Consider the following 72,089-nt stretch of genomic DNA (forward strand, 5'->3'; position numbering starts at 1 on the left):
TCATTAAAGTTTGTGAGTCTTGAATGGCAATTTTTAAAAACTAACTTACATATTTTTACAAAAACCCTGTTAAAATTTAGTGTTAAAATGCATACGTAATTAAGATCAAAAAATTATACTATTATAATATAATACATATTATGATTTATTTTTTATTCTATTGAATTCTATAAGTTGTATGATACCTACTTAGTATTTTAATATTAAATGATTATAGTTTTAGAATACTATTTGTGTGTGTGTGTGTGTGTGTGTTTTTTTTTCATTTATTACAAAAAGTATTTTAATTATTTCTTTAATTTATCATGTAGTATCGTTTATAAATAAGTAGTAACAACTGTTTAAATGTAAATAAAGTTTAATGTTTTAGTTGATGATTTTTAGTTTAGTCTGATAAACTAAGCAATACAGCTGTAGCTCGTTTAATCCAATATTCTGGGGATTCCGTTCCGCTATCAAGGTGCATCATGATTATAAAAGATTCTCTTCCGTCACCACACCGTAGAGGATAATAATATATTGGACATTGGTAGAAATCTAATAATGTGTAAATAAGTTATTTACATTAATGTACATAAAAAAATATGAATTCTTAATGATTAGGTACTTTTTGGAATTCTTGTATTTTCTGTGGGCTTAAAATGTATTACTGGTAAGTTGGAAATAAATTTTAATGGTACTGATTCACACAAACACGATTTTTTAAAATTCCAATCAGCCCCTTCTAAATAAAGATCTCGTACGTAAGCTCCTTCCTAAAATAATTTTAAATATTAACTTTGTGTAAGATACTTGTTTGATATTAAAAATATGTTATAGTATTTATTATTACTTTTGGTGATAGTGATTCCTTTTCTGGCTGTATTGGAATAAATTCCCAACTGAGTAAATCTATTGCTATTTTTGAACTTCGTGAATGAATCTAATTTATTTTTTAATTAACGGAAATAATAATTAATAATAATAAAAAAAATTAAAAAAAAACAAATACCTGTAAAACAGCTGTCAGAAATGTAATTGGGTAAGTATAAGCTCCCAGCCAAAATAATATAGGTGGGTGAGTTTTGTTTGCCCAAGTTTTAAAATGATTGATTCTTTCTATTAAATCCTGAGTCCAGGGTCCCAGAGACATTAACGACGGGTATGCTAAAAGTTATTTTTAATGTATATATAAATAAACAATACATCATATGTAAGTATCGTCATTTTAAATTACTTTTGAGCCATTGACTAGGAACTCTACCTTCATTTATACACTGGAATATCTTTTCGAAATCAGATGACATTACTGTTAGCCCTTTGATGCCTTTCATTAGACCGATTAATGATATTTTAATATTGCTCAATAAACTATTATAACGTTGTACCTACAATGAAAAATTATAGTGTATAATATAGTTACAATTATTACTTAATTAAACTGACAGTATCGTATAAAAAAAAAAAAATCACATTTTTATTTTTAGTAAAAGTTTTACTTATTATTTTAAGAGGACGTAATTTATGTTAGCTCCGTTTCACTTAAGCGTAACGTAGTAAATGTTAGGTTCAAAATAATATTTTTAATATTAGTTTAAATTGATTTCTATCATCAAATTTAAGGTTGATAATGAAAACCATGTTTCAAAGTAAGTGTTAAACATTTGAAATTTATATATTATATATATATTTAAATACGACGTTCTTTTTTAATTTCGGTTTTCATTGTTTTAAAGTAAATAAAGATTTATTATGATTATAACGAATACCTCTTGCAATAGTACAATATCCAAGGGGTTTCTTTTAATGTTTTTTGCAGTAGAAGCATAATCAATCAGATCAGGTAACTTTTTTAAAATTTTAGTTGATAAATCTAAAACTTTGCCTTCCATATTTTCTTCAGTCACCGTTGATGATTGTCCTTGTAAAATCATTAGGGCATCGCAAATTATACGATTCTCTCCCATAAAAGAAGCCATTTCAGCATTACCATGTTGTCCAAATATTTCAGGCCTGTCTACAATTGGCAATGTATCAATGTAACTCCTGTACATTTGTAAATCACCATCTCTTGGAATAAAATAACTTGACAATGAAGATAACCTTTAAACCATAAAAATATTTTTGAATTTCTTTGTTTCGAACAATTAATTACATTTTTAGTTATAGTTTTAAAAGAACGTGTCTTCATAAATGTTTTTCAAGATTTTGCGATGATAGAAGTATCAAATATCTTTAAGAAATATTTTAAAATAATTTCATTGGAATCAAATAAACTAATACATCCAAAGTTTTTAATTATACCTATACTTACTCTGAATATATTATTTTACATATTTGATAAATATTTTTTTTCTACTAAATACCTTTTAATCAGGAGTGAGTATATTTTAGAATTGTTGCCTATTGTAAAATTATGCCTGGTGTTATTTAAATTTAAAATACCCTAATTCATGAAAAACCTTAGGAGTTTATAAAAAATAGTTGTTCGCCCATCAATCAAAAATACAAAAACTAAAAATTCGACATATTTTTAATAATTTAAATTATAAAATGAAATATTTAGTTTAATAAAATTATTGATTTTTTTGTTATAAATAAATAAATTATGTACAAATTAATTCAGTGTTAAAAATTGATATGCATGTATCAATTCAATCATAACACATTGTTTAAAGAATTATAGGTTTGAAATTAATTGAATAAAAGTTTTTTTATACATTTTTAACTAATAAAAAATGTAATACAAACAAATTAAAAATTTAGTAAACATTGTTACAGTTTTAATAATTGATAATGTTTATACATTTATTATTTAATATTTGACATACAATTTTAGAGACTTTTACTATAGTTTACTTGTGAGTTAGTTATATAATAATTCATGCAGAATATATGTAGTTTTAAAATAACATATGCGTTGTCCAAAATAATTATATAATATAAGTATCTAAAGATAAAACTTTATAATAATATACCAAAAATGTTTTTTTTTTAGTAATTAATATTGATTACGTATTTATTGTAAGTAATAACTGATGACAAAAATATAATAATAATGATCTTTAAAACTAATATCAATGCGATTATTTTTTTTTGTATTTGAAATAATAAAATAAACTATAAGTGTACTATACTTATAATGAGGCGTGTTTATTGCATCTTCATTAAAATATTGAGAAATGTAAGTATCTAAAAGTCTTCTGTCCATGTTATCAGTAACATGACCACCATAACAAATTCCAGCTATCAAATATTTCAAAGCTTTCCAAGGAGTTTCTTCATATTCATCTAAATATATGGATAATAAATTTTCTGATACCTATAAGACAGAATGAAAAATAATGTTTGAACTATATTTTATTACATTAATATTATTTTTAAGTCAATATAATATTAAAGATATGCAAGTATTAAAATATAATTTACTTCAAAATCGGAATCATTAAAACTGTATATCACGTTCCATCCAAGATTTTGAAATTTTTTTCTTTCAATTAATATTGAATGAAAAAAGCAAAGGGAAAATATTAATTTCTTGTATTTTTCTTGTGATTTACATTTAGCAAATTGTTCATGAGTTAAATTCTGGTATAAACGTTTCATATTTGCTTTTAATCCCTGATTAAAATTTATATTTACATCAAAATAATTTTAATTATTAGAATTTTTAAATTTTTATTTATTACTTTTGGTGGTTCAGTTGTCATTTTTATTGAGCTTTGTAATAATGCAATAGGAAAATCAGGATTAGGATTTGAACTTAGCCACAACCTGAATTCTGGATGTGATTTACCATCTTGCATAACATCTACTATTTTATCTAACTGTGGCATCCATGACAAAGAAAGATGACAATTGGCGAGAAATATCCACTTACCCGATTGTTGACCTTGTTCAATCAATCTATGAAAATAAAAGAAAATCATTACACATTAAGTTTTAATTTTAAGTGATATTACTGTGTTGCAACTAATGATTGGCCTTGACCCAAAGATAAAGATTCATAATTCATTTTGTTACTCGAAGCCAAAGCAATTAATGTGTTTGTTGGATCCACACCAGGAGATAACAAAAATATCAATGGTGTTTTGCAACTAGAATCTTCTAGTGCACTTTTAACATCCATAACTGGTGGTTCTATGAACTTAGAACCGAGTTTACTAGCAATAAAATTTGTTATTGCAAATGATAATCTATCTAATCGCAGAGATCTTACGAACAACATTTTTTGAAATGAATTAGTGTTATCATTCCAATTACCTATTGGATACATAATTAGTTTAAACTATTACACCTAAGTTTAACTAATATTCACCAATAAGATTTGTTGATTCCGGATTCGAAGACATATACCATTGCTTCCATTCTCGAGAGAACTGTTCAAAAGATTTTTCTACTCCAAGAAATCCCGGCAATTTATTCAATTCGGAAATATTATCCCAATTGGATGATGACAACCAAGCTTTTTTAATAAAATAAAAATATATTAGTTTATTTTTAAATTTGAATAATTATAGACAATAGACATACATGGACAAGGATTTTCTGCCTGTTCTATTTTATTAACTACTATACCGCCCTTTAAAAGAAATTCCATTTCATATGCAGGTATTAAGTCCTCTGCCATTAATAAACTTATAATTATTTGAAATGAAAATAATAATTTGTGAACTTCGAACAATCCTCGACAAGTATTTTTATAAACTGCATATGTATGGTAAGAATTCAAATTATTTAATCTTTCTAAAAGTGATTCACTTTTTTCGCTTCTTCTTATAGAATTTTCAAAGAGATCCATATATGCATCTAATGAAAACTGATACATAGGATCAATTTGATTGAGATCATTTAGAACAAAAAATAAAATGGATGCTCGTTTAGCACATGCTCTATAACCCTACAAAATAAACATATACAGAAATTAATTTTTAGGTTAATAGACTTTTAAAAAATATGAATAATTATTAATTAGTTATTATATAATTTAGTTTATTTATATTTATTTTAATTTTAATCAATTTAAAATGGTTTTTTAATCTAAAAATATTTTATCATACCTCTCGAGCAACATCAATATCAATCTGAGTTGTAAAAGAGGTTTCGAGTTGTTCATTGATAGTTACTGATATAATTTTTGAAGAAGCTAATGTTTGGAAAAGTTCATCGTTTTCTAACAGCGATCCTTCAATCTCATTGAGGAGTCTAAGTAGTTCATCTTCCAGTTCAACCAATGTTTTTTTACCTTTATCAATGTTAATTATCAAATTATCTTTAAGTATTTTCAATTCTGGTTTTTCCATTGTGATCACAACGTCTAAAAGTTGATCTTCAAGTCCTTCTTCTTTAATTGCAAAATTAACCACTGTCGTTCGAGTAAAAATCTCAGGAGGGTAATACGGATTTCTTAATTTTGTTGTTATAAAAAATCTAAAATTATCATTATATGGTAACATCTTATCGCCCATTTTAATATAGAGTTGATTTTCTAAAAAAAAAAATAATTAACGATTTGTGAATTTATTATACTTTTAAAATATACCTAATATAGAACTTTAAACAATTATTTACCTTTTTCTATGATCGATTTTGACAAAACAGGCATCACTGAAGGATCGAGATGTTCAGAGGATAATTGTAACAATGTTGGGTTTCCATTTTGTAATGCCATTTCCAAAATATATATGTAATTTGGTAAACAAAAATCAATGATTTTCAAATCGTTTCCTTCTTCCATGTTTTTTATCCATTTCAAAGCTTGACATTGTGGATCTATAATCAATGGCCATCGTGAACCACGGCTGATAATTATTCCATTTTCTGTACTCAAGTCATCGTTGGGCAAACCATGGATATTCCAGTTTCTTATAATAGCCGGATCCGATAGAAAATCTTTATTGTCATATGCTGGATTATTTGGAATTTTCATATCTTTCAATGAGGTTGTCCATAATTTCAAAAGTATATCTCTATACTTAAATACGAATGGACCCATATACGAAACAAATGCTATACTGAGTAGACAATCACCAGGTAAATAATCAAAATGTATGTCTAACTGTTTTACAGTTTCCGTCCATCGTATTTTTTCGTCAGATAGTCCTTCAATTAATGAAGCTGCCCTATCAAGATTTCTTTTCAAAGCATCTGCCTATAAATTAATATTATTATTTATTAATATATTATACATTTCAATTAAAATTAAATTTACCTTTTTAACCAATTGTTCCTTTTCTTCCATTTTTTTATCAAAATCAGTTTTTAATTGTAATAATAGTTTTTGTATCTCGGATAATTTCTGTTGTGCAGTAAGTAATTCATTTTCTTTTTGCTTAAGATCAGATAATGCTGCATCGGCAGATTCTTTTTTGGGAGCTACAATTCTAATATGCGAAGAAATATTATAGCAAAATCCTTATTTACACATAATGTATACATATAACGTACTTGTAAATTATTGCATATTTTTCTATTGCAATGACCCACTGAGCAAGTGATTTAGCTGCTATTGATTGAGCTCCTACTTTATCAGGTTCAAACTCTGGATTTGATGTAAATGTATTTATTTTTTTTAATACTTTTGGTGATACATGATCCTTATCAAAATCTTTTAACTTAAAGTTTAATTTAGTACCTCTTAAATGTATTAAACTTATTTAATTTAGGAACTTACTTGCGTTAAAAAATTCGGATCTCCTAATTGTCTTTTGGCTTCAGTCCAACTAGGTTCAGATTCTTTTAATATCATTACAGCTTCTAAAACTAATTTTACTCTATGTGGAGGTTTTGAAAAAGATTTTACTTCTGCAAGATCTTTTTTATTAAGTGCATTCAAAGCCTAAATTAAAGGTTTATATTATTATCTATTCTAATAGGTACCAATTATAATAATTTAATGTTAGTTATCATATTATTATTTACTTCCATAGCTTCCTCTAGTGCAGGTAAAGCTTTTTCTAAATCAATCATTGCCAATCTATACAATTCTTGACAAACAATTTCTTCTTCTTTGATTTTAATACTTTTTTCGTCAACTTCAGTTTTTTGTTGGTCAGCTTTTGCTGTTTGTTTTAAAATAAATGATAAAAATTCATCACACTCCATCGTATATGCTAAAACAACTTTTGTGGCTTTTTCTAAATCTACTGTCATTCCAGCTACTTTTTCACTGGTATCGTCTATTTTGAACAAACCATTTCTTAATTTATTTGCTTTATTTGCGATCTCAATTCGTTTTGTACGTAATGTTCTGTTTAAAATAATTTAATGAATTGAAATATAGTATATAAATTTATCTTTTTTGATGTACTCTTTATATCCAGTTACGAATTCTAAATAATTTGTAGGTGTAACATAATTGTATCGCTTTAATTCTAAAATCATCATCCTCGAATATTCTCCTACAGAATGGTGAATAATAGAGAATAAATTTGCAATACGTAGTTTCAACTCTATCTATGAAACGAAAACACAATAAATAAATAAATAAATAAATCGAGAAAATAAAATTTAGTTTTGTGTGAATATTACCTCCGATAAAGATATTGAATTTACATCGAATACCTAAAAATAAATAATTTAATTTAAAAATCATACAACTGAAAAATTAAACAAGTTCTTATAAGCACGACATTTATATAACCAGGAGTTTATAATTATTACTTTAGTTAGGTATACTAATTTATATCATTTGTAACTGATATTAGATAATTTTTCTCTCAACTAGTAATATTTTATATTAAAAAAAATTTTTAGCCGTTTTGCAAATCCATATTTTAAAAATTGCCTAGGTATTAAATTTTATTTTTTTAGGTTTATTAGCGTTATTAGCGTTTATAAGCTTTTGCAATTATACATAGCGTATCTAAGTAGTTTTTGAATTCTTCGTAAACTATTTGTGTTTCGAATAAATAAAAATACTTAATTATTTATATTAATAACAATAAGTTATCATTAAACTAACAAAAATTATGTATAGAAAATAATCAGAAGAGTGGTTCTTTCTGAAAAATAAAGAATATTCTTTTTTAAGTATGTATATAGACAAAGTCAAGTAAAACAAGTGTTTTATTTTTTGAGTGTAAATAAACTGGCGATAACTTTAGATTAATAAAAAAAAAAATGAATGATGTTTATGCATTTTAATATTTTTAAATTCTTATAAAAACAAATAATGTTGAATACTACAAGTTAATTAAGATACTAATAATTTTTATCAGTACTAAATATTAGTATCAATGGTGACAATTCAAATATTAAATATTTTTTTCAAAAAAACTTAAGAAGAATTTTGGTTTAAATGTTCACATTACTAGTGTTTAAATAAAAGATTTATGGATTTTCAACTTTAAAAATGTTTTTCAATATTTTGTAACATTAAAATGTTTTAAAGTTTTAAACATTGAGTTATAAAATAAAATTATGATTATGTGTTTTTGATATTTTTTAATATTGTGTTAAAAACAAGTAATGAGTGATTTTATACCTAATTTTTATGTATTTTCAACTAAGAATAAAAGTATTATCAAGAATAAAGTTTGTTTTAAATGTCTACCTATAGTACAAAACTAACCAAATGATTTTGAGAATTAAATCATGTTTAAAACATATTATGTTTAATAAATAAATGTATGTCCCATCAGTTATTCATTTTTGAATCAAGATAAAAAAAGATAAAAATATATAAATTTGTATTAAAAATTTTGGTTTTTTTTTTTTTATTTTTGTTAGTTTTGTTTTTTTGACTCGTTTGATAAATATTAGTAATTTTTATTTTTGATATCTGTAAATATATTAACTCATTTTAAGCTATCTATAATAATTTTAACTTAAAAACTTTTTTAAATTTTTTTTTTTTTTTGTTAAATATTTTTGAGAACATTCTTGAGATTATTTTTGATATTATGTTTTGAAAATATAATTTAAGATTTCATAAAAGTTATTTTTACAGAATTTATAAATATAAATATATATATAATATATGTATAATTATATATGCATAACAAATGTATTTCAAGTTGTACATCACCTAATATTATAACTATTTTTAGATTATAAATTATTGAACATTGAATTAAAATGTAATTTATGCTATTACAGTGATCTGTTTTAGGATAAGATGTACCTATTTGAACCATATAGCAGAAGTGAATTCCAGTGCTATTATTTTGGAAATTAAAACTTGTGTTTGAAAAAAAATATTTATAGCTCAAAAAAAAGTTATGTAGGTATTATTTTACAAGAAAATATTTTCTGTTCATAATTCAAACCTATGATCAATATCATAAAGTTTTATTCTTACTCTTGGTGCGCCAGTTATAGTTGCCAAGACTTCTAGTGTAGTAAGAGAGTTTAATGCCACTTCTAGTAAAGCATCCTTAGGCCAATCCAAAAACCAATCAATCGTAGTACAATTTACCAAGGAAGGATACTGACGTAACCGTGTTCTGATTTTTACAATTAAAAAAACAAAAAAAAAAAAAAAATACGAATAACATTATTTAACTTAAACTACTTATAAATATTCAGCATATCAATAAAAATATTTTTAATTTTTTTATAGAACTGATATATTTATACCTATAGAAAATCGATTATATTGTTATAAATTATTAATGATTTGATATTTAAAAAAGTTAAAAGGTGATTACGCATCATCAAAATTGATATTGCAGAAATAAGAAAATGTATACACTGTACTACTCGTATTTAATCAATAGACAGTTTTTATTTAGAAAATATTCTAAATTACGTTCAAATAGTAAATTCAATTTTTTTTTTTGCATTTTTGTCAATCAAAAATGAATATTTATGTAGAATTAATGAGAGATATTCTATCAATATTTTTATTTATCAAAATTATACATGTAATTAAGTGAGTAATAATCATAAAAGTGAATAATCATAAAAATTTTTTAATATATATTGTACAAATCACTTCGAATATAATAAATTTTAAGCATCTTTATTTTTATCTCGTCTTATTTGTTTAATTTAGTGATCAGACAGAAACTATAAATAGATCCAGACAAAAAGCAAAAAAAAATCTTATCATATATATCGTGTTTGGAAAATATTATTTTATTTTATTTTGGATAAAGTGACTACGTTCTGTCATCTATATTTTTATCCATTTACACAATATCTCATGTTTTTCATTTGCAACAATAAACGATACAATGTTTCTGTTTACCCATTTTATACATAATATATTGAACTTTTTTTTTTTAATAAATTAATAATTAAATCAAATCTACCGAAACTTGATTCCAATCGGACTTAGACATAGAATAATGTGAAGATTGCTTCTAACGCGATCTAAGAAGAATGAATAAATGTCATCTGTAGTTTCAGGAACACCTTCCATTTTAGCAGCATTTGATAATTGTTCTTTAATCTAAAGAAATTATAAATAAATGTACAATGCATTTCAACTTAAATCAAGAATTTTAACCTCATCGAACTCTTCTTCCTTGTACAGTTGTGGTACTTCACCAGTGCTTAATATGTTATTTATGATCTCCAAAAACATTTCATTTACAATTTGTGTGTCATTAAATAAGAATGACGTAGGTACATCTCTCACTCCTGTTTGATAATACAGGTGTTTTAAGTCTTCTTTGAAATCTCCTATCGCATATGATTTATTTATTTCAATTGTAAACATTTTGTAATCACATAGCCAATTTGCGACCTTTGCAAGTGAGGATCGCCCGGATCCTCCTATCAGAAAAATTATTTGGTTTACATGATATTATTAAAGCAGAATAATAAAAAAAAAATTAATAGTGATAAGTTATATAAAATATACCAATTCCAACCAGCATTATATAACCTCTTGGTTGGGATATAACTCTGACGATGCGACATATATGGTCGATCGCGTCTCTAAATAATACAAGGTTCATTGGTACCACACCAAAGCTTAAATTGTAATCGTTTATTTTTTCGTCAATAAATTCGCGTAGATATTTTTCATCGGTAACTTCCTCATAATGTAAATTCTTATTTAAAAAATCACAGAATATAAGACCTTGTTCCGATGAGCATAGACTTCGATAAGTCATATCATAATGTTTTCCAAGTTGAATATTAATTTGATCCATGAACCATTCTCGATCTCTATAATGTAGTTATCAGAATTAATAAAATTATTAAATCAAAATGTTTACATATTATAATGAAAAGCTTGAATAATTTACTTTTCGTCGATTAATTTGTCATTAAATACGCGGAACACCTCATTACACCAAAGTCGCAACATCGAGTTATCAGTTGTCTGACAATCGGTATTACTCCGCAAAAGTCCTTGAAATACCTAAAAGTTAAATAAAATATTAAACAGTGTAATTGTAAACATAACAGAGTGTGGAAAAATTTTCAATATATCTTTAAATAAAGTTAATGAATATAGAATATAAAATGTAACATTAAACGATGAATGACGTACTTTAGATATATCTCTTAAATTAAATAAATAGTGCATTTTTGCTGGCGTTGGCAGTAAATTAGCTACTACACTTTTGTAAAGATTAATTGTCATATTGGTTAATCCGTTTCCTGTCACGAGTAAAAAAAGTGTCTACATAATAACTATATCTACACAGCGTTACATATTTTAATATTCAGACCGTACTTAAGTTGCGTATATGTTCTACGAATGATTTTAGATGTTGGCTTAACATTGACATGTAAATGTTTGATATTTGTGCTTCTTCGGGAAACGTTAAATTTATCACGCTAAAACAACTCAATAGTCTATTACTAATGGTGCTTCTGCCACTTCCGGGTGGTCCCATGGCAGCAATCAGGAGCATATTCTTCACATATTTTAGTAATCGACTCTGTCGATCAAACCAAAACTCGTAATCTATCCATTGTCGAATCAATTCTAATGGTGCCTGAGCTCCATAAGTTTCTTTTTCAGGCATGTTCATGTCATCCAAAAACGTCACCAACGTTTTATCTGCAAATCAAAATTATTAAAAATGTTTTCAATAAAATCATGTTATGAGATTGTTTATAGTTTTTACGATGCAGATAGGTATTATATTAAAATTACAAATTTAAATTTATATTACTTTATTCAAAGTTTTATTATAATTAGGTACTTGATAGTGGAACGTAAGTATCCTTTGTACGTTTTTCCAATCGTCCTTCAATGTTTTCTTGAACATTATGCACTGTAGTTCGAGCTGACATATTAATTGTTAAATTTAAAAATTTATTTTTGTCCAAAACTTCTAATGCTTTTTTAACTGTCAATGTCTTTCCGGTTCCAACTGGACCAACCAATAATACGGGTCGTTTTTTACTTAAAAATGCTTCTACAAGATAATTGTACCGAACGGTATCAATTGTAGGAACGATAATTTTGTAAAAAGGTAATCTGAAAATAAAATTATTAAACGGATGCATACAACAAATTATGTGGTATTTACTCTGTTTTATATATCCAAGAACTATCACGCAAAAAATTATCCCAGTGATAAAATTGAGCAGTTTTCGTATCAACATAATAGTGATAAACTGTATCGCTTATTGGAAATACTACTTCCTTTTCTCTAAAAAAAGTGTCAATTTTTTTACGGCCATCTTCATTAACTACTGCACAGATTGACCAGACTACACTGTAAAATTATTTTTGAATTAAATTTTAAAATTTTAATGATTATTATTAGTTGTTACCAAAAAAGAAACCATAATTTAATGAGATGATCGTAGTCATCTGCTTTTAACCCAGTGGGTGTTTTAAGAGCTAAGTCATTAAATGTAAAATATTCAAGTAGTGTACATAATGTAACAATGGAACTTAATTCGGGTAGAGGAACCGTTTCAACGCAGTTTAGCTGTTTAAATTCAAGCACAGCAGTTACATATTTATTAAAATTTTTTTCTATCTAAAAATATTAATGTTTTATTTAATTATTATGTTTAACTAAAAAGTATTTCACTGGGTACTTACATTAATCTTGTATGGTTGATATTCAAATTTGGTTAACCATGATTTTAAATACAAATTCCAACCAAAATCTTTATAGTCATTGTATACTATTCCACATCTAGAAACAGTTGCTGGAGACGCAGCAGCTAAGTCTTCTACTTCAAAAAGAAGGGATACCTAATTTAAAAAGTCAGTATCAAGTGTTTTTTAGTATATTTTATACAATTTTTATAGTCTAAAAGTATTACAATCCTTTTACCTGTTCAGGCATTGTAATTCGTTCACTATTAATAAGCGTTAGTACTTTATTGTCGTCCATCACCGAATTCATATTTTCTATCCAAAGTGCATCAACCGGGCCATCAAATAGTATCCATTTTTGTTCAATACCAGTATCTGTGGTTTTTATAAAATATATTATATATATATATATATATATATATATATATATAAGTTAATCATTAAATGATAGATTTAAAGAACTAAATAAAGCAAAAAAATCAAGAAAACATATTTTAAGTATTAAATACAATTTGTTATAAACAATTAAAATTTAAAGATTTTAAAATGTGAATAACCTGAACAAATTGTACGCATTATAAATGATAACACACCATCCATCCATTCTTGAGAAGAATTATATTCTCCGTATAGTTCACCAAGAGTGAGTGCCTTAGGATTCAAAGGATATTCCTAGAAATGAATTTAAAAAATGTACAACATACATAACATACATATATATATATGTGTGTATATATAACATAAATGCTGAGACTTAATTTTAAATTATTTTTATTAAAGAATTTTAAATCACTTTTAATTAAATAATTTATTATGTTGTTTTTAGCATTATAATTGATTACATTATAATTTATGAAGATGTTACTACTAACGTTGTATTAATTTACTTTGTATCATAGAAAAGTAACTTCATATGGCGACTAGTTACCCATAACCACTATCGTGTGTAAAAGATAATCGTTGGAGATACTATATATAAAGTAACGTGTATTGAGTATAATAACTCATATTATATTTATTTATACTCGTAACATGTTTTACTTCTTTTTTATTTGAAATAAAAACCTTAGACTTACAGTAACTGATACAAATGATTCAGCTTTTTCTGTCTTTAATAGTGCCATTGCTTCTTTTAGAGTTTTCCATGTAGCAGTTTTTGCCGCTCCAGTAGGTCCCAATATCATGACTGAATGCCTAGAAACTTTGGTTTCATGTAACTGAATGATTTTTGAAATAGCAGCTTCTGATGGTTGGTGGTTTTTATTTGCCATACATTGCTTAATTGCACGAATTAGTAGGTCATTTTTAACTTCTGGTAGAGTGATACTGGGAAATAAATCTTTAACAACGCCCAAAAATATTGGAAGATCGTCTACCGTAAGTTTTGCTAAATTCATGTTATGCATCGCCAATAATAGCACCTAATTACATATTCTGACATTAAAATAGTGATAAGTTAATTTATTTATTTTTAAAATATTCATAGTTAAATAAACAAAACTGGTTCATACCTCGTCATCTAACATATATGGATTTTGACGTCTACATTGCCCAGCATACCTTATTAACGAGACCAAGCCTCGAAGTCCAAATTCATAATGATCCTGTTTGCTGAGTTTTTGTTTACATAATACGAATAAAATATACACTTTATTGGATAAAATTCTAGTTTCTCTAAAACCTTCTCCGAATAACATAATCTCAGCAATGAGTTTGCTATCAGGAACCATCATGGATATAGCTCGGAACATTGACTTTAAATTGTCGGGTAATTCTGTCCTACCAGCGTATCCAGGATTCATTGTTATAAAAATACCACACGTATGTACGAGATTGATCAAATTTCCTTCAAATATAAATTTATGCTTTCGAGATGCGAGGGTAGAATATATAGACAGTATTTGTTGTGCCACAACTGATAACACTTCAATGTTTATACGATTAAATTCATCAAAACAACCCCAAGCACCTTGCTGTGCTAATCCTTTTAATGAAAAAAATTAAGATAAAGAATATAAATAAAGATTAGTAGTATTAATTTACCGGAAAACATACGACCCATGCTCTTATAATCTAAGCCATCTGAGCAATTTATGACAATGACATAATAAGCTAGATTTTTCCCTAAATCTTTTACAGTTTCAGTTTTTCCTGTACCCGCAGGTCCTTTTGGACTACCACCACGAAACAAATTTAATGCCGTAGTCATTGTAATATAACATCTATCTGTCAACGGTGTAATGACTAATCTTCCAGAATTACCTAAATACTCATAACCATATTGTTGTTCAGTATTTGTTTGTCGGATGGTTAATTCATTATCCTTTTTATCCCAATAAAATCGTAACTGTGACATCCATTCAAAGTCGGCCACGTTCATACATCCTAAATATGGTTAATCACATGAAGAAGAAAGGTTTTTAATTATTAAAAAGATAATCTCAGATTTGTATAACTAATTTCATTTACTAGAAGTATACATATGATCGACTACATCTTTAGCATGTATTTCGATAGTGACCAACGAAACAATTTTCAAACGGTCTATTTTTGTCAGATCTCCTCGAATAGCATCCGAAAACTTTGATAACATTTTTTTCTGTTTTTTTCTGAGTTTTTTTAGTGGTTTGCTATTCCCAGTATTTTTGGATTGTAACAACGCTAGTGTACATTGGGCTGTCCAATAAATCTTAAAAAAAAATCATTATGATGCAATAAACTAAGCATTTCAAAAATAAAAACTGTTATAAGACATACTTGAGACGCTGTAATACATAATTGTCCTGGCCATTTTAATATCCATTTATCACGAGTCTTAAGATTTTTCTTCAACGCCTCTAGTACAATTGCTAACTTATGTCTAAGTGTTTCTCGCATTATTGTTTCTATAGTTAAATTATAAATTTAATTTATTACTGAATTTAAACTAGTTTACGAAATTTACCAACAGTACTCAGCCAATTTTCTACAGGTCCAATACACTTGACTCTACTAGTGAAAGGTACGTACTCTCCATCTGCCGAATACATTCCTATGGCTGAAGTGTCATTATCCTTTAATTTAAATTTATAATAAATATGTCGATTTGTGATTATGAAAAAAAATTTAATATAATTATTATGAAACTTACGGTGAGTTCTAATTTGTTGATATTGTCAAAACATTTTTTAAAATGTATTTGTAGATGTTTTGGATTATTCGAATGTACTAATATATCTAATAAGTCATCGTTAGATATAAAATAAAACCGAGGAAATATGTTTCGCTTTGTCTCCATGTATAATTCTAATGCTCTTTGGGTTTCTTCTAATCGTGCACTCATCGCATTCAATTGTTTTAATAGAGCTAAATATAAATTATATTTAAATAATAAACATTAATAAACTCCAACATGTATTTCATAAACACGAGATATACGTTTTGAACAGGTTGCCTTGAACAGATTTTTATCTATAAACATTTTATTTGTAATCTGTTTCCACTCTTTTGTTAATAAATCAAAGTCATCGGCTTCTTTTGGAATTTCAGTACGAATATCATCTCCTTTAAAAATGTTCTAGAATGGTAAAACGAATTGAATAAACAAATGTTAAAATTATCAAGCATTTTTGATGTACCATTGCATACAAAAATTGTCTTTGAACAGATAGCGTTATTTCTAAAACCTCTGTGACGAGAGAAATTCCTTTTGACCAATAATCGGCGTCTTTGAAAAATATAGAAATGTATCTAAAACAAAAATATTTGAAAATAAAAACTTGAAAACCTATTAAATAATGACGTGTTTACTTTGATCCTTTCATCGAATATAGTTGCGCTAGATGATCTTCTAACATTTGTAATATTTCATCGGATACTAAAATACGATATATGTCTTCATCACCAAAATAACTTATATTTAAATCCATGTTAGTCCATGTCTCTGCTATTGATTTTATTGACTAAATACAAATGTTAATAATTGTTTATTAGTTATATTTAATTAATATATATTGGAAGACTTTTACGTTTTCTATATTTAGTTCCATTGTTGCTTTACTTGAAATTTCACTTATTTGATTTCCGTATTTTTGCATTTGCATTTGCATTATTAATTCCAGAGTAAAACCGGGATCGGTTTCATCAAAGTATCTATTGAAATGCCATTAAATTTAAAATTTTAAGATTTATAATTATGTAATAATATTATAATAATCACTAACTTAGTCATCGCTTCTCGTACTTCATCCCAGTGTCGGTTGCGCATTGCTGGGTTTTTTAAATCATTAATAAGTGGTAGAACACGTTTAAAAGCATCCAAACTATCCCGTCTGATTTCTAACATTTTCCAACTTTCATCTTTTAGCAATTTTAAAGAAGAACTTAACATTTTGTAAATATTTTGTACAGTAACTTCTATTTCAGATACTTTGATCTCCCAAAAATTGGCAGATTTATATTTATTCCAAGTATTATCCCAATTATAAGCAATTGTAAAAGTTTGGCGCAAGAAAATCATTTCCTAAGAATAATACATACAATATATCATATTTTTAATTTCATAAAAAATGTTAAACCAATATGAAATGCAATTTAATAGTAAAATAATTATAATTCATTGTTTTTTTTTTTTCCACAAGTATTTATCATAGAATACGTAATAATTTTGTTTAAATACATTTTAAACATTTAATTAAGTTCAAATATTAAAATATGCGTTAATAAATTTTGAATCACTATTTTATGAATAATGATTTAACAAATTTAAAATTAATTATAGTGAATTATATCATTTATATCATATTACAATTTTTATCTCACTTTTTTCATATTAAGTTTTGGTGGCTTCACATATTTTAAATTAAATATTGCAAGATTATGTTTCAATTGTTTTTCTTCAGTTTTTATTTTTTGATATTTTTCTTCCATTAAAGACATATGGTTTAAAGCATCTGTAATGTAATATAAAATTATCAATTATTTTTTATTAAATGTAAGCCTATTTAGTCTGATAATTAGTCATCTAGTATATTTGAATATACGAAAATAACTTTGAAATGTAGCTCTGCTATATAAAAGTAGTTGAATTTGATTTGATTAGTGTAAATAAAAAAATTGTAAAATTTTATAGTTGCTGTAATTTATAATTTTGAAAGATTTTGTATTAAATTTACAAACTTATTTATTTAGAAATTATTTATTTTTTTTTTAGTACACATAATATGTTAACACAAAAAAGCACTTTGAAATTTCTACAACAAGCATTATGTAAATGATAAATAGTATAAAACTAATAGTAGATATTTCCAAAGCAAGATAGATCTAATTTTCAACCAGTTAGTTCCCTTTAAGTTGAATATACAAGCATTCGTTCTTCTATAAAAAGTGGCTGATGAGAAAATAAATTTAAAAAAAAAATCTTTGATAATTGTAAGACATATAAAAAGTATACATTCATCGCTCAAGCAAATTAGAATTTTAAACAAACTATAGAAATTAATAATTTATTTTTAAATATTTTAAGAATTTTAAATCTTTTAACTTTTAAGGCACTTATTGTTTAATATACCTTAATACATTTTACAATTACTATTATGATGAAATTGATTGAATACGTGGTGTACAATTTAAAATTGATTTATCAAAATTAACAAAAATATGATAAAAAACTAATTTTAATAGGAGTGTATTATACAAACCAGATGAAGTCAATTCTACATTTTTAGATTCTGTTTCTTTAAATTCTTCCCAAATTTTCTTGAAATCTTCAATATTTTGTTTGAAGATTTCTTGATCATGTAATACCATTTCGTGGAATTCTTCTTGTTTTTCTTTTAACATCAAATCCGCCTCGTTCAATAAGATCGTATAATTATTCCACGAATTATGCAAATTATCATACAATCTGCGTAATTCATCTGACATTTGTATTTCATGTTTGTCTATTGAGGGTATACATAATTAAGACGTTTCTTGATAAAGTTAAAATAATTTTAGATCTAATTAAAAATTCACCCAAAATAACAACGTTTTCAGTGATTAAATTGATATCTTCCTTTTTTGCATCACATTCTAAATCTACTTTTTTTTTATATTCAATAAATTGGACCATTTCGTCCAGGTTAACTGGTGGCAACATTACACTATTAAATGTAATGTAGGTGATTTATATTAGTTTATTTGATTATTTATACTAATGTTTCAAACTCACCGTTCACCGTTCATTTCAATATATTCATAAAATTCTTCGATAAGGTGGACCGTTTCACCTAAAAGTAATAGGGAATAATTTGAAATCCAATCTTGGCAGTGTTTTACAATTTGCTTTATCATATCACTGATATTTACAATAGTACAAGATACTGTCGTTTCGGTCTCCATCTCATTAAACTTATTTATATAGTTGAGGTACCTGCAAATAAATTTGAGAACAATCATCTTATGCAATTTGTAAGTTTACATTTTGTCATACATTATAATTTGTTTATCAATAGAATCCGCGTTATGTGGAATAGATTCAAATTCATTTAATTGCTCTAGTTTGTCTTTGGTCCAAATATCACTGTATTTCATTAAAGTATTCATATAAATATTTAAATGCACCAATATATCTTTCGTTGCTAAATAAAATACATGAACAAAAATTAACTAATTTGACTTGTATGACCAACATTAAAATACACAGTGGTTGTATAAAGCTGAAGCCAAAAAATCATTAAAAAAAAAAAAACTCTATACCAGTTTCATTAGAGTGTATTAAATTACAATGACATAAGTTATACATATAATAATTAGGTATAGGTACTATAAAATGTTACACAAATTTAAGACATATAAACTGGAATATTGTGACATAGATTACATTTTTAATTCATTTTTATTGAACAAATAATAGTAAATTAATTTTATTACTGATATTGACGTACTGATATCGATCTCCGTCTGCAGGTCAGAACACACTTTGTCGTGGGTGATCGCATAGCTGTATGGCATCAGATTAACGTTTGCAATTTTGAATGTATGACACAACCTGGGTATAACTTTTAATGCTGTTGTCATATCCAAAAGTAATTTCATGGAATAAACCACTAGTTGTATTAAACTTGGATTGTATTTGATCTGCCGATAACCATATCAATTGATTTGTTGTGAATAAAAAAGGTTAAAAGCAAAAATTCAGTTTCCATCAATCATACCTTATTGCCGTGTAAACTGACGTTTATCAAAAACACTGTTTCAGTTCGTTGTGTTAGAGTGTTCTTCATCGACCATCTCACATTAAGAACTAACGACTCATGTATGAGAGTATCGATTTTGATTAGGTAGTGATCCCAATATAACATCATCTATTTATAGTTTATATTTTTAAAGAACTTATAAATAATTTTAATTCATAATTTTAATTTGCAATTAGTTAAAACTTAAAATATATTTATTTTTTTTTTTTTTGGAATCCAAATATAGTTTAAAAACGTAAACTTTGTTTATTTTTGTGATGAATTTTATAATGTGTACTTCAATACATATTTTTGATTTGATTTTTAAACAGCTAAAATAATATTTTATAACAATTTTACATACACGTTTAATATTTTTTTCAAATTTTTCATATACAACAGTCACGTATCTAATGATTTCATTATAATACCCGATAATTTTCAAGACCGAATTTCTATTACTATTGAAATAAAAAATATATATAATTTATCTATTAAGTAATAAGGATTTAAAAAGAATGAAAACTTGAAATCAAACCTGAAATTATCCTTTTTACGGCTCAAACCTTTTATCATCACAAGTTCAAGTTCATTGCCAAACAATGGCGTATTAGATATTTGTGTACATATTTCAATTATTTCAGTATTACATTGCTTATAACAATTTTCTATGTCTTGGATCTGAACATTAATAGTTTGATAAGAAACATACATTTTTTTAAATTTTACTCAAATAAAACTTAACTGATTCAAGGTGTTCATAACATTTGGGAAGGTATTTATTAACATTATCAGATTGAGACCATGTATATTTAAGAACCAACGGATCTATTATTTTAACGCATGTATTAATTTTTTCATAAAACAGTTGTACTTCTTGTTTAGATAAGCCTATATTTCATACAAATGATGTATATTAATTTTCCACAAATAATATTATCAACTATAATATTAAAAAGTACCAGCAATAATGTAATTATAATCCTTGAGAATCATGGTCGCGTTTTTATGTAAAATTCTTATGTTTTTAGCAATTTTGGTAAATTCTAAGTACTCATATGGCATTTCTACTTTGATCAACTTCCAACAAACAATTTCATCAGTCAAATCATAGATGTGGCTTTATTGGAAAATATAATTTATGCATTTTTAATATATGTCAGTTAATTAAAAGACTCGTATACCTTTTTAGATCAAAATTAAATTTCCAACAATGATTTGACAATTGGTTTTTCGTAAAAATATGGGTTTCCAGTTGATTTTCGATTTTTGGATCAATCTGATTCCACCAGGCTCTAAATGAATTTTTGAGTATTCGCTGATAAAGATCTGAATAAGAAGAATACGCTTCTTGCAATTGCTTAGTGAGAGAACATGTCAATAACCACGGCCGGTCGAAGATAGCCTATTTTAAAACGCCCGCAGTTTATTAAGTAGCGTTGTAAAGAAAATTTTATTAATGTATTTAAAAAATATGTGTTGAATATGGTTTTGGCTAAATAACTAATGTATATTGTATGATAATCATTGGTGCATAAATTTACATTTTTTAATATTGTTATATTGTTGTAGTGGATGATGGCCATCATACAAATACCCGAGTATTTTGGCATATAACTTGATATCCAATACTTATTATTATGAAACATTTCCATCACCGATGTAATATAGTCCATTAAAAATGTATATATTAATTTGGTCTGTATACGAAAATAGTACTTAAGTGGTGGCCATTCAACGAAATATCGTAAACTTTGTAATATTTTAATACAGTCTATTTCATTACATGCTGTTTTCAACGCCATATCTGTTATTTTTTCAATTTTTAAACATAATTGTTTAATTTCATTCTGGAATCTATAATTAAATAATTAATTTAAGTCCATTGTTCTTTTTAAAAAAAAAAATATATGTCAAAATCTATTTTTTAAAACCATTAATTTGTGTTAAAAGCTTGTTTATTTTTATAAAGAGGTAGGTAAATGGTTATAAATCTGCAATGTACAACAAGTGCTGAGTAGATCACTATTATGGACATGTTCAATTTGAATTTAATAATATTAGTTTACTTTAATTTTAATGTTAAGGAAAATTAATACATTTTTTTTCCAAAAACATTGTATTTACTATATTAATATTTATAACTGAAAATCGAATTTTTGAAAAAAAAAATATAGATACTGTAGAACAATTAAATTAGATTCATACTATAAAATAAATAATTTTTTTTGAAAAATAACTATCGTTACAATTATTATATTTTTTTAAATTTTACGGTTGCATTAAAAAATATTTATGGAAATCTTGTATTAAAGTTTCAAAACTTAAATAAAAAAAAAATAGTTTGTATGTTTGTTTTGCAGTTTTGACGAATTTTGTCAAAATGTCTTTAAATACTTTTAAAAAATTATTGCTTCTATAATTTTTTAATATTTTTTAATTAAAAAATGAATTATATAATCATAAACTAGTATTAAATATTCAAGCATTTTTATTAATTTATACATTTTTATCAACATTTATAAAAAAAAAATAACGAAAAAATTGAATATTTCTCATGTAAATAAAAAGCTATAAAAAGAGTAAAAATATTTTGAAAATTATACTTTGATTATAAGCCTTTGGTAAACATTACAAGTATCTACGGTTATTTGTTTTGGAATTACATAAAAAAAGACCAAAATTAAATTTGCTCTAAATTTTCTGTTTTTCCTTAATTTTTTTTTTTTTTTATTCTTATCAATTATTAAAAAAAACTGAGAATTTTCTAATTTTTGATTCCCTAAAATATCAACTAAATCTAATTTTCTACCAGAGACTTCCTTCATTATTAAAATCAATGCATTTTTCCTGTCCCAAAAGAAGATAACAGATAGAAAAAAAAAAAATTAAAAAAACCCACATTCTTGTAAAACTAATACATTTATCGCTCTACTCAAAATTTAAAATTACATGATTCAATCGATATTTATTTAATATTTATGTCGAAAAATAGGAAAATTTTTTGTTAAAAACAAGGCTCTATAATATAATATAAACTATAAACACAAGTAATTAAAATAACTCAATGTGATCTGTTACACCATACATATATGACATATTTTATTAAACATTCATTACTTCTTGTTATAGTTATCCCAAATGTTTTCGTTCACATCAAATATCTTAATTAAAGGAACCTTCAAGTCGTTGATAATAATATCGAAATATTGTTCGTTGTAATCCAAATACTTAACGAAATACTTCCCCGGAAAGAATGAAAAATTCGGTTTTGGCACATCTAGATTGTATACGTTTAACCTGGTAAAGTTTTTTTCAAAATTAGTCACTAAGTAGGTAACCTACATCAATCGGCCATTATTAGTCCAATAACCTGTGGCTTTCATATATTTATTATACAAAACTGATACCTTTTAAACACTATTTTTGATTTTAAAATATATTTTAAATCTTTGCAACGTTCAATAAATTTGAATATTGGTTTAGCTTTTACCCATAAATGTTCTTTATCTTGATTATTATATATTTTTATTACCTAAACACATATGAAAGAAAAAAAAAGTTACTTAAAAACTATCAGTTGTAAATAAATTAACTGTTACTTCATTATACACAGACAGGTAATTTTGACAACACAGTAAACAATTGTAAAGAGAATCCATTAACATTTTTACATCACTGTCAAATATAGTGACGGTGTCTATAGTTTTTCGACATAAGTACACAACTTGATTACATAGACATTCGCACAAATGGTCGAAATTATATCTTAAATTGATTAACGATTGATCAAATTAGTATATAAAGTATTTGATTGGAAAATCAGATATGTAAAATGTTTGTTACATGTTGTTGTAGTAAAGGGATTCTTCAAATATGAAAATAAATTGAAGAAATAAATTCGGTACAATAGGTATGATGTCTCTAAGAGATTTGATGTCGTACATATTTGTGCATGTATCTTTAAGGATCTGTAAGTACTTCAGGTTAGATTTCGTTTCGATTAACGATTTCTGTAACATTTACAACATATATAAAAATCTTTGTAGAATAATTGACGAAATATTTCAACAGACGAATGTATATTAAATAATACTATATAGTAAATAGTTAAAGAAGGTTAAAATAATCTAAAAAAAAAATTAATATTGCAAAAGGGAGGGGGGGAATAAAGAAGAAAACAATCAAAAATTTTTTATTTCAAGACTATTTTTCACACATCTTATGATTTTTTATAAAATGCATTTAAAAGTAATGAATCTAAATTAAAATATATGTATAATTATGTACTTAATCATTTTGATACTAAAAAAAAATATCGAATATGATAATATCATGGTGTATTTAACATATTTTATTGTAAATTATTATTTATTATGAAAGGTTAAAAGACAAAATATTGATATTATTTAGAAAGTAATAATTATCTTAATTATTAAGAACAAATTATATACGAGTAAGATCACCATATTATGGTCGACAGAATGCACACTTCCGGTATTCCGATATTGTATATTCGGAAACAATATTGTGTGGCCCGATACGTAGATAACGTAGATGTGATATAAGAAATAGTTTGTCGGTTCTCTCTAGTATAATCACGGCGTTATATTTCGAAAAATTCAGTACATACGAAACGCAAGAACTAGATTTATTGAAATCCTCAGTTCAAGAGAACGATATTACAATTCACATTTTACGCTAAGTAATATCACATAATATTTATAGGCACCTCTTACAAATACAGTCTCATTAAATATACCAATTACCTCAGCCGTAACGATAACCAAAGTACGATAATTGCTCCTAATGTTATCGCCGTACAGGTATATTAATACACGAACATCTCTTTATAAATACACCCTCAAGAGTCTGTAGCCTATCGAAGAAGAATGATGTAGGTATGTGAAACATAATATTAGTTTTAATATCATTATTGCAATATTATTTGAACGCCATTCGGGTGTTCGTTAGTTTTATTTACATCACCACATAAAGGCGCACATATAAGCGCCGGCCATGGGTAGTAAGAAAAATATACCCACGTTAATAGTGAATATTGTGAACCCTATATACTTCCAAAAATGCTATATTATGTAACTAAGTTTTTATACGAGTATATGGGCAATAATATTATTTCGCATGCAAATAATGCCAATTGTTTACAATCGACTTTATTTATAATCTTAACTTTAATTAATCTCATTTTTAAATTTGGCTAAAGACCCCTTTACTTGGCAGTTTTGATTAAAAAAAAAAAAATAAAATAAAATAATTAATACCAAAAAATCATTTGTCTATGATCTGTGATAAAAAAAAAAATAATAATCATTTAACGGTATCTACTCGAAAACAATGCGGGTTTGGCTTGTTAGTAAAAAAATATCTATCTGATATATATTTATAAACAACTTCGTTATCGTTTCAATTAAACGAGACCGTAATTGTTCAAACACGACGTGTCCTTATATACGTGTTTACTACATATTTTCCAAGTGAGTTAGCGCCATGTAACAAATTACATTAATACTTATATTATATTAGGATGAATAAACAAATTACGAGTTAACAAATTACAACACTTCAAAAAAAGTTGCTGTAATTTCCGTATTGGCAAGAAAAAAAATGCCTTACAATAACCCGCCAATAATAGCAACGCGTGACTTGTATACCACCGTGCTGTGTACTGTATAGTCTGTAAACGTAGTATTTACAAGTTGTTTATTGTATAATTACTTCTAGACTATTAGTCATGCTGTCATAAAGTTTCACGAACCCAGACTGCGCTTTCCTCAAATGTTCCACAATTTCGGACACCCGGGCGCGTTTTAATATATTTGTTATGAATTCCAAGTCCACGACTATATGAGGAGAAAAACATACGATTAGTGAGTTCCGAGGCGCTTATACCAGACATCATTTGAACTAGTGACATGACCAATATTGATGTGAAGGAGGGCCTGGGTCTTAATCCTCCAAACAGTATTTATGTACCACATATTATCAAGTAATAGGTATATTCATTATAATTAATCATAATGTCAATTGAAATAACAATACCGTTATTTAAGTACACAACAAAAAGGGGACCTTGAGAAAATTTTGATTGAGCTACTGTACTGAATGGCATAAATAACTAACGTCTTTCTTCCCAGTAGGAAAGTTCGTCAACGATATGAATCATTCCGTATTCGCATCGACTTGGGACCCGCTGATCATTATCCATGTGTACATGTACATCCGCGTACCATCGAACCAATTCGGCTATGACCATCAACAAAAAACATTATATATCGAACAATAAGTAATAAAATATAAAAATGTTATAGACATACTCTTAAAATAGGTAGTATTAATCAATAATCTACAATACAAAATATAGCTACACATCATTCGCGAAAAATGGCGCCCTTCTAATTTGAAGGTGAAATAAGTATAGTGCATGACGTAACGTTATTTTATTGTATCGGAAAAATAAATGCATGTGATTCAACTAATGACTATGCTTGTGAAGGCACCTTTATAGTGATTTAAGTGTGGAGTTTTTATACACATAACAGTTAACTTCATTGAATTTTAACTCCTTTAAGTATTTTTATAATTATATTATTAGATTTTATGCTTGAAATGTATTTTTATTATAAACATTAATATTGTACCGTTAGTTTATTTTTATTTTTTCTATTCAATTAATGTTGTTATTAAACGTAAATTTAAAGCTTATGTTCGGTTTTAGTTTGTTTAAATTAACAATAAATAAAATATACATAACTAAATAAATAATTAATACCTAACTTTTGGTTATGATTTATAAAAACTTATATTTTGTTTTTGTTAGGTTTTGTTCAGTACAAATACAGAAAAGTATTGTACCTATATACTTAGACTTAAAACACATTTTCTAGCATTTTACTTTAAAACTAATTTTTTTACAATATAATATAATAAAAATTACGAGCTCTTAATAAGATACTTTTACTATTATATTACTATATGAAATAATCTTTCTTTGTATTCACATCTAAATATAAACTGAATTTAAGAATTAATAACTTAAACGTAATTAACTAAATATTATTTTACATTATTTTAATATTTAAATTACAAGACGTTAAAAAGTTGAACTCAGTAAAAAAATTCTATACCTATCACTAATAATTATTCTACTAGGTATGATAAGTATGTATGTCTACGAATTAATATTAAGATCGGCCTGTATATCTTCGACGATAAAAGCACGATAATTACTTTAAATTGCTAATTTTAAATATCATATTATAAATTGTGATATTCAGTAAAGAAAAACATTTCTTTTGTGGTTTAGACTGTAAAGTAAAATAAATAAGATTGATGCACAGAAACGAATTCGTTAAAAAAAAAAAAAAAAAATTATTAACAGTTGAATTAAGACAATTAATCGAAGCGACGTCTCTGTGGACGTGCTGACAGCAGCAGAAAGACAGACATACAGCCACATATCTAGTGCCAAATAACATAAGCGAAGAGCTGTTTTATACAACGATAGATGGTCGTATTTTTCTTTTCAGACGTGCGTAGAAATGTTTTTCTTGGGGTTTATATCGTCACACATGCAACGAGTTATACACTTAATGGTAATAGGTATACGATCGCGTAAAATGCGTTTCGACCGATGGCTTTACACATTATACGCCGTTCATGTAACGGCGGGGTCGTCACTCAAGGGACACATTTACTAAGAAAAACGCACCCACGCTTAGTGGACGGCAATTCGCCTGGTATGCATGGTTCAAACGTAGGCCATAAAAGAAGGTTTGCAATTTGCATTTATTTCTTTTTTTGTTTATTTTTTTTTTTTCAATTCGACAGTAGACAAAACGTTGTACACTGCAATTGGCTTAAATTACGAACCCGCATAACGAGGTTCATAGGATTTTATTATAGTCTTTTCAAACACGACTCCTTTTTTTCAGGTGTCAGGACGTCACTCTGATCTGTGCACTAGAATTGCTCGGTTCTCAACCCCCTCGAAGTCATCATATTTCTATTCTTTAAAAAAAAGTTTTTTGGGTAAGGAGAATTTTTAAGATCAATAAACATAATTAGGTTTAGTCGCTTTTATAGAACGCTGGCGTCTAAATCGAATGTCTCAATTTCGTTTTTCTATAACGATCTGATCGTAAAACGGATGTTACGGAAATCTTTTCGGCCTTTAATAATTTTTCTGTTTAAATTTCATTTTTAAAATAAGCCCCAAGAATGTATAGAATTAAATATGTCTCTTATTTGGTTTGAAAACGATCAACGCAAACATACATTTAAAATAAAATCACGTTCACTGGTTTATTTTAAACAATAAGGTATTCAGATCATATATACGAGACAGTGGTGTAGCAGAAAACCATCTATTGTTTCATTGGTTGATGGAACTTTTTAAAGATTTATATGGTTTAAATTGAAAATATAACTAAAAAAAAAAGAAAGATAAAAACAATTCAAGTAATTAAAAAAAAAATAGTAAAATTAACCATCGATAAAAAAAAACTGAAACATTTTTGTAACTTTTTTTTACATATAATATTGTACCTAATATATTTTCAATCAAAGCGATTATTTAAAATAATTTAAATGGATTTTGGAACCAATGACAAACATTGACTTAACACTTTTAGTGTCGATTTTTTCACGAATGCCTCCATAAAAACTTATAATGTTGAAATATAATAACATTTTTTTTTAAATTTTACCTATAATATTTAATTGTATTTTTTATTAACCACTTGAAAGCCGTAAATACATTTATAAATTTTATTTATATTATAATTGTCACCCTCTTCTGTATACACATCATTATGAAGTACGAACGACTTTCCGTTAGATGTAAAATAATTATTTTAAAACGTCTTATTAAATTTACATTAAGTTATGTACCTTTCGTTCGATATTTATATAAGGTCTATCGTTTTACAATATTATTTACAGGTTATGATACCGTGAATAAATCCATCAATAAAAAATAATAATGATTATAATAATATAATTCAGTTTCAGTATCAGTTTTTTTATTACTATAGCTGTCTACACTTAAGTTTAAGACTAACCTTCCTGTCGTCTTATGATGTGCTCTTCTTCTTCCTCTTCTAACATGTTGTAAGCGTTTTAGATTAAGTGCTATAACTATAAGATCAAGCGTAAAATTGAGTTTTGCAAAAAAAAATAAAAAAAATAGATCTGAAGCAATTAATATCACAATACGAAAACAAATGCAAACATTTTGATCGTTGCCTTGTTACATTACTTGTAAAAATCGATTGATTTTTTTATATACATAGCATATCATAATGAATAGAAATTAAAATAAATTATAATATAAGAAACTTAATTAGTCATAAATCATGATGATTACTTTAAATTACACAATGAAGAGTTACAACTTACGTGCGACTTTTATAATCCAAGTTTGAGTTCATCAAACGAATTGACAGGTTTGTCAATTCTTGAAAATCGTTATAAGTTAAATGATCTACCATTACTTTATGAAATATTATTTACAAATTGAAAAACAGATAGGTACTTAAAGAGCCTTCTCAACCTCAGAAAAATTAATTTTAACAATACTATAAAATGTATTTTTGTTTTTTATGTCACAACTTATTAGTATATTAGTTGTGAACATTGTGAGTACATTTTTTTTAAACTTTCATTGTATTTAAAAAAAACTGTAGGTATAGTTTAAAATGTAATACATATAAATAAAATTATTTTTCGGTATATTATTTTTAAATGAACATTTTAAAATTTCTATTTCATAGAGTTAAATAAGTAAAAATATAATATACTCGTATATATATATATATTTTTTTTTTTTTTAAACAATAATTGGATTTCTTAATGATAGTATTTCTATGTATGTAATCTAATTAAATAAATAAACAAATAAAATAAATTAAATGTAATAGGGCATATTATTAAAAAATAAAAATCGTCCACACTACCTTCTGGGTTTTTTTTAAGGACTTTTTCCATTTATAATTTAAAAAAAATACTTAGCATGGTGGTATTTTGAACCATTATTTTAGCGATAAATTCAACATTTTTTCTATTAATTGCATTAACATTTTTATTGTTATCCTTTCTTTAGTTTTGAATGATTTTTAAATAAAATAATGGCGTTCATACAAAAATTTACATTAAACAATTTTTTCAAACATGAACAATTATTTAAAACGTAAAGTATAGTAAAAATTGCCCATAATTTAAAACACTATAAAACACGAGTACATTTAAAAAGGAAATAACCAAAATAGCCCAATGACTCATACATATATTTTTTTTTCGGAATCTACGTTATAAAACACTAAAAAACAATCTGCTTTTGCATTAAAATCCCTCGGGATCATCGATAGAGAAGGCTAATATATCTTCTACCTAACGAAGAGACATTTATTTTTTTTTTTAAATGTAACGTAGTTTTTGAAGGTTAAAAAAATACTCAAATAAGTAAGAGAGATTTTAAGACATATAACTAAATTAATATACAAATTCTTATACTGTCAACTACTGTCTACTAGGTGCGTTAATAATTTATTGTCTAGGCCATCTAGGGAAAAATTTCAAAATAGAAAATATTATATGTTACACATTTTTTACATTATTTATACAATACTTTCACTTATATTTAATCTTAATTTCGTTTATTTGTTAATGCGCTGATACATTAATTAAGTAAATAGATCACGAAGTAATTTAGAACACAAGGACTTGCTTTGTTTCACACTTATTGGCCAGTTATTATTAATTATTTTATTTGAATTTTATATCTACGTTTTTTATTTACGGCCAACGATGTTTTTGTTTTCATTCAGCTTTAAAACTCTAATTGTCGATTGACATATCCGGAATTGCTATTCGCGATCGATTATATTGCCAACGGGTAGTCTAATAATAATAGAATAGTTAGTCCAAATAATATTTAATGTAGTAACTACTTACCACTTATTAATATCAAATTAATTCTACTATACATATTATACACCATTTATAAATATGATTGAAAATGAAAATTAATGAATTTAACCAATGAAATGGAAACAATGATTAAAAATCAATCAAAAACATTCTTTCAGATAAAAATAATGTGTATTTTTCGTTGTTTCAGTTATAACGAGAAAATTGTAGGTGTGACAACTACAGATTTTCATTTTGAATTATTATTATTATCATACTGGAACTATATATTTTGTAAAAAAAATTATTATTTTATTAGACTAGAGCGGTATGTTATGTATTTATTTCTTGTTCATTTCGTTTTTGTAACAATTGCAATATTTTTTTGTTTTTTATACCATCCAACCTAAAAATCAATACCAATCTATTTTTTGTTATTAACAATATCAATTTTCTTTTGTATGTTACCAATTCCTATTTTCAGATTAACAAAATTAATATCCTTAAATCAAATTAATATTAGTTTTATATAAAAGATTCAATTTGATATAATCCCTGTTACTTATTTTATATAGGTACAATACATGTATGTTATATTATTACAGTATCTTAATGTATAGTTTCTAAACCAATTTACCCTGACCAAAGTCAGTTTAATTCTATTGCATTATTGTCCATAATTTGATTTGACCGAAGTTTGTTCTCATCTATTAAATAATATAATATAATGATATTAAATAATAGTTAATATACAATAATCTATGTCTAAATATAAGTCAATTTGTTTCCATACATTTTTAAAATTCCATATTTTTCTTTTTAAATTACGTAAAAAATAACATACGTGAATTAAAAACCAAACATATAAAATATTTATCTTACTTAGATTAAACTAAGTAAATAATTAATTATATAGTTAATTTATCTTACTTTATTTTACAATAGCAATCAAGTATTTTTAAATACGCATAGCATGTAGATTACGGTAAATAATGGTAACTATAGACAGATGATAGGAATGAGTAAGCCTACGAATAACTTCATGTGTTGAAGTAAAATACTAAAATATATAAAAGCATTAAATTTTAAAAGGTTTAATGTTTAATGATGATTAATTTAATTTGTTTGATCAATTTTTATCCATACCTACATAACACATGGCATAATAAGAATTCTACTGCTTTTGTATTATTCGAGCATTGGCAAAAGCTCTTGTAATTTTTCCCCTAAATGGGATAGTCAATCATCACTTTTCGGCGCATGTTTTCTAAAAATTTAATAAAGGAAACGTGCGATAGAAAAAAAAATACAACTGAACAGTTTGAAGCAAATATTAATCAAGTTAAACAATACCTTACCTCACTCAGTGTTAAAATTATAACAAAAACGATAGATGAAAAATTAATTTAAATAAACTATACTCTTATTGAATTATAATTATACATTTTATTTTAATATTTTCAACAGCCATCAGAGTTTTCTTGTAAAATTTATTTTAATTATACGTATATTTAATTTATTCGCATATAACATACGATTTTTAAGCACCTGTCGTAATCTATTTTGCTGTTCATTGATTCCAAAGCCAGTTTTATTTATACTACGAAGAGTTAATATTATTTATTATTTGACACGTAAATTTTATAAATATATTACTTTTTGAATTTTATTTTTAAATGATTTTGCAATCTGTAAAAACGATTAACTTTTAAAAATAATTTTTCATCATATTTAATAACATATAAGGTGAACTTACTTATATATCAAGTATTGAAATGTCATAGTAATGAACTTATGAAAATTATTTAAAATTATTTAAAATTCTTAATATTTAAATTTTGCCTAAAAAATAAAATACTAAAAAATGTAAATATTACATCACTTTTAAATGTTTTAATTTGAACGATATTGTTTATGATTTATATTTCTAACTTCTATAGTAATACATCATAAAGCTGAAAAATAGTTTCTAATTAAACAAAGTTTAAGCCCTAGCTTTTATGTAATTTATTTCAACGCACAATTTAAATTTAAAATGATATTACATATTTTGTTATAATTAAACATTTGTACCGTTCACATATAATTATTGAAGAGTCAATATACAGGTATTTTAAAAGTATATTTTTGTTTTTTTTAAATATGTGTTTTTCTAACACATACTTTAGTAAATGGAAATTTTGATTTCAACTTTATGGGTTTATAATTAGAATCATTTTTGACGTATACGAGTATCATCATATAATTAAAAATTGTTGAACTGTAATCTATATTTCTTAAAATAATTTGTCATAGACATTTCAGCATATTAAAATTGTATACAAACATAATTTGATTGTATCAATACCAAATGTTTGATTTTTTTTATGAAAATTGATATTCCAATTTGATCCATAACATATTACTGATATATCATGATAAAATAAATACAATATTAATTTTATTATTTAATGTCAAAAAATTTTCACCTAAATTGTTCAAGCATGATATGCAAAAAGTGTTTTTTTTTTCCATTTAAATTCGATATTTTTTAATCTAACTTTTACTTTTCTTGGTATAAAATGTTATTAAATTTGATAAAATAAAGTAAAAAAAAAGTTTTGGTTATTTTGATACCAATTATTTTGAAACGTATTTTGTGTTTATATTTATTGCATATTATATTATGTTTGAATCAACTTGATTACCTAGTATTACCCAAAAAGTGAATTGACGTACTTCACTTTTCACATAACTACACTATAAACTGTATTCTTCAATAGGTATCCATATTAATGTTTGGAATTCAGAAATCAGTTATATATATTAATTTATAGCAGTTTTATGTTCTGAGTCTTAACAAAGAAGCTATAGAATTTAAAAATGATGAGATTTTATTTTTTTTTCTATTTATATATGTCATATGAATGTAATCATTTTTCAATATTATAAATAATCATACATTTTCTTTTTAAATTACTTTGAATAATGTTTAATACAACAATTTGTTTACATATTTTGCTATTGGTGCTTGGTAGTTACATTAAAATAAAATGTGTTAACTTGCTGTTTTAATAAGAATCTTCGTGTAAATATGACTATCTCTACATATTAGAATAATCAGAATAAAAATATCTAAGTTAAATCAACTTCTTAACTACATTAACAATATATATTTTACATCAACATTTCACATAATGTCTATGTTTTTTTTTTTTATGAACTTTAGAAATTTTTTAAAAATTAATTTTGATAAAAACCTTGAAAATAAGATTATTTAAATAAAATTTGTAGTATCAAGTTTTAAGTAAAAATCGTTGCAAGTAGAAATAATACATTTTATAATTATGTATAATATGTTTTATTATTCTGAAAATCGATGAATATTACACGTTTATTTACGAAAACTTCTCACATAATACACATTGTGAATATACTATCACCCTACAGCATTTCCTATACACAACTCTTAAATAAACAATTGAATTTCCAAAGAAATAATAGTATTGTGATATAAAACTGAAATCTTAATAGCTGTTAAAATATTATGTCTATGTGCATATACTTCAATAAAATAAATTATAAGTTTTTTAATCTGCGTTTCAAAACTATTCAATACAATTTTACTTTAGTATAAATATTAAGTTATTTTAATTATATATATGATTGAAAAACGTCAATAAATTTTGTTCAAAGTTTAACTATAGTCAACATAATATATTTATATTGTATAATTAATGACTAAGGAAGGAGTAATTTATTTTACGATTTAATCAAAAAATCTGTAAGCTACTGTGTCTACATTAAAGTACTTTTATACCTATCCTAAGATCATACTTATTAATATAAATGTAAATAACAATATACTTGTAAATCACAAAATGAAAATTATCGAACCCGGGTTATTCAATTGCATTAAATACACGATAAATTAACGATTTCGGAAATTAATTATGATTTTTGGTAGTCATGATAGTCATAAACTAAATATATTACCGAGTCATTTTTTCTTAAAATATAATTTAGATAGTTTGAAATGAAAGAATTATAAAATAATACTATGCTATATATAAAAAAAATAATTTAAAATTTAATTTATAGATTTATAGTAAGCATGAAATTATTACGCTGAAATATGGATACGTTTAAAATTTTAATCATTTCCAAAATGATATGATAACAAGATAGTGACCTGATATAATATATTTTCAGCATTAAAAGAAAACTGATTATTTTTCAATTTACTAGAGAATCAGATAAATTACAACAGAAAAAAATATATTTATTGTATAAACTGTATTCACGTTTAACTAGTCAGTTATCTAGGGCTTAATTTTGGGTTAAATTAAAGTTTTATGTACAACAAATAGTTAAAAGCAATATTTAGAATTAAATACTACCAAAAAAAATTTCTAAAAATAATCTAAAATGTATTTTCAATACAATAATACCTTTTAAAATTTATTAAAATAATTTATATAATATACATGCAACTATGCAAGTAATTTAACGATTTAACTTTCGCCATTTTTATGATTTCCTCATCTTAAATAAAACAAAATACTAAACTTAAGTATGCGTAATAAATTATAAGTATACTGGAAATAAAAACGATCACTGTGTATCTACTATTAAGCAATTAGTTGTTATTTATTCGGGTCCCACTTTGTAAGACAACACATCTGATAATCAATAAAAAAAAACAAAATACGTTATTGTAATCATATTATAAAAAATGATTAACATCTTGTGCAAATGAAAAATATATAAACATTATTAAAGCAAATAATAGGAAAACAATTTTTTTGATACAATACTTTAAATTTCCTAATTTACGCTGAAAACTGGTAGAAAATATCATATAGGTATGCGCTAAATATTAATAAAATTATTTAAAAATGCTAAAAAACTTTCTAAAAATATTTAAAAACATAAAAAAGGGAAACAAATGCAAAATAAAAGTTTTTTTTTAAATTATTTGTTATAATATGTGAAACAAATTACATAGGTACCTGGAATGCATTATCATAGAGCACCAAAGAAATAATGCAGTTTGAGTTAAAATTTTGAACCTAGTTATAAATTATACACTATAATACTATTAATTGTTTATCACGATAAACAAAAATATAAAAAAAATAAAATATTTATATGACATATTTATTGTTTTATACAATAGTTCTAAGAAACTCTATATAACAGAAGCCAAAAGGACAAATTTAATGTACTGCCTACTCTGATTTTTTTTTTATACAATTAAAATTTTATATCATATTTTGAACATTGTAAAATTTAGGTTATATCGTAATTTTAGAGCATAGATTTAATGTGGTCATGTAATCACAATTATATGCCCATTCTATTTCTTTTTTTCCAAAACCTGCAATTTTTTGATATATATTTCTACTGATAATTTTTTTTTTAAGTTGTTATTTAATTGTTGACTTATCACTTTATTTTTTTTTTTTGATTTCTTGTAATGTAACACATGACTGATACTTCATTATTACGCTCAACAAGCAGCACCTGAAATACTCAATCAACGTAATTTATAGGTAAGAATTCTAAATATATTATTACGAAAACTACATTCAGCATATACTACCCTATTTCTGTATGAAATTGTATTACTGCAGTACAAATTCAGTTCATGTTTACATAGAACATAAATACAGTTTGTGAATAGGTATATATGTTTTCAAAAATAAGATCCTTGTTTTGGCAAAGAATGATTGAAGTGTTTGTTTAATATATAAGTCTACGGAGAGTCTATTCAATATGGTTATTGCATAAAAATATAATATAATAGTAGTTAGAAAATAAAGGGACAGAATATCGTAGTCAATGTATAAGAATATTAATTATTAAATACATTATTTAGTCATTATTTATTCCAAACGAAAAATGATTAAAATGTTAACATACTACAACTTTTTAGTGATCAATTAAATAATTTTTAATAGTGTCTTAAAAAAAAAAAACTTATCAAAGCAAACAAATCATTCATAGAGTTATATTTAAACATTGCGTGTCAAGTTTATAATATTTTTTTTATTGAACTACTTTTAATATCTATATAAAGTAGATTGCATTTTAAAATATCAACGCAAATTTAATAATTAGAATACAAATTCTTGATACGTGTTATCGAGATTCTTGGTACGCACGATATAAGCATTTTATTTATTTTTAATAAATATAACTATGATATTCCCTTAGAAGTTCGTTGTTAATAGCTACCATTTACCTATCAAGTTAGAAATTAAATTAAAAATCGAGAAGAAACAGTATATTTTTTAAATTATAAAATAATCAAAAAAATGTAGAAATATACATTTTTGAATATTTTACATAATATTTTAAAATATAAAAAATTAAAAATTACCAGAATATTTTTTTATTTTTACGTCTATGCCAATATTGTTAAAAATAAAAAAAATGAGGAAATACGTGTGCCTTAAATGTTGTTATTAAACATAAAGGTATATCACCATATTAGCTGTTTTCATAACTTTCTGGAATTTAGAATATTCACAAGAATTTTCCAGGAGCCATTATGTAAATATGCTGTGAAATATTTCTGTGAACCATACTTAAGAAATAATAAACAATTTACGGTTATTAAAAATTGTTTCAATTAAAATATTTACTTATTCACAGAAAATTAGTTAGCATTAATTTAATATTCTAAAATATCCACAAATAAAAATGTTCGTGTATACCTGATTGTAAAACAGTTGTACACTAACCTATGTTGTTTGAATCTCCGTGTTAATAATATTTTCTTAATATTTTTACCGATGATAACGTAGATGATGGAGCTATTGTAATATATTTATTGGCCGTAGGTATAGGTAATTTGTAGAAGATGTAGATAACTGAGAGGTTTTCAACGAAATTATAATATCCTCAAACAAATTATATAAATTATATAACCTCGTTAAGTATAATAATTGTCATCGGCCTTGATTACTTATTCACGGCACAGAACTAGGCTTATTTGGTGAATACGAAAAAAAATAAATTAAATAATTGAATCATGGTATATTTAGAAAATAACATTGTATTAGTAAAATGATTGATGTAACAGATTATTAACTTATCTACTTATTGTAGATATTTTTGTACAATAGATTATTACTTTAACGTGTGTATCTGCCCAATAGAATGGTAAAGTAGCCTAAAATAATATGATTATATATTAATTTTACTTTTCACAAAATAATAATAATATTTATAAATAAATATAGTTAATGTCATCATTATTATAGATTTATTATTCTTATTGCAAACATTTTTATAGAAGCTAAAATAAAAATCTACGGATAATTCACAACAATTATCTCTTTCAAAATTCTACACATGAATTCGCAGAAATAACGTTACAGAAAATGATACGTTTTGCTTAATAAGCAAAAAAAAAATATATATATATATATATATAAGCTCTAAAATAAGTAACATAATACAAAATTATCTAACAGGAAGTAATTTTTTTTTAATTATTCTTCAGTCGTACATAATATAAAAAAGATCAATAAATTACTTTTATTATAAAATATAGATATTTATTAAGTTATTATTTATTGAAATATCATTCAAATGTGAACTAAAAAAGTTTCGTATAATAATCATTAATATATTTAAAGTATATTATTAATTAAATTTGTTTTTGAACATATAATCAAAAGAAAATTTTTACGTCATATATATGTATATAAGCAAAACCATAAATTAATTTTTAAAACCATTGATATTTGATTTAATTTCTTTGAGTTTTTCACGTAGGTATGGGATACAATTTTAAAATATATTTTTTAGATCTTAATAAATATAATTTAAACATATACAATTTTAATATTGTTTAATTTATTAGTAAATTTATATTATTCCTAATATTATTATATTATATTGTATATGCATTGTAATGTTTGTATTAAATTGAATATGAATATCGTGTATTAGGTCATATTACATTACGCACATTGAATATAACACTACGATATGTTAGAACATGCCTTTTTAGTAACATTTTGTATAAAACTACAAATTTATTTTAATTAAATTTAGCATAATAGGGTTAGTGTTAACCTTCTACTCGTGTAGACTTTCTCCATATGTGCAGAGTTTGGTATAAACTCACAATCATGAAACATTACACCCGACGCGTATCTAATACCACTACCAAGGTAGTGTAACTAGGCTTTTAACATGTCAGTAATTTATTACATTTTAATGTATTTAGAATTTGTTTATCAAATAATTAATTGCTAGTAAAAATTTATAAAATTTCCAAATTTTTATATCTTTATAAACTATTCTAACCTTCTATGATATCAAGTAGTTACTAAATAAGTATATTTTTTTTTACATAAAAATAATATTAAATTACAAGATAATTATAAATAAAGATAAAAACAATTGATTTGTCTAGAATTTAGACTCTAGATACAATTTCGTATACATTTTTTTTTTGTTTTTTTTTTTTTTTATAATAAAGTATAATGAAAATTATGAATGGTGGTGAATAATTTTGAAATACCTATAAATCTTGTATAATCTCAAGTAATCCTTTATTATTATATTTCAATAAATTAAGCTGAAGCCAAAACATTTTGGTTTATTTAAGTTTTAGTAGTTAGAATTATTAATCTTCTCATCACTTTAATAATGTTATTGTTTATTTCTCATTTGTTCGTGTTTGTGTGTATAAATACTGGTCAGATTGAACTGATTGGAGAAGTACTCGGAACAGAACATATGATAAATCCTTTTAAATTATTTAAAATAATTACTATTAGATTTGAGTAAGACTTTGCCACCTGAGATTTGCTTTACCTTTCTCTTAATTCGACCTAGTGATCATTCATTTTTTTCTTTGCCAAAAAACCAATAAAATGTCAGTTAACATAAAAAAAATATATTTTTAAAAATATATACTGATATTAATTTTAGACTATAATATTATTATGTACTGTAAACAATTTATGTGAGCACAATTAAAGATTATGATCAATATTATAATTTTGACAAAATACATTTGTTAAAATGTGTTTAGAAATAATTACATTACTGTAATAATCACGTATAGTAATAAATAATATTATGTAATCCCCTCTAGAAATTAAATGATTTTAACACCTTTAATAAATTTAAAATATTACACTATTTTCTATTAGACGACTCCGATAGCACCGGTCTGATTTCTCCACGGCAATACCGATTAGTCTCTGTTTTTTATTCGAATAATAATAACACGGTAATATGATGCATCGATGAGCTTCATCTAAAATAACCAACCATACAATCTATACCCATGCCATTCGGACCTATTCGATTAAATCGGTAATCAGTTGTTCGGTCCATTTAATTCTGTATTGTATAATGTATTATAGATACAATACACGGGTCACACAGAGTATTATATTACAGTACGAGTGACCCTCGCCGACACTTGCATAACATTATTATAATATATAGGTGCGCTATGACGGTTGGTCGACATTCTGGTGGGCCTCGAGTGTCGATAAAAATACTAAAGGCTTAAAAAAAGAAATGTAAACAAATTCTTTTGAGAAAAACTGGAAATAAGGTTTTGCTGCATAGTAGATTTCAAGTGTATTTTGAGTGTACCCTTCATTATACAAGTAAAGTGTGAATGGATCCGTGGTATAATTTTTTTAAATAGCAGAAAATTAGACCAAATACTTTGAAAATTGTGTTGTATACAAACAATAATTAAAATGTAAAATTGCAAAAATGACAAGTCTGTGATATTGATATTATTTTTTATTCTAATGCCTTTGTAACAACACCCTATGGCTGCATATTTTTATCAAGTACATTTATTATTAAATATTAAATTATACATATTTCGTAATACAATATTTTTTACATTCATGTTTACAAAAAATACAAAAAAATCGACATGATAGTTGCGATGTAAAAGAATCACTGCAATATCATGATGCCGAATAAATAATATATTATATATTACGCGTGCTTATCAAATTTTTCTTATAATATTTTGGATTAAAAATTTTTTTCGCATATTTAAATTATCCAAGATTAGTATTGAAAATCGAAAAAATTCAAAACAAATAGGTCTATGATTTCACATGTTTACATACCTAGTGATTTTATTTAATTTTTCCCTCACTTATTTTCAATCATTCTACAGTAGAATGCTGCAACTTAAAAGAGGGAAGAAAGAACATTTTTTTTTTTTTTGTTTTTGCTTTGTAAATGAGGTATGATTAAATAAATTTAAGGCTTAAAAATATTTTACTTTAAAGAGACGAGGAAATTGAGAGACTCGTGTGCTTTATTAACAAAGGAACTGTAGTTCAAAAGTTACGATTTTCGTTTGATAATTATTATTAGAAATATTGCTAAGCCACCTCAGTTATTTTCTTATTTCCATGTACAGTTTCAATCAACACCGTACCGTAATTATTGAGCTTATATTATATTATATATTATATATAATATATTTTTATGGATAATAATGATAATAAACGAATTCCATAAGTATAATAACTATAGTATTTTTTATAGTTTTTACACTATATATAGGCCTAACTTAATACAGAATCGAATGCAATAATATAACAATTAATACGTTTTGAATTCGAGCAGTCTAGTTTTAAATTAAGCTGGATCGATTTAAGTACAGCGTACAACAATTATAACACTGATAATGATTCATTTATTTAATACTGTCTGTATACCCGAATTTGCCAATGAAAAAATTATAAAATAAGGCGCTTTATAGGTGTATCTCGGTTTCGAGGTAGGTACGTGTATCTTGGATAATAGATAAACTGGCGATGGTGTACTTCGATTTGTAAACGTATACGACCAGGACGCGCAAATATAGCACTTAGCATATTTTCTAACGTGGTTCAAACTACTCTCTAAACATAATATCTGATATCTACCGGAACAATTTGAAATATTCTTCAAAATTCATCGAATAGTTTATATAATCTACCGAAAATACATACATAATTATATATATAAACAATACGGTTAATGCATATAATATTATGTACATTGTAAAATATTTTTACGCATATTATGGTTACCAGAATAATTACACAAACGACGAGGTCGGTTTCCGGAAACGGTGGGTACCACAGACTAACCTGTCGTCCTGTGGTCGCATTGTTGCTATATTATGTTAATGCGTAACACCGACGTGTGTCACCGGGCTTATTCAGTGATTTTGAAAATTAATCCGGTCGCTACGCGATAAGGCTAGTTCGGGAATAAATTAATACCGTGTATTATAAATGTATTATTTAATACTTTGTTGGCTGCGGTCCGGCTGGATTTGATGGAAGGTTTAAAGGGAATCTACACTGCAGAGTTCTCTTCCAGAGGATTTTATAATTAATTATTTTTGATAAAAGTTGATGATACGAATTTAAAAACAAAATAACAGAATATTAAAAAAAAAAATCTAAAGTGGCTGCATGTGAGGGTGTGTGATTATCAAATGTAAATATTTTGACTTGTATGCTACTTGTCAATTTATAAAATATGTATAGGCAATGTGAATCATTAGACCATAGTATTGTCATTGGATCGTTCCGTGTGAACTTTTTTTTTTATGTGGGCAATTACGTAAAAAGGGTATTAATAATCCGCTGCTCTATGAAAAACAAAAACGTTTAAAAATGTATTAATGATTTATTTCACTAATCGTTTATTATGTACGAATACTAAAACAACTGGAAAATATTCGCGTAATTGCATTATTATTTGTTGAAACAAGGTTCTATTGTAAAAACAGTATTTCAATGTAAATTATATGCCACTTCTCCTTCAATTATTTAGTGCGTATATTATACAGCCGTATGCGTGCATAGCCCCACCTATATATTTACCTATGATATCATTAGGCACACCTTGGACCGCATTTTTAATTCTTTTTTTTTGGTGAAACGTAATAGCTTTTATACTTTTTACTTGATTATTTTTTTGTGAAAAATATCAACATATACTTCTACTCACTATATATTTTTGTAAGTGGCTAATAACACTGTGGTAGTTGTTGGACCCAGAATCAATCAAACTGGAGCGATGTATGTCACACGAGTGTCGCAAATAGATAAAACATATTATTGTCTGTGTAGGAACAGTTTTTTTTTTTTTATTATAGAAACTTTGTGTAACAATTAGTTTCGACAATTATAGGAACAGTTATTAAACATCAAATTAACTTTATGTCCCCTACCACTTTCAAATTTGGATAACTCGAGATGTGATTAAGTACTAACGAAAGGATTGAGCATAAATAAATAATTCAAATTTGATTTAGAAATTGTAAAGGGGCTAAACATTTCCCAAGCCACAGCCTCATTGCCATTTTCAAAGTTAAATAATATATCTGAGAGGAATTAAACACAAACAAAAGGATTAAAAGTACATACAATGAATCGAGTAAGTTTGGTCATAAAATTAAAAATTTGAGGTGGTAGGGATATAGAGCTCATGATATTCTGTTTAGGTAAGAATGATGTAATAATAAAATTCAAATCTTAAATTACTTACACATAATATGTTATGAAATTACAATAAAATTACCATAAAAAAAGGAAAACAATTTTTTTTGTGACATCCCTTCTATTAAATGTATATTTGGGTAGAATTATGAAAGTATTTATGAGGATAACTACCTTTCATCTGAGCCACTATATAGTTGTGCCTTTGACGCAACGTTAACTCTATTATTAAATCTTTGTTACATATTTTGGTCGGAAAACTCAGTTGTGAGACATAATATTTCCACTTTTTTTAATGCATTAACTATAACAAAAATTCTGTAAATAATAATTATATAATATCAGTCATCATTTTTTTTTCATAATATAGACCATAATAAATTTAGAAAATTTAAGATATAAACGTTTTTTTTTTTTTTTTGGAAATTCTTTCATATTGACATTAATTTCTTGTTTATTTTTTTTGCATATATTTATTCATAATAAATATTTAATAATATTTTATCTATGTAATTTATAACAATATAATGTTCTATGAATAACATTATTATACTAAATTAATATTTGTCTAGACTGAAAAACATTCTTAAACAAAAAGCTTATGTAAATAATACAGTTAGAACTTTTTGGTTAAATGAAACGAATACTCACGTCGGAAGACTTAAAAAATAATTGTGATTGGTAGGTAACAATTCAGTAAGATATTCATATGTATTTCATGGGATATATAATGCAGTTTTAATTCTACTCTTAAAATATAAACCCGTTAATACAAGTAAAAATATCAATAAAAATATCAAAGTATCAAATATCATTTTTAAATTATAATGTGTAGTTAGGAATTGAAAAATGTAAATCCACCGAAGAAACTGGAGTAAAACCAGTTACTTACATGAGACGTATTAAGTGCAATGCATAGTTTGGCTTGAAAAATAATATTGTATGCAGTTATTTAATATATTATGCATCATGTGAATAGAAACTATAAAAAGAGAAAATCCTTAAATCGCATTAAATACAATAAATCGTTTTGTCTAGAATAATTACACTTAGGTAAAACATTTCACGAGAGAAATGCACGTTCTCGTCTGTTAAATTTGCATACATATTTTGTTTACGATGAAAAAAAGTTATACGTTTATATCATAATATACTTAATCTCAGGTATTCGAATAAGGCATATGAAATTTTATGATAAACATAAGATAAGAACTTTATTATAAACATGCAGTAAACGGAATAATAATAATAATGATAATAACTAACTGAATAATGTGTTACACACCAACATGTATATCATCGAAAATTCTCCAACATAATATTTTGATAAATAAATTATGTAATAATAGTGCTTGTTGTAAATATTCTTGGAGACTATTGTACGAGTAATATAATTTGGGCGCATATTATCGTATTGACGTAGTTATCATTTATATTTTTCGTTTTTAGGTAAACGATAGTTATTTAAACATTATATTAAGAAATATTAAGAAAATGCAACAATTTTGTAACGAAGTAATGTGTAGCCATGCACATTTTTGAGCGTAACTCTGAAAATTTCTAAATCAACCTGAAAAAAACTAGATGTTTTTGCAGCATTTTGAGTGTTTAAAAATTATTAGCTAGTTGGTTATATTAAATTAATTTTTATTTTATTACATTTTTTTCATGTCATGTATTTGATTTAAACGAATTATCACAATACTCAAAAAACGTGCAAGTAACGAGATAAAACAAAACTTTATGACATCCAGTTTAGTGCTGTCGTTTCCCACTCATTCTACACAGTATAATATTATATATGAGATTATATACATAACATCACAACATTCACAATACTAATGAAAAATGGCAACATAATTGTGTTAAAAGCTCGAAATAACTATTGTAACCTCTTGACTCTTTTTCTCGTTTTAATCTCCCATGGAAATTATATTATATTATGTTGAATATAAATTTAACGATATTCAAGTGTGCGTAAAAGCTTTCTATATTATATAAAGACTTTGTTTTTTGTTACATTATATTCGTTTCTAGTATAATTTTTCCTGTTTGAAATTAAAATGTTATAAACGTTCATGCTACATTAAAAAACATACATTATACTATAAAGTGCAAGAACTAAGAACTATAAACTCAAATTTCAATGACTAATTTATTGTGAATTTTTAGCTTTACCCTCAATAATACAATCCGTTTTGTCATATCATTTAATTAAGGTAAATAATTATAATATAAAGTGCTATTTTAATTGATAAATAATGCGGTGAATGATTTCAATTGATTAAAATTAATTAGAACAGTATACGAAATACATAAATACACATAAGAGTATGTAGTATTACAATAATTATTAAGCATTTTGCATAAAATCTATGGGAAAATTGTGAAATTTTTTAACAGTAAAAACAAAAATGCTAAATATTTAATAAAGATTTGTGTTATATACTTCAAAATCACGCCCTGATTTACTGATATTAAAATATTCCTAACGGTAATGTTTCATAAAAGTAAATTTTTCATTTCAAAAATATTTTTAGAAAATTAACATTTATATAATATCAAAATAATAATTATAATAAAATGATTAAATATATATTATATTATTTAATATTTTTAATTCAATTGGTTATTTCAAACTTATTATCATCATTATCTAATTTACCATTCATTGTTTTAGAATTAATTTTATTTATATTTATTATAAATGAATACTGTGTTTTGAATGCCGAAAATAATCTCACATACTTAATACATTTTATTGATAATGCGATCCTCAATTTATACTTATTATAACATATCAATCATGTATACTTAAATACGACTTTCATCTAGAAACTTGTTGGTTTAGGTTAAGCCAATAAATTTATAAATTTTTCGTTAAAAATGCTAATTTCGGATTTTCTACCGATTCAATATTGACGAATATCAATAGCTTGAAAATAGTACTGTAATCGACAGTCGATAGTCGATAAATTCGAATTAAATCGTTAAATTGAACGGAACTTTTAATTTACCGTACTTGACATAAAGTTTTATAAATAATCACTTTTTTTTAAAAATATATTTTTATTCTTTTTATTTCGAATATATTCCATGATTTATGACATTAATTTGAAAGTTTAAATATTTAACATGATATAACATAACGACTCGTATATACAACATAAACTATGCACGACTATTAATTTGATAATGACCAAACCACTTACTTTTATTACGCGATCGTAAAATATGACATTAAAGAAATTGAGATAATTATATTACTTGGATATAAATAATAGTACCTAACTGTACGTCTCGTAAATATATTTTAATATTACTAATATTATTTTTTAATATTTAAAAAAAGGGGTTACTACGCTATTCGATATTTTTGCCATAGCTAGTTTACCAATTCACTATTTTTATTTTCCTCGTTGCTTAATTTTTTGTGATTTCGACTTTTATTATTTTAACTGGTACTCAAACATTTATATTTTATATTTCTGAGAAATATGTTTATGGAGTTTGTATTTTGCATGAAGCAGCTAAATTACATTTGCTCTATTAATATGACTAAAAAAATCAATAATTTATACACGCGGTAACAGTAACATTTGTGTTATCATATAATTCACCTAACTATTTCAACTAAATGTTTTGTTTTTTAATACAACTTTTTTTTTTTTTTAGTGTGTTAGTTGTATTACTATTTCACCGTCAAATAAAATATAAAACTTTGAACGTATTAAAACGATTATAAACTCAAATCTATTCGTACGTGTTAAAGTATAATAAAATAATATAATATAACCATCAATATTTTAGTTTAAATTTGTATGTTATTTTGTACAGTATAACATTATAGTATCTTTAAGTAAAAGTTGTGTTAAAATAAAATGTTTTCAACTAATAATTATAATATGCAGAATACAAAAGGTAGATATGTATATTACAACTAAATTATATACAGATATGATTTACCTGCTAAACATAGTGTTTTTTACACCATAAGTAGTATTACCTAGGACTCCACAGACCACACTAACAATTAAAATATAATCTAGAACAACTTTAAATAGTAAGTCTGAAAAAACTAAGCTTGGTAAAAAAAAAAAAAAAAAACATTGAAGCAATAGTATAATAATAATAATAATAATAAAACGAAGTAAAAAGACGAATTTGTAATATCAGCTATATCCATCGTTAAAAAAAAGTTAATTATACAAAAGCAAATCATATACTGATCATATTACTATATGGTTAAGATATTTAGTCAAATTTTATGTAATTTTAAGTTGTTTCCAATGATTTTCTTATTTAAATAGGCAACATAATTATTCTGGAAAATACATTTGTAAGTTGTAACTTTATCGAACGTGGTATATCGAAAGAAAAACGTACTATTTATTGAGTCAAAAAAAAAAAAAAAAAACAACAGATTGGTGTCGCACATTAAATCTAATGGAGTTAACTTCCACCACTTTAAAAGTTATAGTTTACTGTATTCACTATTCATGTACTATTTTTAAACTAAAGCTTTAACAATAAAATAACCAAATAATTTATCATGATTATTTATGTTTTAGTTTTTTTGATTTATGGGAAAAACTTAAACAAATACAAAGATACCTACTATTAAATCAGTAGTCACCTTCCAAAATACTTCAATATGTCTCTGTCTTTTACTCGAGATTAAGAATATTTTTTTATAATCACTGTTAATCAATAGTTGACAGAAAAATAATGCATTATAATATATTATGTTTATATAAAGAGTAGTTATGACAACATTTAGCGAAATCTATGCATTTATTGATAGACTACGTATATGCCATTATCATAATGGGTGAATATTTTAGGTAATACCAATGGTTATTCATTAATAAAATTTTTGATAAATATTTATTTATAGATTATTAATTTTTATGTATTATAGACAAAAACCATTTTAAAACATAATATACTCAGACAAAAAGTTAACAGAACGTGCTGAAAAATAAAAATACTTTTAATACTATTAAGATGTTATTAAAAAAGTAGTATTGCTAAATAGTTAAAATAATAAAAATTTATTTATTTTTAGAAATATTTTTATTTATTTGAACCATATTACATGTCTTTATGATAATATATTAAATTATTCTATAAAAATGTATTTACATGGATTAATTTGCAATTGTTTAATAGATCAGCACTAAAAGGATTATACGTGAAATCTGATCGTGTAATAAGTATAAATCTGCAGTGTTGCCTAGAATAACTGTGTCCGTCTTAAATTCTATCCAAAGGATTGCAATTGACGATTTGTTGATATGCTGTAAATCAACGATGAAGATTTGAAAATGTTTCAATATTAATAGCTCAGAGTGATCTTGTTTGTTATACGGTATTTTTTAAAGCTGCATTAGTTTGGTTGTCTAATTCAATATAGAATTATCTTTTTTTTTTTTAAATCATGCTTAGAAGTCTTTATACGGGTACGCTTTAAAATTTCACGAATCAATAATTATACCCAATCAAAATAGATTTTTTTATTAAAGTTTGATTCAATGTGTGACGCTATATTTTTCAGAGCAATAATAATTATAAATATAAAAGTTTGACCAATAATTATTGAATTTAAAGTTCGAGATGTATGTCCTGATCTTAACCATTGAAATATTTTCTCTTCAATATTAGTACATTATACTACCTACGTCATATTCATGTGTTTACCAAAAAACAAATTTGCTTAAACTTTTTCAATATTTTTTGTTTGAACTCGCAAAAACTATTTTAATTATTTTAAAACAACATAAAATATGTTTAAAAATACTCTCGATGTTTTTCCTTTGTTGTTTCCCCTAGAAATAACGTTATATTTAACGATGTCTGTAGTTTCGTTATAGACAGATGAAAACATATTACATGTAATAAAATATTATTGTTACATAATTCAACATAAGTCACCATAACTGTTAATTATAAAAATAAATTTTTCTTTTTCTTATTTGTAATAACTTTTCATAAGTGTAGTACTTGGACACTTAGCGGTAAACTTATGTGGTCAGGATATTATAAATACGAACATATTTTATATTTTTATTATTTATTTTTACTGCGCTTTAACCACTAGATAGCACTCAACACATAATATGATTAATAATAAGCAAAATAATAATTTATATTAAGTGATAAAAATTTAACTCAAGCGATGTATAATTTGTCTTTAAGGATTAAATTTAAACTTTTATCAAGTCACATAGTCAAGAGTATCAAGAGTATAAAACAATGGTGTATAATCTCAGTACTTACATTTGTTTCGTAATTTTTAAAAACAAATTACTGAAATAACAACCAATTAGGAATTACAATAATCATGATGATACAAAATAATAACAATAATTACTTGAACACCACCACATAACTTTAACTATGAGTACAACGTTAATGGTCGTTTATAACAAGCTTGAATTTGCGTGCCGAATGTATATAAGGTTGTGGTGTGAGTATTTTTAATTCATATAAATAATTTTCAAAAAAAATTCGATAAATTATATTAAGATTTACTAAAATTTGATATAAAAAATTACAATATCGCAATATGAGGGTTATAATTAAACATATTTTTAATAAATCACAGTACAATGTACTTAGTTTTATCCTAACAGCGTCGTCGTCTAGCTATTTCTGATGAATCTTTGTTAAATATCATCAAAATTAATAATATTGAAATGTATATAAAAAGTGATAATCGTATATATGACGTTATTGTCATAACTGTATATATCGTAAGTACCTATAGTATTTGTGTTCTTTGTGCGATATAATAAAAGAGACAATTTTTACTATCAATATAGTCAGATTAATTATAAAAATTATTAGTCATGTAATACGTTCAACAATAATTATCGACAGTACCTACTCACATAAATTAAACTCGTTAAAAGTAAAATGTATCATCACTATCAGGAAAAAGATACAATGATAGTCCATAGATTTTGATGCAAAATAATTTGTATCTAACTAATAGTTTAATTCGAGTGAATTAGTTGGTAAAATAATTATATTTATAAACGTTTACTAATTAATAATGTGAGCTAGTTCCCAAAATATTAAGTAATAAGTCAGCTAAGTAATGAGAATAAAATAAAAAATCATGTCTGTATCAATACATATTAATATACTAACACAGTATAAAGTAGAAATACTGTATACAGTCAAATATCAATGTCCATTGTTTGTACCCCAATAATAATAATAATATAAAAATAAACATTGGGGTACCTGTTACAAAAATAATTCAACAGTAAACTCGTAAGTTATAAGTACAATATCATACTTTTTAATACATTATAATGGCCAAACTTTGAATGCATACAAATTACCTTGATTACGCATAAAGACCTTATGCTGCAATGAATACTGAAAAACCACCATATTCAACAGTCCTTTTTATTTCTTATCTCTTTATCGAGAATTCAGTATCATAAAGAGAGAACATTCGTTTAAAAAAGCCTCTATACAAAATATAAGATATCACAATAATAGACTCTAGGAATAAATGAATGTATTTTTTTGTCCATTTTGTTAAAATATTTTATGAAGACACTCACTAGGGTGTTGTTTGGTATTGGCCCTAGGTCTTGATATAAATTATTTAGAGACACTCAGAGGTCCCTTTTTATGATTTTATTTTATTTTCTATGAATAGAAATAGAATATTGTAAATGTTTTGATAAAAATAAAAATGATAAATTTAAATTCATATTGTTATAGACTTACGCAAGTACGATAAATACATATATTCGTCATACAATAATTCGTGTTTAAATGTATATTTAATATACATTTTAGTGCAGTAAATACACTTCAATTTTTCATATATAATGTTTTGAAAAGAAAATTTTATATTATTTAGTACTTTGAGAGATCAAAAGTATAAATATATAAATAATTTATAATAAGAAAAACCTAAAAAAAAAAACCAGCGGAAAAATGGAAATATTTAAGTAAAACCCGTTTATGAACTCAAATTGATATTTTTCAAACAAAAACTTAAACATTTAATGTTTATAGGATTTTTTATAAATGCTTTTAAAAATATCAAAAGTGTAAAGTTTAATTTATTTTGATGTTTTTCTGAAAACATTGTTGTAGCTTCAGTAAATTTTAATATGGTCTGTTTGCTGCTTTATCAATTTTTTTTTCATTCATCGAGCTCTAGTGTTGCTATAACATAGTCGGTAAATTAAAAAAAATAATTTAAAACACTGAAATCATAAATTAAGGCTTATAAGAAATTATACTAAATAGTGGTACAGTTGAACTTGGTTAACTCGATGTTGAAGGGATCAAAAAAAAGTTTGAGTTATCCAAATTGAAAATTTTTAAAACAGTACAAAATATATTAGTTTCTATATATTTATTAAGAATAAAGTAATTTAATAAAAAATATTTACTGTATATTTATATATGAATTATGTATATGTAATTTTAAAAAGGTATGTATCTATGAATAAATAGAAAAGAGGCTAGAAAATAATTTCAAAAAGGTATTTATTTTTGTTTGAGTTTGGCTGTTGATCGCAGCGTTTGTAATGAATTGTTTTAAAACCATTTATCAGTAACGATAACACAAATGAGTAATGACCTTATTTTCGATATTAAAATATATACATTATACATAGGTACACGAGGGAAATATCACAGTTTTATAATATTAATAAAACTCAAAACTTCGAGTTATCCACGAAAATATTTAAGTTAAAGAAGATTTTTTTTACATTGTTTTAATGGGAAATTCTAGGGACCGGAGAAAAAGTTCGAATTATCCGCGATTTCGAGTTAAAGAAGTTCGAAATAACCAAGTTCGGCTGTAGTAATATAACTAAATTGCAATGTGCTGTGCAAGATACGTACTTTTCAACTGCTATTTTAAAATTACTAATCTATTTTTTTTTTTTTTTTTTAATAAACGAATCCTCACCAACTGATGAAAATAAATTTATGATACTACTTAAATACACATTTAAACTCATAAAACTAATTAAAACTTTACACAAATCGTACAGAAGTATTTTCGTTTTAACTGAGCTACCAATTTCATCACATAATATGTTCATACGGCATGATCAGATAAAGAAGCCTTTGCAAATATTATACAATGAGCTACTGTGGGTAGTCACTTCAAAGAGATGATACTTTTTACAAGGTGAACATTAAAGGTAAATCAACATTAATCTTTGCAAACGAATTGAAACCCACTTTCATCATGAATGATTAAAGTGTACAGCATGACAATTATTATGCACACGGTATTAAACGTCTACAATAAAGAAAATAATACGATCAGTAGCTCTCAACTTTTAAAGTAGGCATATAATATCTATACAACTGTATAATAATAATTATTTTTGTTATTATTTCTATTAATTAGATTTTGGATAAGCAATGAATGTATTGTGTTTTTTTGTTTTTGTTTTGTACACACGATAAGTTAACAAATATAATTTTTGAATCAGAGGATTGCTCCTCCTTGCAAATTTGATAAAGTTGTTATTTTTAATAGGTCAAAATTAAAAGAATCTTAGTAATCTTCAAAGTAATATCTAGTATAATAAAAAAAATTAAAAATTTAACGTTGTGTGAGTTACTAAATCTGGAATAATATTACTAATATTTCTCAATAAAAACAATGATTCCAAATTATATTGCGTTAAATAAAGTCATAAAATACGTCTTTATTACAATGTTAATCTATAATAACCTCACAGAGGTTGATGATGAAATTAATTGTAATAAATTGTTTTTTTAGACTAACAATTGAAGAATAGCCAATTAACAATACTACATAATATAATATATACTTCAATATAATGTTATATAATTTATTTTAGAATATTTTATTTTTGATTTGAATAAAGTTAATTTTGTTTACATAATTATAAAAGAATATATAACACCAATATTTGTTTTGTATGTTTGAATTGTGTGTAATATAGAAATAAAAATTTAGTACTTCCAAAAATTATTTATTTATTTGAACTAATATGATAGACAATTAAATGGTGCCATTAACGGTATTTTCATGTGTTGACTTAGCGTAACAGCATCTGTACGTCCAGAAGAATACATTTTACCTTGCTGTCGTTAATGTTAGAGTGAATTGATCAATTATCAAATTAAAAACTAAGAATATTTAGTATAGTATATGGTTTTTTGTATGTCTTATGTGTTTTATTTTCTATAGATACTATAGATAACCAATCAGTATTAGTGGGAATTTTTAAAAATAATAATAAACAACTGAAATATAAATAATTATTTTTTAGGAAATCTAATGCTAAAATTTTGAGAAAATCCACTGGGATTTTATGTAGTTTCCCAATGGGCTAGTACCTACATGCCTTGGTACACTCTATAACCTAGATGTACAGTCTAGCCGTTACGGATAAGTAGCCGAAATTAACAATGTTATCAAAACCCTATTAGTTAAAATTATCCCATTAGTATTAATAGGAAATTTGATAGTTACATAAATATAATGTGTAAACATATTCATGCAATTACACAAACTACTCAATGCTTATACAGCATACACTGCTCTGTGATCAATAAATCAAAGTATCAAAGTACTTTTTATAAAATATGTCTTTAGTTTCAACCCCTAAATACTCCGTCTTAGTTTAATAGTATAATCTGCGATTATGTTAAACACACTTCCAACTTGTGTTGTTAATAAAACGTCTTAAATCAGTATATATATATATATATATATATATATATTTGGCAAATAACTTAAACGTTTTATACAAATATAATATATTATTCTATGTCATATTAAAATATATTTTTATTGTTTAGTTAGATTTTACAAATTCAGAATGTAGGTACGACTAAAAAATCCCTGGTATTACAGTTTTGTATTTCTTTTATTCCATTTAGATTTACTCGGGGCTCGTGTTTATATAACGATAAAATTGCTGTGTCACAAGAGGTTTCGGTTAACCACCCTAAATATTCATATGTATCATTTGGCCCAGTGAATTGTTCACATTATTAGATAGAAGAAAAATTACACTAAATACACCATAATATGAAACCGCTCGTTACGTAATAATCTTACCTAAAGTACGAAAAAAACAAAAGAATAAATATATTTTATTTTTTTTTTCAAACGAGTTACACATACGTTTCCAAATAGCTTTTTTACGAACATACTTTACTGAACATATATTATTTTCATAATTACATTATCTTTTAACAGCAAACATCAGCGAGCTTAATCCTATTTGATTTGAACCGAATAAACTTGAATCACGTGGCGTTGTTTTATATCGTGTATACATATATTTATGATTTTACGTCGAAAAATCCGATATGGCTGTGACCGTCAGTAGATAAACAATCACTGTAGAGTTTTCAATAAGCTGGCCTTAGACACATGACCAGTAAGACAAAGTTTGCAGACTTCACCCACATATCTTAATCATCAAATCCCCGAGGATTAAAGGTATATAAGTCGTTATTCCGGTCAAAGTTTTATGTGCTTAGAAACTGTCATTAAACAATTTAATTTAACCGTGAGCGGTACTACAATACATTAACGTTATGCATCCACACTCAAAATCATCGAGTATTAATAAATTATTCTATGTTTAGACGACCATCCTGAAAAATAAAATAGTTCATTTTTGAGACGAAATTGGAACAACTAAATTAACTATCTTAGAAACAAATTAAATCTTAATTAATTATTTTAAATTGCGAAGTCAAAAGTTTAACACAATAGAAATAACAATAATTTATAAAAACTATTTCCTCATTCCACATGGATGCGTATCACACAATTTTTCAAAAAGTAATATAGTTTAGATTACATATTAATTTACAATAATAGAAGTACATACAATGATATTTGGTAGGTTACCATTATACATTTTAACAATTAAAACAATTATTTGTTATTATTTCAGATTTTAAAAATGTTGCTGTTATGGAAGTGACTATTTCAGCATCTAGTGCGTATCTATTTATTTTCTCATTTTAAGAGTATATGCTTTAATAAGTTTAAATATTAATAAATATATTTTGATAATAATGAAAAGATCACACTCCTATATAACTATGTAATTTATATTATCTTGGATATTTATTTAGTTTTTATTGTTATTTGTTAATGAGTCATATTATTACTAATTACAACTTTAAACATAAACCATTTTAATAGTTATGTATTAATATGGCTTACTTTACACAGTACTAAGGTTATAAGGTGTTTAAACGTGTTGAAAATATGATTTTATTTAAAATATTTTATATATCAATATTAAAATAATGTATTAATAATTTAAATTAATTTTGATAAACTAATACATTATAGTTTTGTATTTTTAAGAAATTTAATTTCAAAATCTGTGGTTTTTCAAACAAAGTATCTAAATGTAAAAATGATTTTTTAAAAACGTGTTTTAATTTGTTCAAAATATTAAATAAAAAAGTTTTAAACGAAAAAAATGTCAGTTTTGTTTAGTTAAAAAATAAGAAACTATTGTTTTGACAGTACAAGCAGAAATATAAAATATATTTAGGTATATCTACTATTTAGCGTTTAGTCGTTAATAATACTTTGTTACATAATACAATAAGTATAATAATAATTACCTAATCAGTCTTAAGATAATTTACTGTTAGCAGCTATTGCAAAGCCATAGTTATATTTTTCTTTAAGTTAGATTTGTTTTTTATCTTCGACCCATGTTCAACATAATATTTACATTCAATGACACTAATTCCGTATTATTAGGATTGATATTAAAATGAAATACCCTATAGTCAAACGCGTAAAGCTAAAAACATCTGTATTTAATCGTTGCATTTTTTTCAAGACATTTTAATGTTTACGATAAAAATTATGAGTATTTTTAAATTTTACATAGGTACTCATAAAAATAAGTATAGTATATATACGACATATACGTAAACTGTGATCGTAAAAAACATACCAATCAACTATAAAAGTTTCACTTTTATAATTTTCTACGTTTATAGATAAAATGTTAAAAAGAACACGACTTCTAGGCCTAAAATTATATTCTAAAATTGGTTGGTACGTATCAACATTTAGGTAATCAACCCATCAAGATCTATACATTAAAGAAAATTTTCCAATCTTGCCCCCCCCCTCAAATGATAATATTAATTATTTTGTTGATTTTAAAATATTTTCATGAAGAATTAAAGCGTGTAGGTAAATTGGTTTATTGTATAGTTGTTAAATTTAATATGCTCAATGACATTTTTGATTTATTTTAAAATATTATATACTTATACAATAAACCTATTCTTACTATTTTACGGTATTCATATTAAATTTTGAATTTTACGTGTAAGTTGCTATAATGTCGTATTATTATAATAATTAAATACTAACAATACAAAAAATACAATCTTTACGTGAAAAAATGTATCAATCTACTGTAATACTAAAAGTAAAAAAATAAAAAATAATTTAAATTTGAATAATGATGGTAGTCAAATCAATGGTGATGAGATGAACATTTTTTTTCCTATATTTGGAATAATCACAGCATATGACACGAAAACGAGTACACACATAGAAATAGAAAAGTCGTTTTAACCCTATTCTATGTTATTGAACGATAAAAATTGAACTGCATATTATAGTACCCGTATATAACGTTAATTATGAGAATATAATTGCGATAGATTGTTGATACAGCGTGAAATTAAAATTAATAATTCTGTACAAATATCAAAAATTTAAAAGGAAAAGGTACGTGAGTGGTTAACGTTTTTCTATATAGTAGGTTTCGAGTTGGCTATAATGCTAAGGGTGTGTTATATTTGAGTTCAATGATGTATACAAAAATACAAAAAATGATTCTAAGCATAAATGATTTGTCACCTTATATTTCTAAGAAGACATAATATCTTTCATGGTTTGTTTTTGAATTTTTATTTATTTATTTATTTATTTATTTGATACCTATAGCTATTAGAGTAATTTATTTTACTCCTAGTATTACAGTAGGTTAATATATCTTTTTCCCCAAATACTGTATTTATTATATTATAATAATTATTATTAACTTATATCTTATATATGTACAATGTACATATAGTTCAAAATGTAATAATACTGTGCAACAGTAAAAATATGTTCATTTTATAAATAAATAATACTTAAAATAAATAAAAAATATAATTTAGCATATTTTATTTAATAACTATAAATTTTATATGAATATGTCTTAGTTTCCTTGAAAAATGTTTTTATAATAAAAAAATAATTAACATATTTAGATATTAATCGTTTAAACAAGAAATGACATCCAAGTTTGAACATAAAATGTCTAAAAACTAATTGTTTGTTTATATTTTCTAAATTATATGGTTTTAATACAATTATTTATGAAGAATCTTATATTGAATTTTTAAAGCTTAGGTATAAAAAAAAAGTTTTTATGAATTTCTAACTGCAAAATAGTTTGAATTTTTTACTATTTTAATGAATATTTTCGAAATTCTAAAAAAATATTGTCAGAAAGAATTTTAGATTTATTTTAATAAGATGATTTTCCTATTAAAAACCTTGTCATAAGTTTTTAAGCATTTGTACTCATTCGTATGTTTTTTTATTAAAATTTATCAAAAAAAAAAAAATCAATAAAATAGTTTAAAAAATTTCAAAATATTTTAAAAATTATAACATGTATATAAGACAATATAGGCACTTTGTAAGAATTTCAAGTTTTTGTGGTTATTTCGTTATTTTACATTTTTTATTTGTCTTTTTAAAATATAAAAAAATTACTGAGAAATTTGAAATTTAACCTTTTTAAATACAAACAAGATCCAATTTTTTTTTATCCAAAATCACCCTCAAATTTTTAAATCAAAGTGTTTTATTAACTACTTATGTATATCATCTCAATGTTCGATGGTTCTGGGTTAATTTAATAAATAATAAATATTAAATGGTATATAATATTATATTTGTACCAATAATAGCTACTGATTTGGATTTTTGAGCTTTTAAGTTTCACTAGGTAGTGTTCAACTATTCTAGTATAAATTAATACGTATATGATCGACTAGTAAAATCAAGAACTCAAAATAACCCCAAAATTGTTTGTATGTATTCCCACGCGTAGATAGGTAATATAATCTACATAATATACAGGTAGTCTGTTTTATAAACATATAATAATATATGACTGTTGCCTTTGAAAAAAGTGGGTGCTCACTGCTCATACTGATTCGAGTGTAAGCGAACATGTACACGAAATCCGTGTAGAAGATTGTCTCAACATATTTTACTGTACGCGGAGTTTACGCTCAACACTAAAACTTACTTTTCCGTCGTCATCCCCGTGTGTGTGTGTGTGTGTGTGAGTGTGTAAGTGTGAGTATGTATAGGTTATGTCGTACGCGTCGTGATACATCACCCGTAACGACGCATGGCGTAAATGTCGTATTAAGAATAATAACAATAATAATAATAATAATAATAATAAAATAAAGTATATAGAACGGACGTCCTGGAATATAGTCCGTGAAACTGCGCAGAAAGATTTTTTTTCCCGGCTCTATTGTTGTTGGTACCGAATTTTTTACGTGATTCGACTGTTAAAAAGTCATGTCCTGACTCGTAAACATCGTGTTCGATGCATATTTTACGTGTATCATACCAAAGATAATATATATTATACATAAACGCACGTGAGCGTATTATTATATACATATACTTATATTTTTGGTCCTAAGCGAAGACATCTAAGACACGTTAAACGCGTATATTATAATATAAATATAAATATCAACATCGCATGTCCCGTGTAATAGAAATAACATGTTTATATGTTATATGGATATTTTGTGTAAAACAGCGGAGTCGAGCGTGGGGTGCACAATGTGGTTAGATATTGAAATATGATATAATAATATTATAATACAATTATTACGGTAAATATTTGTTTTATTTACGATTTTACAACGACCCAGGTCACAACACCAAAAACAATGTTCTATACACGTATACATATATTATATACAATACGTCACTGTTCAGCCACTGCCTTGGTATACAACATACGCGACAATATAAGTATTATAATCTACTGCTCGGCGGGTATACATTCGTGCACGTGCACAAAAGTCACGACCCGTAAGTAACCGACGAACTCGCGCGAAACACAAAAAGTGGGCCACTGTGCAATGCAATGCACACACACACACACACAAATAATATTTTCCAATCGATATACCTACTACACTACGCACGACATTGCAATATTACTATATCATATGTGTACGAGAGTTTCTCTTATTCATCTCTGTTTCTCCGTCACTCCGTCATCCCTTCGGACTTTCAGAGTATAACATTATAGTGTGCCTCACTCATCACTCAGCCGTCTGGCCTACACACACGCGCGCGCGCACACATGCTAAAGTACACCGCAATACGATCTCGACTGATCGAGACGACGAGGGTTCAATGCGCAGCATTACGGTTATTACAAGTGTATAAGCTCACACACTGGTACATCATGTGGTTAGGGTCAGTGCACGGATGATGGTGTACCCCAAATATACACGCGTAAGTATATGTATATAATATGTATTGTATTTTATGTAGGTATATGATTTGATAAGGCCCTCGGGGAACCGTATATTCATCCGACAGTCGAGGCCGCCGTTGTGGGGTGTACATGTGTGTGCGATTTCGGGGGCATATCGGAATATCGGAGAAAGGGGTGTGGTGTTATTTTAGACACGCGTGCCCTATGGTCAAAGGCCTATCTTAAATCCCAATTGCATGTACTCAACCCGTTGTCGTTTTGAGTCCAATTATTATTTTAACTCCGTCGGGGAGACAATGCCGCCACTGCACGCCGCCGCACGGACCAGGTCCGTCGGACGTTTTTGTAATCCAATTTTACGCCTCCGCCGAAGCCGAAAACCCCGCCACACGCACTTGGCTGCAAACGGTTCCAGACCCTTTATTTATACCGTAATAGTCAATTATTATTGCACACCGTACAAAATGATATTTATAAATAAAAACACTGATGTTTCTCGATGAAAGTCCAATATTACAATATTATATGACCGTAAATTATTGGTGGGCGTGTTCAAATATTGACATGGGAGTAAAAAAAAAATAAAAACGGCCCTGAAATTTATAAATCAATATTGATCAACGAACAGAATGTGCTTACATTTATTGTTTGTATACACATATTTATATATATATATATTTTTTTTTTATCATATTATTTATTTACTGTCGACGTATTTTGATTTATAAAAATGTAATTCTTTAAATCCAATAATAGGTACTTTACTATTATTTTGAAAATAAATCATTAATAATATCAAAATAATCCGTATTTATTTTAGTATTTAACTATAAATTATAATTAAATAAAAATAAGTTTTATTAATTACATAGCTATTTAAATAAAAATATAATCTCTGAATGTTTCGAGGTAACTCACCAGAAGTTTTTTAAATTACTAAAAGTTTATTAACGTAAATGTTTTTAATAATTGCTATGCAGTAAATCTATTCGATATAAAGTTTATTTTTCAGTTTTATTTAACATTTTATTATTAAAATGTCCATAAACTACATCATTAACGTACCATTTGAGTTATCATCTAATATTATTCAGTGATCTTATTATTCGAAAATTGTGTATATATCTATTATATTATATCTCATAATTTAACACATGAAAAATTTCGAAATACTAATATTTACTACAGAGTTACATTCAGGATCTTTAAAAAAAAATGTTTATAGATAGTTGCTTTAGAAATTAAAAGATAATGAAAAATATATATTCTTATTTCTTACAGAAGTCCACAAATACACTAATTGATATGTTTATAAATCATAATTCAGATAACATTTAATTTAATCATAAAGAATTTATTATTAATATGCCAATTATTATGCCACTTAACAATAAATAGATTTCGATTTTTTAACCTAACGATGTTCATTCAATTCATAATAAACAATACTTTATCATATTTAATAAAATTATTGTTTGTCAAAACGATAATATTTTTAAAATTCAATTTCGTTTTGTACTTAAATGTCTTAAATTAACTTTTTTCAATCAAATTTATTTATGTATTTTACAAGTTACTAAGATACTGAAAATAATAATAATAAATTGAGATATAACCGAGATATTAAATTGATAGTACCTACAGATTCTAAATATAAAATAGATTAAAACCATTAATCTAAATCATATAAAATATTAAATTTTTTTATGGTATCATACACAAGTTTTATCATACTGTACATAAAATTATGTACAATATTATCATAAAGTATACAAATATTATTATTCAAAGAGGTAGAAATACAATGTAAGAGAAAAGTTAAAGTTAAAAAAAAGGAATTCACCTATGAAACTCATTAATTTTCGAAAAGGAAAATCTCACTGAAAGTTGAAAGTTTAAACCTTAAAACTAATTAAACTAATTAAATTTTCAAGTTTTTGAATATTGTAGTAAAATAACAATAACAGTTAACAATATTTTACACAGGCTATAATAACTAAAAAACGATTAGATTTCTAAATACGAATGTATTACAAAACAAACATTGTTTAATTTTTATATAAATGTTTTAAAAATCATTTTTCATTTTTTTTTTTTTTTTTACATTTTGATAGAAATAAAAATAAACCAAATAACGAATAATTAAAATTGCTTAGTAAAGAAGAAAAAAAGTTTATAATTTAAGTCTTACGTGAGTATTTATTTTGTCTTTGAGAAATGAGAAGAGAAGTATTCAAAATTTTTAACTATAACCAAGAACCAAGACTTTTAGTATATTACATACTATATTAAATTTATGTGAAAACAAAATTTCACCATGAAAGAGGGCATATGATTAAAAAAATAAGCTCTTTTATAATTCTGAATTCAACTGAAAAAGTTTATATACTCATGCGCCATAAATAAAAACTTTAATCGTTGTATGTATAAATATGTAATAATTTACATTATTATGTGTATGAAGTGTTTAATTTAACTGCATATTTCTTATTTGAAAAAATAAGTTTTTTTAAATTTTAAATACCTATATTTTTGTATTATAAATTTAAAAGTAGTTTTTTTTTTTTTTATGTATTATTAGTTATACATGTATACACTGTGAATTAATGTTGTAACTATATAAAAATAAATTTAAATTAAAAAAAAAAAACATTAAACGTAAAAACCTTTTCAAAGTAAATATTTGTATTTTATTTATTTATTTATTTATTTATTTTTTTTTTTTTGATTAATTTATCTTTATTAAAATATTTGATGAATAAAAATAGGTACTTCAAACGCATCTAAATTTAAAAAAAAATGTACCTACTATATTATATTTAATAAATTTCAATATATTAATATTAAATTTCAACCATTAGTTTATAATATAATTGTTGTATGGTATTGAATAATTAGTAAGCAGTTTATATTTATTCAATATTTACACTAAAAATAATAATTTTTCTAACTAAAGAATAAATAGTTATGATTTCTTCAAACATGCTTACGTATAATTTTCTGCAAATTATTAAAATTTTTATTTTTCAATTTTTAATTATACTTAATTTTATAATAAGTAATATACTAATATATTTTACCAAAAACATTAAAAATGATTAGTTCTAGTACCTACATAGTTTTTGATATACAATTTTGATATTGGAAAATCTTATTCTATATAAACTATAATAAGTATGTATATATTATGTACTTAAATAATATCTAATAAATGAATATAAAATTATTAACAACAAAACTTAATAATATATTATATTAAATCATAACTACTAACTATTGGAAATATTTAAAGAGGGTCGCTTACGAGATAATAATATGACTAGTAGGCACCAAATAAGTAAATACAATAATAAACCTCAATGGTTCTTTTTTACTTATTTTTTGGAATACTCGAATAATAATTATGAATGATATTGAGCCGAATTCAAATATATATTTATTGTGCGGTTTTAGTATGAATTCTATTTTATTTTACCTTTACCTCCGACTTAGGTTGCTTGTAACCTTTTTAGGCTTATTCCCCACAATTACGCGATAGTTACCAATGTATAATAATTCATAATAATTTACTACATTTACATATCATTATTTTCTATAATAACAGGAGATTTGAATTATTTTTTGCCAGTTCATCATCAATACTATTGTACAAGTCGAGTTTTCAAGCTGATATTCCGTTTAACGTAAGCACTATTTTCGTCATTTGAATTTCATATATTTTATCCCTCTGGTTTTATTTTTAGGTGACACCTATTCATTCCATTAAAATACAAGCATTAAATGTATGTATTTGCCACTAAAGTATTTAAACAACTTTTCACAGCCTCGAGATAAGAGTATGGCATAATCGTAAATAAATACCTACGGCTTTTACTTGAGTGTTATATTCAAAGAATTGAATTTTAAGTTGAACATTTTATTATTAATGGGAAAGTAAGTTCCTAAAATACATAGAACGAAGGCTTATTCTCAAATGTATTTCATTGCAATGCGTTATTCTCATACGGTTGGTGTTGACTAAAATAGGTATATAAAACCTTTTTTTTGATCAAAAATAAAATACGCTGACGTTTTAAAACATTCATAAATTCAGACAGCATCTATACCAATGAGAAAATTATAAAGTTATATTTAATCTTAAATGAAGATTCATATGCATTGTTTTTAATTATTGATTAGATTTTTAAACTTTATTGCATTAATTATTAATTGTATAAATTTAAATTTGGTACTTTTGTGTGTGATCGATAATTATGTTCGCATATACTTACTAATTAGTTAAAACTTGATTTTTGTTTAAATTTAATGCAAATAAGTTCAGTAAGCAAATGTAAATAATACATTTTATTTAAACTTCTACTCGAATAGAATATTATTATAATATCTATTAATTATTAACTTTCATATTATTTTTGCTATTTGTGATTTTATACTATATATTATATATTATATATTATAATATATGGAATGCAAATGAAAATTAATTTTAAATAAAATACAACATTTTATGAATTTTGGTATGAGACTTTTTATTACATGACAGATAATTTATATCGTATTAAAAAATGTCATTAGAGAAAAAAATATTTGTTGGTAGATGAAAAAGTCCACAAAATTAAAGTTGACGTGCTAATTTGTGTACTTAACACAAAATAACTAAGACCGAAACAAGCCGAAAACGCTTGAAATCGTTTCTTGAACGTGATGATTAATGACCTTTCGAAGAATTCCCGTCTAAGTCGCCTTTTTAAAAGTAGTGCTGTCTTCAGTTGAGTCTGTATTTATTGTCGTAAACAATCATTTTTTCAACAATTTTGATTGTGTTTTACTCAATGCTAAAAAAATTATTTTTAGCTAAATTTAATTTAATCAAAATTTTACAATGATATGTTCGATAGGTAATAAAATTATGTACGTATGTTATTTTCATACCATTGTTGAACAAACTATTATAAGCATTATTTTACAAATACATCAATACATTTCAATGTATTAGGAATTAAATGATAGATTTTTTTATTATTATTTTTATTATCTGGTCACGACTCAAGAATTACTTGAATCATTTTATCTTTACTAGAATAATAATTGTTTTCTACATAAAACAATACCATTTTCAAAATATTCAAATTATATTATAAAATACTTAAAGGCATATAGAACTCAATATTATTTAATTTTTTTTTTTTTTACAATTGCACGATGCTTTCTAAAGAATTTTCAAAATAAAATTTAAACGAAAAAAAAATGATTTTACAGATTTTATATTAATTTAAAAAATATGATTCATAAGAATTTAAACCTTTATGATGATTAATTAAAAATTATTTACAATGAAATTTTCAAACGGTATATTGGAATTGAATTATAAATTAATAACAGCTTAAGTTATATTTTATGAAATAATATTATAATTATGAACAATGGAGTGATTTTTATGTTTCATTATTATTATTATTATTATTGACAATATTAAAGAATAAATAAATAAAATATCATGATATAGATAATTTAAAAAACTAATAAGATAAATTTACTTATGTATTTTTAACCGTTACTCCATGTTACCATAATATATAATTTTAATTTTAAAATTGAAGTGTAATCTTCTTAAACTTTCTATCTATCTTCAGCTAACTTACTACTCGATCACTGTTATACATTATATGTCACTCAATCATTGTCATCATTATTCTTTTACTAAAATCAGGTAATTTATTAAATGTCTCGTAAGTCGTAATATATATGATTATTATATTATATATTATACAAAATACGAGTCAACAAGTACAATACAATACAAATTTAAGCTTGAACAAACAATAAGAGACAATATTAATAGCGTACATTTTTATCTAGACAATAAAAACTAATTGGCTATAATCAATTACATTTTAGTAATTACCTTTTACGATACTAAGATTTGGCATTATTTTACTTCATCAATGTAACATTATAATGTTATGTAAATATTAGTATTATTATATTTTTAATACTTATATTTATGTAAATTTTTTTGAAGTTCTAATGAAAGCATTATACTATCTCATTCATCTAACTTTATCGATTGATATCATAACTGGTAAATTAGTTATCAAATTATTAAATTGTTGCTGTTAGTTATTTAAATAAATTATCTATTATTTAAAACTGTAAAATGTACTCAGAAACTTCTTTATCTACTCAATTTATACCGTTATTGGTGCAAATTTATAGTGAAACAATACTGTTACACATCTATTTTATGTGGTTTATACATGATATGGCTATATATATTTGTGTAATAGATATGAAATGACACTACTGTATAATAATATTTCATAAGTTATACTAGTATTTAAGCTTACTGCCTACTGGTGTATAAATAAGATTCTAGTACTGGACTTGCATAATAACATTTTCGCGAATGAGTCTTATACAGTCAACCGCTAGCTGTATTCTAAATTTAATTATCTTACCTCATCCGTCTATATGGTTAATGACACAATGCGCTCCGTGAATATGATGGGGTTATTATAAAGAGTCTTCAATCGACATTAACTTAATTATTAATTACAGTGCGATACATAAAGTACGAAAGTACGAATTTGTTATTATTATTCTTACGAACGCAAAACACCCAGGAAATTCCATAAAAACTTTTTTTCGAAATAATCTCGTATTTCAGTGTAATAATATATAATTACGCTATAGTATTTAATTAGACATTAGATATTATTATGGATTTGTTGACTAATATACATATATATAATACATACATATTTTGATGTGACGTTGTCAACCATGGCAATTATGGCATTATTAACTCCAAAACGTTTACTACATCTTTATAAAAAATTATTTTTATTTAAGGTTTCATAAGATTGACTTTGACGGTGTAATATAACGTAGATAGACAATAACAAAATTAAACGACCATAAAAATTAGAATAGGATTAGGCTTAAGATTACATAAGTCGACATGAAAATATAAAAGATGAATTTTATATTATCGTATACACTATGTTACTCTATTTTTATTACAGGCTTTTAGTTGAACGTATTATTTTTGATTTGAATTATAAACTATAAACGAATTAAATCAGAATACTATTAATTTTATGAAAATTAAATATATTAAATAAACATAGAATGGAAATCAAATTAATTTCATAATTTCACATACAAATAACGTCTTGAATTAGAGTCACTGTCCGAGTTTAAAACAGTGTGTCCTTCGTTTTGTACTCATTTTGGCAAAAACTAGTAGAACATCAACAATAAAATTACAAAATTGAGTATTAGGTAATAAAATCAATAAGACATTATCTACTGCTGATTTAAAAGAAGTTGTCATATTTTGTTTAATTTTCAATAACTAATTTACACTAACGGTGTATCACTATGCTAACATTTTGAGAAGCAATATTTTTAAAATGTGCGTAAATAATAAATATGAGATTGTGATTGATAGTATGCTTAATATTTAATATCTTTGTAATATAATTTGTACTGTGTGATATAATAGATTCAACACGTGTGTCCTTTTATTTTTTTAAAGAAAACAATTGTGAGCGTTAGCGCTTGTGGCCGTGAAAATGCGGTTTGACAAAAATAATAATAATAATAATAATGATAAAAACAAAAAAAAAATCTCGTTAGATCTAGATTTTAATGTGACCCAATTGAATATTCGCCATCGTCTCATTTTTCCCCTCATTGGAAGTAAAAAGTTTGGCTAAGACGGTATATATATATATATATATATATATATATTATATACATATAAAATAAAAACGTACTATACATTGCGCAGTATAGCGCAACTACGCTTAGTAGTCGTCAGAACGTAAAACTTTTACGGTGTATAATGTTATTGTGTTATTTTTTTGTAGTCCCTTTTTCTTTCGTATACTTCTTTAACGTCATTTATTTTTTTTCTACTTCACTCCTTTTGCCCACATCGCGAGAACACTAAGACCCACGACCACCGCCGCCGATTTACTCGAGGATTATAAGGACTGCGTCGCATATATTTGTATAGAAATATACTTATTATATCTGTATAATATACTTGATGCCACAGTACAGCCAATGGGTATGAAAAGAATAAAAAGAAGAAATAATTTACCGTCCATATTATACTATAATTATATACGCAAACAAAAACGATAAAATACAATGAATGATTTAAAAGTCATGGGTTTGAGATTTGTCTGAAAACGATAATGCAACGCAGAGCAGTAGAATATAAATAATAAATATTTTAAACAAAATATACCTATCTACTTTACAATAACGCTTTTTTGTTGTTTTCGTCATACTTCATTACTAATAATAATAATATTAGGTCAATTTACATCATATAGTGGATGTAGGAGGATCTCGGTGACTTCCAAAACTATAATTTTTAAAATTCCTTTGCTCAAAAAATAAAATTATATTAAAAAAAAATATTATTTTAAACTATTAATGTAATTCAAAAGTTTTAAATTAAGCTTTGATGTGATGTTAAATATTTTCAAAAATAAAAATCTCTGAATAGATCTAATAGTATGTTTTTATACTTGCTAAAGCTATACATTCAATATCACATGGTGTTATTTTCACGTTTTTAAATTTTGATACTTCTTTGAATTAGATTTTCATGGATATCATCATCCGTATTACTGCTATTTAAAGTATCATAAATTTTAAATACAGATTTGAATCTTCAATTTTTAATTAGATAATATTCTATTTTTTTCTCTTACCAACCACCACTGCTAAAATATATTATAAAATATGCATTTTACATTTTAATAGTTTAAATATGCAATGAAATGTATTTTATTAAAAATATGTAAAATAAAATAACCACAATTTACTTCAACATGATGTAATTTATTGATATTATGAATAAAGAGTAATCAGAAGTTGTAAAAAAAAAACATATAATCGTTTATAAAATAGATACTAGTCCTGCTATTAATAGCTGATCTATAACATATTGTATTCACGCATGATTAAAACTGTTATTTATTTGGTTATTTATCAAGTTATTCAATTATATTGTTATTTATTACAAATTATATTTGTGAGAGATTTCATTAGCTGAACATAAATTACAACTGAAGCATAAAATAAGCACCAACTAGTGTATATTTGTCTTTTGCATGCACTCGGTAAATCAAAAGTACGTATACTTCGATTTATTTTGTACCACACTAATTATTGATTTTCTATTTTTTTCATTTTAATAATTAAATAATGTAAACTCTTTTTTTTATCAATAATAAAAATTTACTAAAAATTTGTTTAAAAATGTGATTAGTTATCACTTACAACTAATTGCTTTTCTTATTATCAGATAATTGTTTTTGAATCAAGTCAATTTTAAAATGTATAAAACAATAACTAAATTATACTTATTTGATTTTTTGTTTGGGTTAATAGTTGTGTTCAAATTATTTTTTTAAGCTATATAAAATTTAATTAATACAATGATATTACATTTATTATTATATAATAAATAATAATATAATATGTGTAAAACAGGTATATCAAAAAGATATTTATTGGATCTAATTATAGTATATTATTTCATACTTAAATTTTATAATCTTAAACTTAATTCGTGGTATTCAAAAGATTCTACGTAATAAAAAAAACAAAATAAAATTGATTTAGGAAAAAACAAAAATTTAAAATGTCAAAAAATAAATACTGAAATAAAATAGTACCTTATAATTTTTTTTTTTATAGTATATTTTATAAATGTGCAACAAAAATTAATTCTGAATGCAAAAACTTCGATTTATTGATCCTAAAATAAGGTAAAAAAGTCGAAAGGAGAAACAGTTTGTCCACGCATAAATGATTCTAAGAATTGAATATGTTAAGTGAATGCAAAGTATATGATAATAACATTGTATACATTGAGAGTCATATATGTTATATCTACATTTGTGAAAAATAGAAGATCAATAAGATTTAAAATATAATTATTAAAAAATATATATAATATTCTGCGCTATTATCGTTTATTTATTTAGCAATTAACAATGTGTATAATTAGTGCTAAACGGCATATCGGAATATCTTTTAAAATTAACTTTTAGTACTATTATTTTGATTATAATCATTTTATTGCGCCATATCCACCATATTATTGAACGTATTCACTATTGTAACGTGTCAAACCCAATACATACAGAACGACTAGCGAGATGCTACCATAAACCGACGAATGACATAACACCAGGATAAGATGGGTAGTTACAAAAACTCTCGACAGATGTCATCGACGGTCGACCAATGACAAGATACGTACATAAAAATCACATAAATACGAGCCGAAACCAACGAACAGTTTGAAGTCTTGATAAGTGGAATTACTGGAGCAAACGACCAGCGAGCAACCACCATCCGACGGCAATACCGATCAACTGCCAGAGACTGAGCTTTCAACAACGAAAATCATTATCATAAGACCGACGGACAAACACAAAAACCGCCGTTCTCACGTCGAATTATCGGCAAACCCCGCCGGCGATTTGACTAGTGAACGCTGTTCCAACAATCCACGGGGATATCATCTAGCAGCAATACCGACGATTACGGTGGTATAAGGCATTATCTATTACTGAATGAGGTTTGGCGGATAAATAATACTTAAAACCGCCGCTTTCACTGTGACTTACTGGCATACCCTCGCTCTTGTATTTATTCGCCGCCAAATCCGAACATGGAGAATCATGGAGAAGACGCCGACCTCCTTGTCTAACATCCACTAAACTGCCATCTATTTGGGTGTGCCTTCCAGTAAACATATTTATTTGAACGTGTTTACTCTCCTGACCAAATACCTCTTTACTAATCCTGACCCGGGAGTTTGACGTTGACTATCTCTGGTAATAAGGTAATAGGAACAGTGAATTTAGGGTACAAGTGTAATCGCGACGACCCCACCGGAAATACTCGGTATACTTTGAACATATTTTCAGTCATATTATAATTGTAAAACATATTTCTGAATCGTGTGAAAGGGTATCGGTAGCCGAATAGGCTATTGGTCCCTTACCCTTACCCCATCATTGTACAAACAAACGTTTAATATACATATACGTAAATAAAAGACAATAATAATTAGATACGACTTAGAGTTATATATTAGCGGTATTTCACCTCACGTGAATACTGTTTCACTATTTACTTAATAATATATTTGATGACGGTTATCTTGAAGTCATGTAGTTTTTCTATTGGATAATATATCATGAAATAATATAATATTATAAAATATTCAAATTGATCAAAATTAAATATTATTTTGGTATTGAAAACATAATCATCGAGTATTAATAGAAATTTTTAATAGAAATAAACTAATAACAGTAAAATCCATTAAAATGTTGATAGATAAAATACAACAGCTATATAAATGTATTACAACAGAAACTGAGTTAGTATTAAAAAACATAAATCTGTAATAAATAAAAACATATTATAAAAAGTGCATTAAAAATAAGAATACTAAAAATAAAAATAACATTTAGCATAATAATAATACTTCACCGTACAATTACTTACTATTTCTTTGACGAAGTTCTTCAATATTTGTGATCAATAAGTTATACGTTGAAAATTCAACGATTAGTTTAGGTATTATTGATGCATTACTATCTGTGTTTTCTACAATAAAAAATCTATTTCATATAAATATACCGAATGTCTTTGTAATTGGATATGACTTCTGAAAACATATTTGAATTTTTTATGAAGTTCATTAAATTATTTCAATTCTTTTGTAATTGAACTCTTAATAAAAAAAAAACAACTACTTGTAAAGGTCATTAAAAACTAGATACCTCTTTATTTGTAGTTTTATTATTAAGGTATGGAATTAATATGGTTGATATTTTTTAACGCTAAGGCCGTACATTAGAGATATAAATATTCACCACATTTTGGTAAAATTATACTAAAAATTGGATAAAAATACATT

The 72,089-nt window shown here is 25.0% G+C and overlaps 1 protein-coding gene across 1 annotated transcript; it reads right to left on the bottom strand.

The window, feature by feature from the left end:
• Nucleotides 1-385: 385 nt before the first annotated feature.
• LOC112595093 (dynein heavy chain 2, axonemal) lies at nt 386-29,265 on the bottom strand. The gene is made up of 58 exons (XM_025340182.1): nt 29,220-29,265; nt 26,281-26,403; nt 25,876-26,000; nt 21,324-21,544; nt 21,102-21,259; nt 20,927-21,030; nt 20,119-20,268; nt 19,849-20,041; nt 19,395-19,542; nt 19,134-19,334; nt 18,938-19,065; nt 18,622-18,864; nt 17,744-17,874; nt 17,146-17,444; nt 16,951-17,074; nt 16,733-16,884; nt 16,561-16,672; nt 16,361-16,499; nt 16,074-16,288; nt 15,888-15,996; nt 15,701-15,828; nt 15,413-15,632; nt 14,987-15,328; nt 14,455-14,927; nt 14,020-14,364; nt 13,501-13,615; nt 13,182-13,318; nt 12,940-13,099; nt 12,667-12,874; nt 12,420-12,608; nt 12,090-12,367; nt 11,615-11,944; nt 11,429-11,538; nt 11,181-11,296; nt 10,790-11,100; nt 10,433-10,701; nt 10,236-10,375; nt 9,281-9,425; nt 7,510-7,542; nt 7,289-7,434; nt 6,901-7,228; nt 6,653-6,817; nt 6,427-6,593; nt 6,191-6,362; nt 5,551-6,130; nt 5,040-5,467; nt 4,513-4,879; nt 4,298-4,444; nt 3,942-4,242; nt 3,669-3,885; nt 3,409-3,600; nt 3,117-3,301; nt 1,749-2,082; nt 1,217-1,367; nt 992-1,146; nt 833-922; nt 608-755; nt 386-537 (listed from the first exon to the last, which is right to left on the bottom strand). Exons 1-58 carry the CDS (start codon nt 29,263-29,265, stop codon nt 386-388), a joined length of 11,595 nt encoding a protein of 3,864 aa, XP_025195967.1.
• Between the last annotated feature and the right edge of the window lie 42,824 nt (nt 29,266-72,089).

The sequence above is a fragment of the Melanaphis sacchari genome, unplaced genomic scaffold (genome assembly GCF_002803265.2).
Source record: "Melanaphis sacchari strain LSU unplaced genomic scaffold, SCAv2.0 Contig254_pilon_pilon, whole genome shotgun sequence".
NCBI lineage: Eukaryota > Metazoa > Arthropoda > Insecta > Hemiptera > Aphididae > Melanaphis > Melanaphis sacchari.

Excerpts from the sequence above, each read along its gene's own strand:
- LOC112595093 (XM_025340182.1), bottom strand. The coding sequence starts at position 29,265 with ATGTTAGAAGAGGAAGAAGAAGAGCACATCATAAGACGACAGGAAG. Across the intron at positions 18,865-18,937 it reads TGAAAACGTTGTTATTTTGG|ACAAACATGAAATACAAATG; the intron begins GTGAATTTTTAA and ends TACCCTCAATAG. Across the intron at positions 13,616-14,019 it reads AATCATTTGTATCAGTTACT|GAATATCCTTTGAATCCTAA; the intron begins GTAAGTCTAAGG and ends ATTCATTTCTAG.